Genomic DNA, 72,089 nt, shown 5'->3' with positions numbered 1-72,089 from the left:
CGTGGACCTCCCTGGCATAACCCAGAGACCTTTTTTTCTTTTCTCCAGGCATAACCCGTGGACCTCCCTGGCATAACCCAAGGACCTTTTTTCTTTTCTCCGGCATAACCCAAGGACCTTTTTTCTTTTCTCCCGGCATAACCCGTGGACCTCCCGGACATAACCCATGGACCTTTTTTCTTTTCTCCCGGCATAACCCGTGGACCTCCCTGGCATAACCCAGGGACCTTTTTTTCTTTTCTCCCAGCATAACCGTGGACCTCCCTGGCATAACCCAAGGACCTTTTTTCTTTTCTCTCGGCATAACCCGTGGACCTCCCCGGCATAACCCGAGGACCTTTTTTCTTTTCTCCCGGCATAACCCGTGGACTTCCCTAGCATAACCCAGGGACCTTTTTTCCTTTTCTCCCGGCATAACCCGTGGACCTCCTCGGCATAACCCGTGGACCTCCCTGGCATAACCCAAGGACCTTTTTTCTTTCTTCCCGGCATAACCCGTGGGCCTCCCTGGCATAACCCAAGGACCTTTTTCTTTTCTCCCGGCATAACCCGTGGACCTCCCCGGCATAACCCGAGGACCTTTTTTCTTTTCTCCCGGCATAACCCAGGGACCTTTTTTCTTTTCTCCTGGTATAACCCGTGGACCTCCCCGGCATAACCCGAGGACCTTTTTCCTTTTCTCCCGGCATAACCCGAGGACCTTTTTCCTTTTCTTCCGGCATAACCTGATGATTTCCCCGGCATAATCCAAGGACCCTTTTTCTTTTCTGGCATAACCCGATCATTTTTCCAGCATAACCTGGCAATCTTCCTAATTTAGGGCTTCACTCCCTATTCCCAAGGATACACAATCCTGACTTCATTTGCTTTCAATAAAGAAATAGCTTAGATTTGTGTTGCAAATAACTCACAAAATTTTCCTAGTGAAAATTGGGGCAGAAAAATTTCGTTCGTTCATTTGTGTTGGTGTCTAAGCAGGTTTGACTTCGAGGCACATGATTCGGGATGACCAAAAAATGAGTCTCAATACCAAATAAAGAAAAGAAGAAAAGGACCAAAAAGAAGTGAACTCAAAGTGCTGAAGTGGAGAAGGATGCGGACTGCTCAAAATTCGATTGAAGTCACAAGCTTCGCGTGTCCCGCCTTGATCCAAAAGATGAAGAATGAACTAGCGGTTGCAACTAACGAGCATCAAGATTCAGATCGGAGTCCACAGCAAGAACCATCTAAGACTCAAGATCAAGCTTCAAGAGATTTATAGATAGGAATCTTGTAACTCGTAGTTGATAGGCTTAGCTAGCTTAGCTTTTTATTTTCCATTTTGGTGTAATAAGGAGTTCAGCAAGCAGTAGCAGCAGCAACAGTGAAATCACAGCTCCCTGGTAGTCCCAGCTACCAAAACTTCCAGAACTACACTGACCTGATTCCTTTATAGCCAAGGATATGTAGGCAACCTCTGAAGCAAGGTTCGGTCAGACTCTTTTCAAAAATGCTTCTCATGGAGTGTCAAACGGGCAAAAATTCCTCATAATTGTTCATTTTATCTTTGCCCGAAAACCCTTCGTGTCTCCGAGCAAAGAGGGGCACTGTGAGCACGTGATTTTTGCCTCACATGAATTGCTCCTACAAAACTCACAAAATTAGATTTTTCCTTTTAATTGTTTGTTATTTTTAGGAATTATTGTAGAATTTTCTTGATTATTTGCATTTTTGAGTGCATGTTTAATTTAATTTAATTCAAAAAAAATACAAAAATATATTGCATTTGCATCTAGGATTTAATTTTATATTTTTAGATTAATTAGTGAAGTAGTGTTTCATAAAAAATGGAAAATCACAAAAAAATAAAGATTTACTTTGCATTTTTTAATTTTTAGCTTTGAATTGTGTTAGTTTTCTTTTAATTTGGTCTTTAATTAGGTGTGATAATTATTAGAGTTAATTAATTTAATTTAGCAGGTAATTTGTATTAGGAATTAATTTAGATTTTTATTTTTAATTTTGAATAGAAAAAGAGTTTTTAAAATAAAAGAAAAGGAAGAAGGATTGAAAGAACTGGATTTTGGGCCAAGAATTTAAAACTCTCCAAGCCCAAATCGATTTGTGCCCTTATACCCGCCAACCCAGGCCCAAAAACTGTTACAAAACTCGGTCTGCCCTTACAGTTAAACCAAACGACACCGTTTTGATAGCCCAAATCAGGACCGCTGATCTCTTTTGATCTAACGGTCCGGAACTGCGATTTTGTTTAATATATAAGTGTCTGAACGTTACCCCCCCAAATCCTTCTCTCTCATTTCATTTCCTCTTTAGAGACTTCAACACCAACCCTAGCGCCGCCCCATGATTCCGCCGTCCTCCGGTGGTGGCGCCACCACCAAATTGGCCCCGATTTATACCATAGCATCCCCTTCCTCCCCTCATTCCAAATCCTCACTCCGTTTCCCTCGAATCTTGCCAGAGCTTCTCGAATCTTAAATCAAAGATTCGAACCCTAAATCCCCAAAACCTAAATCAGTAGCCTATTGAAAATTTGGAGTCAAAATTGGCTTTATTCATGTGTTTTCATTAGAGAACACATGATTAGAGCCCATTTCGGCCAAAATCAAAGGCTCGAGGAGTTGGATTCCAGATTATGCCCGTCCAGTCTCTTTAGGTATTTTTCAGTCGCTTTTTCTTTCTTCTTTCTTGCATTTTTCTTCTTCTTTTTCAGTTAAGATCATTTTTATCTCCTTTTCTGTTTTATTTCTTTCGTTATGTGTTCATTTTGCCGTATGGTCTTTTTGCATGACTAGCTTAATAATAAGTTTAGTTTATTTGTTTGGTTAATTGGTTTATTTCCCTTTCTCTCTTGTTTTTAGCTTCATTTTAAAAGGTTCTCAGGTTTTTCTTTTGGGAAATTTTGGTCAATCCTTAAAATTGTGAATTTCTGGTTGGTTTGAATTGGGCTCTGAAAATTAAGAGCCCAAAAGGGGATTTAACTTGGATTTACAGACCTATAATATTCTGAATTGGGTCAGTCTGACCCATGTCTGGTCTGGTTTCAATGGGTAATAACAGGGGTATTGAAGGATAAATTAGGAATCTAGGTAGAGAATCTCTTGTAACTGACCGAAGGAAGCTTCCAGGAGGTTGTTCTTAGGACCTAACTGAAATTCTGAATTTTACATTAAGGGTATGTGAGCAAAAATCAAAATTTCAAAAGGTTTAAAATGCAAAATTATTTTCAGCATTGCTGTGCTAATACCTTGCCTATAAAGGCACCTTTTCTTCAAGCTCAAGTCAGAAATTAAGAGAAGAAAGATCCTGAAAATTGAAACGGCTGCTTTTCTTTGAAGAATTCTGAAATAACCTTGAATTGCCTGCAGTTCTTTGTTGAAAACAGCTCAAATTCTGTTTTCTGATCCTCTTTATTAGCTAGAATTTCTAAAGAACTTCACATTTCTACACCTGAGTTAAAATGGATTGAGCCTTGGATTTTTAAAATTTTTGGTTTGAGTTTTTGCTGTTTGGTTTACTGTTCCATTGCTGGGTTGGAGCTGATTCCTGTTGATGCTTCTCATTGTTGATCTGCTGCTGCTGTTTGTTTCTTCCCAATCTCAAAGCTGAGTTTCTGGTCCTGTTTTTGCTATATTTTGGTACATGCTCTTGAGCCTCAATTGTTTTGTGTAGTTGACTTGAAGAATGAAATGAAAAGCAGGAATTTAAAGCATAGCATTAGTTTATTTTGTTGATTCAGTCGTGTTACTTTGATTTGTTCTTTTTAATTTGATGTGTTATATTGCCTAATTGAGTTCTGGCTTGGATAAATGAGCTTTTACTATTGGATCTAATTTGGGACCCTCATGAAAACTGGGAGAACAATTTGTTTGGTAGAATCAGCAGTTTAGGCTCTACATTCCATCATATTAAAGCTTGTAATGTGGACTGCATTGGACATTTTCTGCTATGTAGTTTATTTAAATTGTTGTCACATGTTGGTGGTGTTTGATGCTGCGATGTTCATGAAGTTGGGTGGCTGAATGTTTCTCTTAAGTTTAGTATGTATAAAATCATGGTAAGAGAAAAGGAAATGGTCTAGGTTGCTTCAAAGGGTAAAAGGATGCATTGATCTACTTTTGGATGGCATGTTGAATATGTTTAAACTTAGAATTGGTATTCGGAATGCTCAATCAATCGGTGTGGGTTTGAATGGTTAAAATGCAGAAGTAAGAATGTTAATCCAATGTCATGTTTCATATAGCCTTGTTGGGTCTGCATTCCAAGTGGTTTGGTATCATGGATTAGGTTTTGAAGTTGGGCTTATAGCTGACCTAGCTGATGAGTGTTCCATCTAATTTACTTGTGAGTTTGTATAAGTGTGAATATTAAAAATGCAGAAGGATTAGCTAGTGTTTCAACAGTTAAAATTCAGAAGTAATTATCAGTTTAATTTTGTGTTTGTTTAGTCTTACTGTATTGGGGAAAATTGTATTCATATACACGTTGACGTGGCATAACACGTGGAATGGTCAATAAATTATGAACAGTCATAATTCAAAGGTTGTGAACAGTTACAGGATGAAAAGAAAGAGGCACGAGACGAGAGATCCAACGCCCCGTTCCTGTTTAACTTCACCCGTTCCTATTCAAGCTTATCCGAACACGGGCAAAGAGAAGAATGAACCTAGTTAAAGAAAAAGGAGAAATACGGCATTAACTATTAAAGCCGTTAAGGAATTTATACAATGATTATGTAACGCAACATTTAATATCATTAAATGCTCGTAATAGCCTCATCATGATTTAGGCGTAACGTATGTTTCTAGGAGTTCTCAAAGGAACCTATAAAAGGAAGAATATGTAATCTGTTAAAGGGGGACTATTGGAATATACTTTGATTTACCAGCTTTCATACTTGGTTACTCTAAAATTTCTTTCTTTATTTACTTTTTCGATTATCTGTAACTCGATTCTTCTAAATTCTAGCTTTGACTAAAATCCTATTTTTTGGTTAAACAAATTGGTTCCGTTACCGGGAACCTGATAATCAAGTATATCTCAACTTAATTTTCTTGATTGCAAAAATCATGTCGAACAACAATGACAACACTCAAGGAAACCCAGAAATTCAAACAATCCAACAACCTCAGGGAGACTCTCCACGAGGCTCTCCACAAGGTTCTCCACGAGGCTCCCCACGACGGTCTCGTGAAGGTACTTCTGATGGATCTCACACAGATGGACAGGCTCAATTCGAAAATGTTGAAACCATGAATGAGGCTCTGCAAAAACTTATTGCCTCTCAAGTCAATAAAGCTCTTCAAGCTTTTGTTAGCCAATTACCTACTGTTCCACCCACATCTACTCCAAACAACAACACTTTGGAGAATCCTCGTTCAGGATTGGTTAATTCAGGCAGCGGTGGAACCCCTAGTGAAATACAAGAGAGAGACCCAGGTAATCCAGTTAACTCTGATTTACAAAATCTAGTACTAACCTTGCAGAAACAGCTTAAGGAGCAAAATGAACGCATAGAGCAAATACCTGGAGTACCGCCCGTGATCAAGGGAGTAGATATAGATAAATATTCCCAACAACCATGGAAGCCAAGTGCTGCTCCCCTCCCAATTCCAAAGAAGTTTAAGATGCCTGATATTCCAAAGTATGATGGTACATCAGATCCACGAGATCACGTTACTGCATTCACAACAGGTGTCAAGGGCAATGATTTGACTAAGCAAGAGATTGAGTCGGTCCTGGTCAAAAAATTCGGTGAAACACTCACTAAAGGGACCTTAACATGGTATTCTCTTTTACCTGAAAATTCTATAAATTCGTTTGCTGAGCTTGCAGATTTATTTATCAAAGCACACTCGGGAGCTCAAAAAGTTGAAAAGTGAATGGAACATATCTTCAAAATCAAGCAAAGAGACTCAGAGTTGCTTAGAGAGTTCGTAGATAGATTTCAACGGGAAAGAATGACGCTGCCACGAGTACCTGACAATTGGGCAGCCATAACCTTTGCTAGTATTTTGAATGAGAAGAGTTCAGAAGCCACGAGGTGACTCAAAGAAAGCCTTCGAGAATTCCCAGCAACAACGTGGAATGATGTCTACAACAGATACAGTACAAAGATGAGGATTGAAGAAGACATTATTTTACGACATAAAACAGAAGAAACGGTAAGCTCAAGGCGTGTGGTAAATGAAAAGAGATCCGGTAAAAACAGGTACGAGCTATACATGGGACCTGCGGGGAAAGACTCACGATCAAGGCAAGATAATCAAAGGTACGATCACAAACCTAGAAACAAGGAGTCAGGCTCCTCATCGAGGTTCGGAAATGACCGGAACACACGCCGGTCATGAGACGATGATGGAAGTCTAAAGGTAAGGTTTGGTGGTTACAACTTCAATGTAAGCACCTCTGAACTCGTGGCTGTTTTAAGAAGCATGGGAGATAAGGTACGATGGCCAAAGGAAATGCGATCAAATCCGAACAGGCGAAACCCTGATCATTGGTGCGAATTTCATAACGATCATGGGCATAAAACAGCAGATTGTAGGTTTCTACAAGGTGAAGTTGATCATTTGTTAAAACATGGGTATCTTACTGAGTTGTTCAGTGAGAAAGGTAAACAAGCATACATGAAGAACATGTAGGAGCCTCCAAAACCACCGTCGCCCAAGAGAACTGTCAACGTTATAAGTGGAGGTGAAGAGATCAATGATGTATCATATAAAAAGGTTTCGAAAGTGACAATTACCCACGGGAAGTGGCCTCGACATGTACTGGAAGAGGAGAATGTTATATTCAACAACGCAGACGCCGAGGGACTCATAACTCCGCATAACAACGCACTGGTAATATCTTTACTTGTACATGATACTAACGTGAAACGACTTTTGGTTGATCCAGGAAGTTCTGTAAACATTGTTTTAATACGGGTATTGCGCGAGATGCAAGCGGAGGATAAATTAATTCCAAAGGCGCATACTTTGTCGGGATTTGATAACTCTAGTGTTGTAACAAAAGGGGAGGCAATACTTACTACATTCTCAGAAGGCGTCGTTAAAGATACCAAATTTCAAGTTGTAGATATGGAAATGGCTTACAATATGATTCTTGGGAGGCCATAGATTCATGACACGGAAGCTGTTCCTTCAACTTTACATCAAGTTATTAAATTCCCATCTCCATGGGGAATATGCCAAATCAGAGGCGATCAACAAACATCTAGAAGCATCAATTCCGTTGCAGATTCAACTGTTAAGGGTGAAGACAAATAGCAATTACAGAATTTAGGTGAGGGTAACACGGAGTCAACCTCACCTGAGCAAAAGCAAACATATCTGGATTCAAGACCTGATACCATTCAAGAACCGGAGGAGAATGAGAACATCAAAACAACGATAGAAGAGCTAGAGGCCGTGGTGTTATTTATACATCGGCCCGAGAGAAAAGTGTACATAGGAGCTACTCTTAGCCCGGAGGTAAAACGTAAATTGATTGAATTTTTAAAAGCTAATGCAGACTGTTTTGCCTGGTCCCATTCTGACATGACAGGGATACCACCGGAAGTCATGACTCATAAGTTGAATGAAGATCCATCATATCCTCCCGTCAAGCAAAAGAAAAGAAAGCAAGGAACTTTCAAAAATAAGGTGATTCAAGAGGAAGTTCAAAAGTTGCTAAAAATTGGTTCAATTTGTGAGGTAAAATATCCTAACTGGTTAGTTAATACTGTTGTGGTTCATAAGAAGAACGGTAAGTGGCGAGTCTGTGTAGATTACACAGACCTTAATAAAGCCTGTCCAAAAGATTCCTTTCCTTTACCGCACATAGATCAGTTAATTGATGCTACTGCAAGGCATGAGCTATTAAGTTTTTTAGATGCATATTCAGGCTATAATCAAATCAAGATGGATCCAGGAGATGAAGAAAAAACTTCTTTTATAACAGACAGGGGGACTTACTGTTACAAGGTAATGCCCTTCGGTCTTAAGAATGCAGGTGCAACGTATCAAAGGTTGGTCACCCAAATATTTCAAGAACATTTAGGTAAGACCATGGAAGTATATATAGATGATATGCTAGTCAAGACTCATCGTTCAGAAGATCATATATCGAACCTATCTGACACGTTTAAAATTTTACGAAAATATAATATGAAGTTGAATCTAGAAAAATGTGCATTTGGTGTGGCATCAGGTAAGTTTTTAGGTTTTCTTGTTTCTAACCGTGGTATTGAAGTAAATCCTGCACATATTAAGGCCATTGAAGAAATTCCTGATATACTTTCCAACAAGAAAGAGGTTCAAAGACTAATAGGAAGAATTGCAGCTTTGGAAAGGTTCATTTCTAAATCATCAGAAAAATGTTTTATATTCTTTTCGGCTCTTAAGAGGCAGGATCATTTTGAATGGGATGAGGAGTGCCAACAAGCACTTAGGGATTTGAAAATATACTTGTCAAATCCACCTTTGCTAGCAAAACCCAAGGCTGGGGAGAAACTTTTCATCTACCTTGCTGTTTCAGAAGTTGCGGTAAGCGCGGTTTTGGTTCGAGAAGAGCAGGGTAAACAACCTCCTATCTATTATGTTAGTAAATCTTTGTTAGATGCAGAGACACGGCATCCACAATTGGAAAAATTAGCACTTGCTCTAATCATGGCATCTAGGAAGTTAAGACCTTACTTTCAATGTCATCCCATTGTTGTAGTGATCGCATACCCCCTACGTAATATATTGCATAAACATGAATTGCCAGGAAGGTTAGCTAATTGGGCCATAGAGCTAAGTGAATATGAAATCACGTACTTACCTAGAACAGCAATAAAATTACAGATATTAGCTGATTTCGTCGCTGACTTTAGCCAAGGGATGCAATTAGAAGCAAAAAAAGAAGTACAAGTACTTAATGGGGCTAATCCAGGAACATGGACCTTATTTACTGATGGCTCATCTAACGTAAAAGGTGCAGGATTAGGAATTGTTTTAGTACCACCTACAGGTGAAACTATTAGGCAAGCTATTAAATGTCATTCCATAACTAACAATGAAGCGCAGTATGAAGCTGTGATTGCAGGTTTAGAATTGGCACGAGAACTTGGTATAAATCAAGTAGTGATCAAAAGTGACTCGCAGCTCGTGGTTAATCAAATGCTGGGGACTTACACAGCTAGGGAAGCAAGGATTCAACAGTACTTGGAAAAGGTACGGGAAATGATAAAGCAATTCCAAACTTGGAAGGTCATACAGATATCGAGGGATGAAAATGTTGAAGCAGATGCCTTAGCTAATCTTGCATCCGCAGCTGATGTAGCAAAAGATGCAAATGCTGCAGTTATACATTTATTTCACTCAGTTCTCGATCCAGATAAGAATGAGGTAAATTTTAATAATTTAACTTGGGATTGGAGAAACGAAATTGTTGCTTTTTTATAGTATGGTATCGTCCCTAATGACAAGAAGCAAGCGCATGCACTTCGAAAAAAGGCTGCTCGTTACTCTTTAAAATAAGGGAATCTTTATCGTAAGATGTTCGGTGGTCCATTAGCAAGATGCCTCGGACCTTTTCAAACGAAGTATGTAATGAGAAAAATACACGAGGGGCATTGCGGGAATCACGCAGGAGGAAGATCACCGGTAAGAACCCTGATTAGAGCAGGATATTACTGGCCTAAAATGGAGGAAGAAGCGGAAAGTTTTGTAGCTAAATGTAATAAATGTCAAAGGTACGGTAACAACATGCATAGACCTGCGGAGTTGTTACATGCGGTTATATCACTATGGCCATTCATGAAGTGGGGAATGGATATCGTGGGTCCATTACCACAAGCAAAAGGACAGGTAAAATTTTTGCTAGTACTTACTGATTACTTCACTAAATGGGTAGAGGCAGGAGAATTCAAACAGGTACGAGAAAAGGAGGTCAAAGACTTCATTTGGCGTAATATCATCTGCCAATTTGGTGTACCAAAGGAGATTGTATGAGACAATGGCCCTCAATTTATCGGAGCTCAAGTCACTGAGTTTTTTGAGAGCTGGCAAATTAAGAGAATCACATCTACACCTTATCACCCAGTAGGCAATGGGCAAGCAGAATCAACGAACAAAGTCATAATCAATAATTTGAAGAAACATTTAGAGGAATCAAAGGGTAATTGGCCTGAAGTGTTACCCGGAGTTTTATGGGCATATCGCACGACAACAAAGACGAGCACAGGTGAAACTCCTTTCTCTTTAGTTTATGGAGCTGAAGCATTAATCCCAGTTGAAATAGGAGAACCGAGTACAAGATTCTCGCAAGCAACACAAGAGTCTAATGATGAAGAGATGCGGGTCAATTTGGATCTACTGGAAGGCAAGAGAGAAGCCGCATTAATAAGAATGGCAGCACAAAAGCAGGTGATCGAACGATATTACAACAGGAAAACACGACTGCGATACTTCAAAACTGGGGACTTCGTGCTTAAAAAAGTTTTTCAATCTACAAAGGCGGCCAACGCGGGTAAACTAAGTCCAACCTGGGAAGGACCCTACAGAGTTCGAGATATTGCAGGAAAAGGAGCATACGAGTTGGAAACAATGGACGGGAAGGTGCTTCCTTCGCATTGGAATGCAGTTCATTTGAAGAGATATTACTTCTAAGGAAAAACCCACGGTCAGGTATCACCATGTTAAAATTATATTTGTTTTTGAATTGTTAAAATTTTACTAACAATTTTAGATGATATGCAAAACGTTAACCCGTACTAAATGACGAGTCACGACCTGTAAGGCAAAATGGAATAAACAAAAATTCCTAGCCCAGGGTTACAATTATTCTAATAGAGTTATAAACGGGCTGAGCAGTCTTCATCTATGATCGCACCCCGAGTCCCGTATGTATTTCCTTTTCAGGAAAAGGACCAGGTGAAAGAAACTATCAAGTGCTCAAGGCTTCATACTTTAACACTCAAACACTTGAGGGGCTACACAAGATATACAGTCACGTGTATATAAAAGGCAAGAAGATTGAGTAACAATCAAATCTAAAGAAGAGTCAAGTATGGAGTGGAAGTTAAGAAGTCATAGCATTCGTCATAGTGCTCTTTCCCATAAGAACAATGGAGTCACTTCTCAAACCCCTCTTAATGTTTTGAAGTTAGGGGTAAAGACTATGTACTAAAACGGGTTATAAGGAAAAACCCCGTATCTATTGTTCTTTTTTGCATAAATCTGTTACAAGAAAAACAGTTACGAGAAAGTTATAGATGTAATTCAAATACAGGTAAAAGATTACTCAAAACTTGTCAAAGTAACTTGTCAAAGTTCAGAAATGAAAACTTGTCCAAGTTATTGTAAAGAAACATGTGTACTCCTATTTCTTTTATCGTATAACACCATTATGAAGTTGAGACGTCTTCTTCATTAAGTGTCAAAATATAAAAGGGCCCTCTTTTATGAAACTCATGATATTTAGTCGTGAGATTAATGGAAGCATTTTCAAAGAATAAAAATGCAATCTATTCTTTAAGTCCTTGGAAATAAAAAGGCACGAATAGAATAAGTGGAAGGTTAAAGACAACTTCCCAATATTTTAAAACTAAAGACTAAGCATAAACTTAGTCATCAAACTGTTCATATAAACGCCCCTTAACAGAACTTGGGGACTTGTACCTTAAACCTGGGGTCTGATTACAAAAAACTATCACAAAAAACCAAAAATCTTAAACATAGTTTTCCAGATTGGCACCTGCAACAAGGAAGTTTAAACTAGTTATAAAATTTCTTCTAAAAAGAAGGAACTGAAGAGAGTTCATCAGCAGTCTCAACTGGAGCAACACCATCGACAACTGAAGGTTGAGCTTCAAGCATAGCAGTAGGAGCATCAATGGGTAGAGTCTTGGTTTGACTAACAGCAGGAAGAACAGTGGAACTCGAAGAAGGAGAGATACTCGTAGCAATTTCAACTGTCACTGGAATTTCAACTATGGAGGTCGCAGCCAACGGAGTTTCAGTCATGGGAGCTTCAACCTCAGGAGATGAAAAATTTTGCGGTTGTTGTGCTCGTTCAATGGCTTCATTTACCTTGGCTAATTCATATTCCAGGTTGAAATTTTCTTGACTCATCTCAACCAAGGTATCACGACGGGACTTTAAGAAGGTCCAACTTACCTCAACATTGGTAGACTCTTCGAGAAGTTCGTAATCTTTCTCCCAAGCAGCCACCTCATTCTTAAGTTCCTCGTTTATGGCTGAAACGGAACTGAAAGATGATTGAAGAATGGCATGAGAACTCTCTAAGGCATGAACCTTGTTTGCAGAAGTTCATAGTTCCTCCTGCAACTGTGAATGTTTTTGAGCCAGCTCCCCTGCATACATCTCCTTCTGAGCCAGCAAAGTCTTTAGAGTTTGGTTTTCTTCATTGATCTTAGATAATTGTTCTGAGAAAGAGGATTCAAGGCGTTCTTTTTCCATTTCAGCTTGGCTTGAAGTAGCCTTAATTCTTGCTAGCTCGAAGGTCAATGTTTGAACTTGCCTTTCCAAGGTATTTTTCCTCTCCTCCAAGTTCTCCATATCAATTTGAACACTTTCAAACTGGTCCTTCCAATTATTCGCTTCCAATTGAGAACCTTGGGCAGCTTCCTCAGCATCATGAGCTGCCTTCTCCAAGTCACGAGCCAATTTTTCCAAAAGAGAGACTCGGGACATTAGTTCAGTTCCAATAAGGTTGGCCTACACAAACAAAAAGAAAAGAAGGAAAGGTTAGGATTTTAGAAATCAAAAGACTAAAGGAAAGAAGGCAAGAAAATACCTTCAAAGTCGCATGAACAATATCATTCATGAGGGTCATATTAGTGTGACTTTCAAGTTTAGCCTTCTCAATAGGGCCGATCAAAGGTTTGAGCCAAGTGTCAGCTTGCCCAGACTTTCTTAAAAGACTGTTATTGGCAGGGACCTCAAGAGTCACGCTTCTCATGGAAAAACCTCTGCTCGAAGTCTCCGCCTCTGTACGGCGGACAGTAGGGGGAGAAATTGTTAAAGGAGGAGCAACGGAAGGAGTAAAAATAATGGAACAAGGTACGGAAGTAATAGTTGAAGAAGGCAAGGGTGCAATCACAGGAACTGAAGAAGTAAAAGAAGACAAGGGAGGTTCATTTAAAACAGGTCCTAAGGACCCACTACCGAAACCACTTTCAAAAAGCTGGTTTATGGATTCATGAGTGTTAGGAGAAGGGGAAACATCATCATCAGGGATGATCACCGGAGTAATGACAGGTTCTTGAGAGAGACAGGCGGGGGGAGACATCAGCCTCATCTTCAGAGATGATACGTCTCCTAGTTCGCGGCCTTGACACTAGGGACCCCTCGTCTTCTTCCTCGGAGTCATCATCTTCAGTAGATTTTCTCTTTACGAGTATATCCTGATCTGAAGAGGGGCAGGCACTTAAAGAATCACGAGATGCCAAGATGGCCTCCGGGGTAACTCCTCGAATGGCAAAACCTGGTGAAAAGAAGGGTAAAGTTAGAACGTCAAAAGTATTTAAACATAGATAAGGCGAAAGTCGAAATCCTTACCATGAGTTTTAACTTTCCAGCCGTAACGGTTGGAGAGATTTTCCCATGATATACCCTCCATTGGGGAAACCTTCAGTAACTTATCTACCCAACCACGGAAGTTGGGTACAGGTTCCACAACGCCCATGGTTGCTGAAGAAAAAAGGGACGAGATTAAGAAAGACAAACAAGCCCAAAAATAAAAAGGCACGAGAAAAATTTAGTACTCACGTGCAAAATTCCACTTCTCTAGAAAACGTACGTTTTTTTCACCCACTAAACCAATAGTGGGAGCAGCAACATACTGGGCATACCAGCCACGATCTTTATCATCCTCAGGGCTAACTAGAATCCTCTTACTCCTAGCTGCTAAGCCAAATACACCATTTCGAAAAAGCCTAGGCGAGTAAAGATGAATCAGGTGAGGAAAAGTGAATTCAACATCTGCCATATTGGCAAGATGCCTCAGGCAAGAAACAGGTCTCCATACAATCGGACCAATTTGGCCAAAACACACATCGAAAAAGCGGCAGAAGTGCAGAATGACCGGATCAATGGCCGGTTTAAATCCCAAAGTAAAGGGGTATGTGTAAACAAAAGAGTATCCTATTAAGTAGGATGTAATCCTTTGATTTGGGTTAGGAACAATAATTGGAAAATCATCACTCCAATGACAGTCCTTGCGCACTATGGGGGCTAAAACCTCTATGATTTGAGTAGGAAAAGGGTCGGCACGATCTAAAGATTCAATTTGAGTCTTAAGGGACTCTCTATCATGATGAAAGAAAATTTCAGAGGGAACTATTTCCTCAACTAAAGGCTCGCGAAGTGGCTCGGAAGGATCTTTGTTATGGGAAGAAGTTCTTTGAGAAAGTGAACCCCTGGCCCCAGAAGAAGGACCAGAACTAGAAGAAGGAGTCGACATGCTACCACGAGTAGATCCAATGTTACGGAGTCTGCCCCCTCTCCTATGCCTAATAGGAGCATTGGGAAAGCTATCCAGGATAGGGGTTCTCTTAGGGTTAGAGGAAGCCATGGCAAAGAAGGTTGAAGTGAAGCAGAGAAAAGGAGAAGATTTCGAAAAATTGAAGTGTTTGATATGCTTTATGTGGAACAAGACAAAAAGGGATGTTATATTTATACTAATGGGTAACCGGCAAAGGGAAAAAGTACAATGATGAAAGAGCCACAATGATGATAACTGACATTTCGTGAAAAGTGAAGCCGAAAAGAAAGCCTAGAAAGGTACTGCTAAGAAATGCAACCAATAGAAAGACGACACATGTCAGTTGCATTAAAAGGAAGTGACAGTTGAAGCGTCAACTTTGTCAGAGCATTAATGGTGACAAAAATTCTCCTTTTATGAAACTCCACTTTCCAAATATTCAAACTGATAAATAAATGAAAAGTGGGGGGACTATCTGTATTGGGAAAAATTGTATTCATATACACGTTGACGTGGCATGACACGTGGAATGGTCAATAAATTATGAATAATTCAAAGGTTGTGAACAGTTACGGGAAGAAAAGAAAGAGGCACGAGATGAGAGATCCAACGCCCCGTTCTTGTTTAACTTCACCCGTTCCTATTCAAGCTTATCCGCACACGGGCAAAGAGAAGAATGAACCTAGTTAAAGAAAAAGGGGAAATACGGCATTAACTATTAAAGCCGTTAAGGAATTTATACAATAATTATGTAACGCAACATTTAATATCATTAAATGCTCGTAATAGCCTCATCATGATTTAGGCGTAACGTATGTTTCTAGGAGTTCTCAAAGGAACCTATAAAAGGAAGAATATGTAATCAGTTAAAGGGGGGCTATTGGAATATACTTTGATTTACCAGCTTTCATACTTGGTTACTCTAAAATTTCTTTCTTTATTTACTTTTTCGATTATCAGTAACCCGATTTTTCTAAATTTTAGCTTTGACTAAAAACCTATTTTTTGGTTAAACACTTACTTGGTTGGCATTTAATTGAATTTGCATAATTGTTTGGCTCTGAATATTGGGTTTAGTATTGGCCCAATGGTTAAAAGTCCACTTCAGACCCTGTGCCATGCCATGGACGCCTTTGCTGCTATCAAGAATTGGGCTCATTTGAGCCCAAACCTGAAGGTGTTTGCGAATGCATTGTTTTGCCTGTTGGACCTGTTTCGTTTCATAAAAATACAGTTGTTTCATTAAGTTTGAACTTTTAGCATAGAAGGTAATTTGAATTCCTTTAGGTTTTTCCTTAATTAACTAGACTCTTTAAAATGGGTTGAGGTGCACCATATTAGCCAAATGTATAATTTATGGCCCTCATAAGCTAATTTAGAAACCTTTTGGTTAGAATAAATTGAGGTGCGCCGTGCCAAACAAAATCTCAAAATGCATGGCCCTCACTTGATTAATTTTAATCCTTACGAGGCAGTTGAAATTTCCATGGCCCTCGCAAAGTTGAAAGTGCGTAGTTGCTTTAGGCGCGATATTTTAAAAATTACCTTCCTAAACTCGGGTGTGCATTTCATGTGACCCAAATCCAAATCTCAACAACGTTAAATAAAATGTGTCTCGGACTGCGGGTGCATTTCATGTGGCGTGGTCCAAAAACGCATTTTAGAGGACGTTGAAGTCTTCTTAAAATTAATTAAAAGCGGTAAATAAGTTGTAACTGAACCATATGCTAAAACATGTATTAAAATCAGATAATAGGCCAATTGTGATAGTTTAAGTGACCATGCTAGAACCACGGAATCCAGGGGTGCCTAACACCTTCCCTGGGTTAACAGAATTCCTTATTCAGAATTTCTGGTTCGCAGACTTCAAAAGGAAAGTCGAATTTTCCTCAATTTGGGATTTAAAATAAACCGTTGACTTGGGACACCAGAAAACAAACCATCCCAAGTGGCGACTCTGAACAAAAAAATAAATAAATAATCCAATTTCGAATAATGTCACTTAAATTGGAAAAACCCCGTTATATATACTTTCGGGTGTGTAAAAGGAGGTGTGACAATAACCCAAGGTTTTCTTCCACCTCTATCTTTTTTGCGACAAAAAAACAACATTCATCCTTGTGTAACGACGAAACTAGTTATGTATGTCAAAATAACAAAGTGGAGAAAATCAGACGCATCAGCTTTACATGAATTGGGGAAAAACCGACAAGGACACAGAAGGAGAAAGAGCAACAAAAAGCAGTAAAAGGGTAAATTTTAAAGGAATGTCATCCAAGCTCACCTAGAACCATAGAACGCCAATGAAATCAAGCCAACTCAAGAGAAAGTGAGTAGAAAACCATCTTATAGATGTTATAAAATTCAACATTATATTCAGTTGGCATGTTGATACGAATTGAAGGAGTGGGATGAGAGATTGGGATTCAGAATTAGATTTGGGATTTTTAAAGAGGAAATGGCAATTGACAATAGCAAAGTAGAGAGATGGTAAGAAGAGGGAGGTTAGACAGAAAGAGAGAGAGATGGACAGAGACAGAACAAGCTGGAAAGACATCATAATGAGGCTGAGCACAAATAGGCAATTAAATTAAAAGTAGAGGTGCTTTGCCAAATTAACTTAGAATGTCCAGATATTACAGGTCAATGTACAATCCATAGCACCAACACAAAACACGAAATTAGGTGCAAAAGTCAGATACCGTTTACTATTGTCGCCAACAATACGTCCTCTCTAAAGCTAACACAAAACTTCATCTATGGTAGCAGCAGCTGAATTCTCCACTTTGCCTCGGCTCCTCCAACCCTGATAAATGATGCTTTTGTACGGGACTTCGTTGTCGCATTCTCAACATATACAGTTGATCATTATCTTTCATATTAGAGAAAATTAATTAGAATCAACACTACATAAAATATCAAACAGAAAACGTAATATTTATGATAACTGTGCAGATTATTTTTTCATATGATATTTAGACAAGAATTGCTATCATGTAACAACTGTACACTGACATCTTTTTTTGGTGTTCTGTCAATTGTACACTGACATCTTTTTTTTTCTTCGTAGCTCTAAATCACTTTTCTACATTGTTCATAGTTAGATATACAGCTTATCATCTAACAACTTAGAACTCCATGGTTAATAATATTACTGAATCCAGAATTTATTAAGCAAAAATTTTACAAGCAGAAAAAGAATGGTTTGCTACAGAAATAGAAGCCACCATACCAGTCAAAGATTGTATTCCAACTTCTTACCGGGGAGGTGAGCATTAAAAACAAAGAGTAAAACCTAAGTTGCGCGGACTCTTCGATTTGGGTGCCGTCCTCGTCCGGATACGGTCAATTGACTTGGACACTTTAACCGGAGTCCATCGACAAAATTTGGGAAAAAAATTGAGAGTTTGATTTCTCAAAATCAAGAAGAAAACAGATTTAGAACAATGAAAGAATAATGTCCATCTTGGAGAATGAAAAGATTGAATTGTACAATATTCATGTAAGTTTTTCACAGAATATCTCTCAAAATTTGCAATATTTTTATAGCTCTATTTTCAGCCAAATTCCACCAACCGTATCCATATACGGATCCGCACCCCCGTATCTTAAAATTTAGATTTGCGGAATCCGATACTCGGCCCGTATCAGAAACCAACACCCGAGTCCGAGCAACTTAGAGTAAAACAATAAAAAATAAAAACTCAAGAAAGAAAAAATAATATTGCAATGACCGCTAATATGAGGAAATTGCTTTGTGCTGCACCACTGGCCAAAACTGAGTGCAGGAGATATTGAATTCCTTTTTTTAAGTGAAGATTTGAGATTTTCCCAAGCAGCAAAATTGTTGAAACAAGAAAAAGAAAACAAATCGTCTATCGTTACATATCCCTCAAACGATAGTCATGATGGCGGTAGTGTCATCCACATTTGACCTTTCAAATAATGCGCATTCTTATTTGGAAAAGCAAAAGCAAAGATTGATCATTTACATGCTTAAGCTACAGAAGAGTTAGCAATTCTACCACTGAATAAGGAAAATGTAATCACAAGCTATACAACTTCCAACATTCTCTGCCTCAAAGACTGAAATTACATATAGAGCAACTTGTGTGTATTAGACTAACCATGTAATTCAAGAAATTGTATGTTTCAAAAGGAATAAAAGTAACAAGCAATATCCTAAAATCAAAGATGTTAAATAACTTGATAAAATTCTTAAAACTAATATTTACGATATACACTAAGAGCATTATAGTATTAACTTTTACTGCAAAATGAGAATGAAAATGAAAGAGCTCCAGAGCTTTGATCTCTTCGATTAGCAGCATGCAGAGCTTCTCACAAATAAAATACAACACTAAAACACCACCTAGATCGAATTGTGAAGTTCACATCAAAGTAACCGGATTTGGGCGGATAGCTGCAAATGGTGCCTGTTTAGCTCAAGATAATTTGATGAGAGAATTTTTTTTCTCAATTTGTATGAGATGCTACCAATGTTAAGAACAAGGTGTAAAAGTCACATGAATCTTGTAGGATTGATTCATTGCATCAGATCAAGTTAATGTAGGACAATCGGTGAAAGAAGTAAGATGGACTGGAAAAGTAACTGGCTAGACATCAAATTGCTTAGGACATGACCTTGGCAGCAGATGTTGGAGCTACATAAACAGAAAGGTAGAGTTTAATTAAAACAAAAAATAAAAATAAGTCAACACCAGGCTGCATACTATGCTACATGATCTGCAATAAGTAAAACTAAAGGGTGAGACCTAGAGTGGAGGCCAAGGATGTTGCATCAACTTCAGGGGTAAACCAAATAGGAGCTGGTAGAATCTTCTGTATCTTGTCGACATCAACGGGGTAGTAACAGCTTAAAAAGTTTTTTTCTTTATAGTCATAAATCCCCAAATCATGACCTCCATAATTATGCTTCTTCCTATACTTGTACATCCTAGTCAGATCATCTGTAAAGTAAATAGAATTGGGCCTCAATTCCGGGAACGTGGTGGTCGAGAGAGCAAAGCCAGGATTGGAGCCAATGAAGAATGCACGATCTCCAAGGCTATCGTGCAAGTATTCAAGGTCCACATGATCATCGTCTATAAAATCAAGCTTGAAAACATCAAAAGTTCGGGTCTTGTAGGGGTATCGGTCTTCAGCATTGTCCTCGCGCGGTACCACAGTCCCATCTTGGGTAATGCTATGTGCTACGTAGCGTGTGAAAATAAAAAGCTCCTCGCTTTGGTGGTCATATACCAGGTAATCGATATCGTAACAGTAAAATGACTTGTACTCTTGATCAGCTTCATCCACGTAAGAACAAGGCCAAGATTCAGTGCCAAAATCTTCATTCTGAATGAGAAACCTCTTAATTGGATGATTATGAAAGCTTCAAGCTCCTTACGACCGGTGAAGGCGAAAAACTGTTTCTTTCCACTGTGGAACACAATTTGAGTGTAGTCGTCTAAGGGCCCGTCGAGGGCAGTCCAGGAATTGGCTTCAGCTATGCCAGGCCTCCTGCAGAAAGCGAGTCACAGGCGAGACCCGTAAATGACCAAAGCTATGCAATCCTCCTCCATAGGATCAGGCGATGAAAGTATCATCTTTACGACAATGTATGCAGACAAACTTTTTGGGCTTCGGAGCATAGAGCGGTGATCTAGAAAGTTTTCGATCAAACCAGAGTGGCTGTTACGGATGACGCCGTTAACACAGGGAAAGGTTTCAACGGATGGAAGCTGGATAATCTTCCCAGAAAGTGGGTGTCACGACCCCAAACCCCGGTCGTGATGGCGCCCAACACATTGCTAGGCAAGCCCGACCATTTACACAACCTTAGCCAAATAACCTAAATAAATAAATAAGTGTTCACTACTATAATACCAATTTAGTACGGAAATTCTGATATAATCTCTAACATTCGAAAAACCCCAAAATAGAATACTAAATAGCCCACCGAATCTGGTGTCACGAACATGAGCCTCTAAAACAGATCATCCACGTATTACAAATCCGACTAGGAAAATTACGAATAAAATAATAAAGATAGATGGGAGAGATCAGAGCTGCGAACGCCATGCAGCTACCTTGATACTCCCGGATAATGCTGCTCAGCTAACACGAGTCCTCACTCACCCTGTGGTGTACCTGAATCTGCACACAAGGTGCAGGGAATATTGTGAGTACTTCCAACTCAGAAAGTAATAAATATAAATAAGGTCTGAGGATAAGAAATTCTAAATAAACACAAAGTAAAGCTAAAAATACCATTAAACAAAAATACAGTTAGAATAAACATCACACAGATGAAGAAATAAATAACAATTAAATATGCAAATGCAACACATAAACCGGTACCTCCAGTACCCCGCTGCGGCCGTGCAGCCCGCTCCATTTATTTAACGTCGACGGCGCTCACTGGGGGTGTGCAGACTCCGGGAGGGGCCCCTTACGGCCGAAGCACAATAATAAGCCATCTCGTGGCATCAAACAGGCCCTTAGCCTCATATCAATATCATTATAATACTGCTGCGGCGTGCAGCCCGATCCCATCCTCAGTCCACAAATCACACAATAGTATAAAAATATTCAATCCAAACTTCATTTAAAAATATTAATTAAGTTCCTACTTTTAGAAAAAATGGCTGAGTTTACAAAAACAGTGTTAAATACCAGGACTGAGTCCAATATCTAGAAATATGGTAAGAAACCAGTAAAAATAATCTCTGAAGGATTCAAGTAGTTGGCACGAAGCCCAAATATAACAATTAATCCATTTTTTTATAAGGATATCACAAAACTACAATCAATTAGGTAGTAATTTTATTAAGCGGGATGGACCGAGTCACAATCCCCGACGGTGCTCTACCCCACGCCCGTTATCCGGCGTGCAAGTCACCTCACATAGCATTACATTGTGCAAATTCGGGGTTTCAAACCCTCAACACAGCATTTACATTTATTACTAACCTCAAGCCGGCCAAGGTCCTAGCTTGCTATGCCCTTGCCTTTCGAATTCACCTCTTCGTGCGTCGAATCTGACCAAAACCACAACGAATATGTCACAATATGCTAAGGGAATATAACCCAATCGAAAAGACTCGAAAAACATCGAAAATCACGAAGTTGGCAAAACCCGAGCCCCGGGCCCACGTCTCGGAAAATTATAAAATTTACATCACCGGATTCCTTATCTCGCCGCGAGTCCATGCATATAAAGAATACCAAAATCGGAGTCCAAATGACCCCTCAAATTCCCATTTTTGTTCTCTTAGGTTTCAAGCCCTAAACCACCATTTTTGACCCTAATTCCTTGAGTTTTCAGTCTAATTTCGTGTGTTTGCACCATAAAATCGTGTTTTTGGTTTAGAAATTCTTACCTCAATGAAGTCCCTTGATTCCTCTCCTCCAACTCGCCCAAATACTTCAAGTCCGAAGTGAAAATATGAAACCCTTTCAAAAATTCGCGAAGGGAAATAAAAACTATTCTGACCAGTTATTTCCGCATATGCGGCTCCATGGCCGCATCTGCGGCTCCCGCTTTTGAGGTCAATGCACCGCCTCTGCGGACGTATCCGCTTCTGCGATTTAACATCCGCTCCTGCGTCTCCCGCTTCTGCGGACAGATTAACGCATCTGCGGATCCCCATAAGAGCTCAAATACCGCATCTGCGGTCCTCCTGTCGCATCTGCGACTCCGCAGTTGCGGTCACCAATTCCGCACCTGCGGTCCCTGCCGCTTCTGCGTCTCTCCTCTCGCTTCTGCGTCTCTCCTCTCGCTTCTGCGGTCCCAATTCCGCAGAAGCGAAAATACCAGAAGCAGCACAGGTTCTGCAAATCTCTTAAGTTCAAAACTTCCCGTTAGCCATCCGAAATCACCCCGAGGCCCTCGGGACCTCAACCAAAAATACAAGCATGATCCAATACCTTATTCAAACTTGCTCCAATCATTAAAACACCTCAAACAACACTAAAACCATCATTTCTCATCGAATTCAAGCCTAAGTTCTTCTAAGACTTCCGAAACACGCATTCGATCAGAAACCCAACCAAAACACCTCCGAATGACCTGAAATTTTGCACACACATCCAAAATCACCTAACGAAGCTACTGCAACTCTCGAAATCTCATTCTGACCCCTGGATCAAAATCTCACCTACCAACCGGAATTCGCCAAAATACTAACTTCGCCAATTCAAGCCTAATTCTACACCGAACCTCCAAAATCAATTCCGATCGCACTCCTAAGTCACAAATCATCCCCTGAAGCTAACCAAATCACCGGAATTCACATCCGAGCCCTCTAACACAAAAGTCAACATCCGGTTGACTTTTCCAACTTAAGCCTTCTTAAAAGAGACTAAGTGTCTCATTTCTTATCAAGACCATTCCAAACCAACTCTAACACATCAAATACTGATAATGAAACATGAAGAAGCATAACATGGGGAAAACGGGGCGGTAACTCACGTGACGACGGGTCGGGTCGTCACAAGCTCTTTACCAATCTCTAGAGGGCTCTTCAGTGAAGGGCCCTGTAGCAAAAAACAAGAAAAAGGAGTGAATAAGATATATTTATGGAGTTGTTTGCATAATCTATGCACTGACGACAGATTGAATTTGAAACTGGGAATATATAAGACCTTCTGCAAGACTACATTAGGAAACAGAGTAACAGAACCATAATGAGTGACCTTAACTCTATAAGAGTTAGGTAGATTAACTATGACAGGCCTGCTTAAGGCTTTGAAATTTGAAAGAAAAGCTTTGTTAAAGGTCATAAGCTCACTTGCTCCACTGTCTATTATCCATGAATGACTATCTACTTGTATGTAACAGGCATAAGAGTTGAAGAACTTAGATATACCAGAACAATTGAAGTTTGCAAAAGCATCAGAGGTGCCTGCATTTTGCTGATTCTGGTTCATGTTCACCCGTTGGAGCAACTGAAGCAGAGCAACTGAAGCAATTGTGTCACATTCTCTTGAGTGAGAGTCTTCACATCAGGTGCACAGTTAATTCCTTGTTCCACTGCTTCAGTTAGATTAAAAGCATTGTTAGCTTGTGATATGGGCTGGAATTTCTTCTGTTTTGTGAATTTGAAATCCTCCGGGGAACCATGTATCCTATAACATTTATCAATGTTATGACCAGGCTTCTTGCAGTATGCACATATGCTAGTGTTCTTCTTTGTTTCAAAAACTTGTTTCTGTCCCTTATAGTCATTAGCCTTCTTTCCTCTTCCGGCATAGTTAGCTGCCACAAAAGATCCTGATTCGCCTGGATAAACAGGTGTAACATGTATTTCCCTTTGCTTTTCATCTTGTATGACTAGTGAGTAAGCCTGTCCAATAGAGGGTAGAGGAGAAGACAACAGAATGTTGCTTCTAACTCCTATGAAGCACTCATTTAAACCCATGGAATTGCAATAATCTTTCATCTTGATGTGCTTTCAAGCTCTTAGCCTTAGCTCCACAATCACACTCACAAACACAAGCAGAAAAGATGTTCAAAGCATCTAACTCATTCCATAAACTCTTCATCTTAGTGAAATAGGTTGAAACACTAGTGTTACCTTGAATTACTGCACTCAACTCCTTCTGTAGCTGGAAGAGCTTTGCACCATTTGTCTGTCCAAACCTGTCCTCTAGATCTCCCCATAGATCTTTAGCACTTTGTGAGTATAACACACTTTCTGCAATTTCTTTTGACAGGGAGTTGAGTAACCAGGACAATACCATGTCATTGCAGCGAGCCCAAGCCTTTTGGAGACCAGAATCAGAACTTGGGACAACTAGGGATCTATCAATGAACCCCAGCTTGTTTTTGGCAGAAAGAGCAATGACGGCTGCTCTTCTCCACCCTCCATAGCTCTTGCCATCGAAAACTGAAGAAACAAGGTTCATCCCTGGGTAATCCGAGGGATGAAGATAATAGGGGTGAGATGACTCAATTGCTCCAGCTCCATTGAAGACTGGAGTTACAACTGGAGTGGTTGTGGAAGAATCTGCATCTACATATTCAGTGGGTAGACCAGTGGATGCCATAGCTGGCTAGTTGAAGAAGATGAAAGATGATGAAAAGAGACTGATTTGGAATTGTGCTGGAGCAAATCAAACCTGCTCTGATACCATGTCAAAAATAGAAAAGGAACGTAAGAAAATTTTCTTTGTATTGATGATAAAATTATTCTGTACAGTGCTTTGTATAAATACAGTAAAAAAAGAATCTTTCAAATAACTGCCTAGTACAGGTGTCCTATTCTAATTGTATATGCTATAACAAACTAATGGATAATGATATATATGGAAAATATTTACAGGTGTTATTTTGGCATGTTCTGTTTCTAGAAGAATTTGTGTAGCTAGCTGGACTATTGTATAAATTAAAACTGGACCTTTGCTTCAGCTACCCGGGTCCAACATCTTTATTAAAACAAAAAAGGAGACCCTTCAGACCAAACACTTAGCTTCCACTGCCTCTGTCTTCTTCCTTGGTGTTTCTAAATAAGAGAGGTCTGTTCTTCTTTGTGTTCTTCTCTACTAGCATAGTTCTGGGTTGTGCAGTGATGTGCACCAACAGATTGAGCAAGGTTACTGAGTTGATCATCAGACAAATGACAACAGCGAAATTCTAGGAAGCGATGAATGGGATATTGGAAGGCGTTGATATTACTGTTCCTGATGATTGGTTGCATGATCTGTGAGATCATTTGGTGGCACGAGTTCTAGTAGATAGGCGGCATGAAAAAAGTTAGCATTTGATGTTAGTTAACCCTTCTTTAATTTTCCCAACTGAAGAGAAAATCATATTGAAATCATCTGATAATATTTGCTGTTTATTTTTTTCAATTCCTAATAGCGAGTTTTGAAACGTACTATGTACATTGTTAGTGCATTATTTCTTATGGGAAAAGCAAAAAGTTACAAAAAAAAAAAAAACCTTGTGATTGTGTCTTCTTTTTGTCATAGATATATTCTTATATACTGAAAGACTGCAGTCGTCAATACTAACTATATTTGGAAGGAAGTGGATGTTTAGGTTTCGCCCAAAAGAAATGGTTTTCTCTTTATAAATAAAGGTTAAAGCATAGAAAGAGACAGTTAACATATGCATCAATTCTATTGCACGACTTATACAACAGAAGAAAAAGTTCATCTTTTTCCTTCTCATTGTTCCGTTTTCCTCCCAAGAAAATGAAATGAAATAAACAAAACACAGAATCCCTTTGAAGTCAGACACTACTAGTCAATACATAATAACTCAGAAGAATCAAGAAACATATGTAGAATTCATCTAATTTACCATGCCTTGTATATAGCCATATTTGCCCCATATAGTTACTAGTTTCTGGGCACGCGCGTTGCGCGTGGAGCCAATGTCCATGAGTACAAAAATTATAAAATCACGTGAATAATATTTTATTTAGAAGTTAAGGTAGAGTGGCTTATTGTGCTGACTACATTGTTGACAACAGTATCTCAGGCATTACATATATAAAGTAGAATGGAACATCAACTTCATTTTGTGTATTATTGGTACTGCGAAAGTGCATATTAGTTTAAATATAATCTTTAATGGCAATTAAGCTTATTACATTAGACGATTTATCTAAAGTTATAACTATAGCTTTGCACTATTTCATGTTAATATGCTACTAGTGCGCTTCACTCCCATAGAAACAACTACAATTTACTTTCCTGATCGGAGATTTGTTGCAGATGCACCATTGTTGAAGCACATGGGCCAAAAATATCTAAGTTGAAGTACCACTAAGATCTAATCGTCAACTTTGTTTGTACATGAGTACAAGGTTATGCTCTGCTTTCGACCAAATTATTGCATAGCAAATGGAAAACACGACATTTATTTGACACGTGTGTCCCACGTGTACAAGTACAAATCTTTTAAAAGGATAGTGATAATATTAAAACGTGTATGTAATGAGTATAAAGTGTAAGAGTAAAATTACAAGCTCAACTGAAGAATGATTTTTCTATTTTATGAGTTAATTATTGGACTTCAATGTTTATATGTCGTCTGAACCTGAAAAGTAAAGCAGTCAATTTAGTTAGTTATGCAGTATAGATAATAATCTAATTAATTATTTTATTTTTTGCAAATATGTTATATGCATGTATCGTACCTAACACTTCCTTGTAGACGATGTTTTTGGTATATGTTCCATTTTTACATGTCGGTTGCTCTGTCATGACAGGAACTTTTGTTGTGGATATTGATATCCCTCTTGAAAGTGCAACATACAGTTGTCCATGCGAAAGACATGTTGTGGCAAATACAAGCCAACATTGGGAATGGTTTGGCCTTGTGCTTTATTTATTGTCATGGCAAAGCAAAGACGTACTGGAAATTGCTTCCGAATGAACTTGAAAGGATATCCTTCATTTTCAGGGGTGAAAGCTGAATGTGTGGTATAAACACATGCTTTGTTGCACAATGACCAATCATAATTTCTGCATGTAAAATGTTGTTGTTAAAGCCTCTGCATATCATTCTTGTTCCGTTACATAAGCCATTTGAAGGGTCTAGATTCCTGAGTAGCGTTATAGGTGCGTTCTCCTTCAATACTAACCTGCATAAGAAATTAAAAGTTAAAATGAAAATTATTTTTTATTGCATGTTCCAGGTGTGTATGCTTGAGGTAAAACAAAGAGAAATAGTGGAGGAACAAAATATATTTATAAATCATGATGTATATGGTAAAATACCTATGCGGGGAAGCCATTGGGTGTTAAAGTGTTTAGATATTCTTCCTGGTAATAATTATTGGTGTCATCTTCTGCAGAGTCAAAACTAATAAATGTTTTGCTTTCACCTGGGAACATATCTATCAACCTCTCATTTAGCTTATCAACATGCTCATTTCTGCTTGCTAATATAGCCCTCTCCGTTACATATTTTGCAGAGTTAGCATTCTCTTGTAGTGATGGGTATATTTCGTTTATTAAGCATTCTTCAGCAATACCATCGCTATTATACTTGACAGCCAAATGTTCTAGAAGAAGGATCAAATTATCTTTTATTGTAGGCTCTTCTCCGTTGCCAACACGAAGTAAGAACTCACTAAATGTTGGATCAGTTCTTGCTCTTATATTTCTGATAAATTTGATTTTTTCCATCAAAGGCCATAGATATGATTTTACCAAGCTTGCATTGACTATTTCTACTCTTGTAAATTTTGGAACAACTGCTAATACCTGACGAAAATCACCTCCAAAAACCATGACTTTTCCACCAAAAGGTTCATCGATGTCCATTATATCTCTAAAGCTCCTGTCGACTGTTTCTATTGTTTGTCGCTTGGCCATGGGCGCTTCATCCCATATCATTAATTTTGCTTTTCGAATCAATTTGGCTGCACCACTTTGTTTGGCATGTTTGTCATGGTCGTTTCATTTGTTTGGAGAGGAATGTCAAACCTAGAGTGAGCTGTACGACCTCCTGGTAAAATTGAAGTTGTTACGCCACTGGTTGCTATTGCTAAGGCTATCATACCTCTTAATCTAACATTTGTCAGTAATGCTCTATATAAGTATGTTTTTCCAGTTTCCCTGGGTCCATCAACAAAGAATAAACTATCTCTTGCACAATCGACTGAATGCAAAATGGTCTTGAAAGCTTGCTCTTGTTCAGGATTTAATTTTGATTGTGCCTCTAAATCTTCTGTGGGTATTTGCACAGACATTTCTTCAACAATTTCTCTGCATTCACAACTTCGGGCAATTGGTGATCACTACAAGGCAGATCATATTTGTTGATGCTCTTGCCCATACTCTCCAAATAATAATTAATACTCTTAAGAGTACATTGCAACTGAGTTGTGGGTGAGTTTTCATGTATCCTGCCAAAGTCTTCAGACATATCCTCGAAATACGTATCCCAAAGTTTTCTAATGTCTGTGGGGTTACAGTGTACCAAAATTGTTGCGAACAATCTTCGTAGAGCTGATGGCATTTTGAAAAGGGCAGCTTTACGCAAACATTCTGATATGCTGTCATCTGATTCTAATAACCCTCTTTCTTTGGCTGCTTCTTTAAAGGTGTCACACTGTCTTCCATTGACATTGAGTAAGTCCTTGAATGAAAATGGTCCTCTAACATGGTTTAGTAATAACCGCTCATAATACCTTTTTCCCTCCCTAGGATTAGCTGCAATATTTAGTATATGTTAATAAAATTGATAAATGAAGGAGTTGTGTATATATTTAAAAATTAGTGTTGTATGCCTTACCATTTGCAATTCGACCAATTACAGATCTTGTTTTTCTTTTTGTCCAAAGCTTTCCCTGAGGATTCCAAACATAATGTTGAGGGAATTCTCTATAAAGGTATGTTCGTGCTTCGGTGTCAATGGAGCACGTCTTGAAATACTCGGTAAGCATGGTTTGCTTGTTGTTGTCCCACGCGATGATACTTTGCAAATTATGGTTCTTCCAATAAAATACTAAGGGTTGATATAAAGTTAGAATTTTCATATTTAAAATTTTGCATCAAAATATGCAGCAATTTTAAGTGTGTAACTTTAAAATTTGTGTACCTGAATGTTTGTCAGGGAGATATAGTTGAAGGTTAATAACTAGAGGTTGCATTTCACTTATATTGAATTCATAAATTCTCCATAGTGCTTCTGGTGGTGAAACCCACCTCGCATCTTGAAAATTTTGGATCTCATCAATGATTTTTTCTCCATCACCAGACTCAATATAAACGGCACACCTATCATGGCCTTTATATATATACTTGTAAAGGTATTTTATTGCCTTTACGCCCGAGCAGACCTCGACATTAATGTGACAATTGTATCTCATAAGCAGATAAGCATTATACGGCACAACCCATTGGTTATTCATTTTCATTCCACGAACGGTCTCAAACCTTCCATCATTTCTTCTTCTGTAAATAGGATAGCCATCCTTTGCTTGCATTGATTTGCTGATGAAAGAGCGAGGATAATGATACTTGCATTGGCCATCTTGCATGCATGAATTCGTTGGATGATGCTGTCGACATGGACCATGCATCATATGCTTGACTACTAATTCATGCAAGAGCGGATATTTAGATTTGTCTGGAATTTGTGCAGATATAAACTTATCGTACTGATCTGCTGTTTTTATCTTGTGGCCTTCTTTCAATATGAGCAAAAGGTGTATATGAGGTAGACCTCTTTTTTGGAATTCCACCACGAAGACATGAGCTGCAACAATTCCAAATATTTTTTTTTTGAAAATTTGGTCTTTTAGGTCCTGCAGTTTTGCTCTAAATACCCTAGTCACCAAGTCTGGCCTATCTTGAGGAGTTTGGCCTTTGCCCAATTCTTGTTGGATCTCCACCCAATCAGGATTATAAGTCATTGTTATGAATAGATCAGGTCTTCCAAAATGCTGAACCAAAGCCTTGCGTCCATATACCGCCTCCGCATATCTCTTGGACCTCCAATAAAAGAAGCTGGAAGTAGTACTCTTTGGCCAATCTTTTCTCCTCTAGATTCTCCGGCCATAATACTATCAACTATACCCTGATAAACCTCTCTTCTAAAATTGGATTGTTCTTTTCTGAAATATTCAAGCCTCGTTGTTTCTAATTTTATGTACATGTCAACCACAAATTGCTGCAATAATCTTCCACAATATAGTAATATGGACCTTTCTGATTCCCGTACTTGTAACTTATAGCAGTAATATTCTCTGCAAGAAACGACGCCTCTTGTTTCGCGGTGCACATCTAGAAGTTATAATAAGTATGTTATATATAAGCATATATAATTATAGTATATTTGTATTGAGATGTGTTACCTTCGTCTTCGTTAGCAAATATTGAATTTGCTGATATAAATGTTGGAATATTACTGCTCAGAGTGGTGGCAGAGATTGTTGTGTGATGTTGTGGTTTTGTTTGTTTCCTTATTCCTTGATGCCATCCACCTTCGCCTCTTGGAAACAACGACGGATATTGCAGTGGATCATAACATAATAGTGCTTGACACGATGTTTGTTCCCAGAATGTTCATGAACAATGATCTCCCGGTTGAAGGGTATATTTGGATTGTTACCATCTATCCAAATTGCTGCAACTTGATCTACCGAGGGTGTGCTATACACTCGTTGATCTAGAGAGGCATTTGCAGCAATTCGAAGCTGCAAATTATGAAATGTGGTATAATCTTTTAGCTGGCGAAAGAATTGTGCATATGGATTTCCATCCATTGTCTGCCTTATTTTTCTCACGAGTCTGTCCGACAAGCTACCTTCTTTGATTTTGATATTCTATTGCCCAAATCATTATCTGTATCAAAGAAGCATAGTTGAAAGTAACAAGGATTATTATCATGCGGTACCAATGATGGTAGATCGTGATATACTTGACCCTGTGCCTTAAAAGTGTACACTCCTTTCCTTGAAGATGTCAATTCCTTATCAAGCGTAACACCGAAAGATGTAAAAGCAAAAATACTATTAAATGCTCGAATATTATTGCGAAATTCTGTAGCTTCTTCTGTGTCAGTCATGAACAATTCATGTAGTTCCGCGGGAGCTTCAGTGCTAGCCAATTTGATATATCCGTTTCCACAACAAAATGCCGGAGGTTCATATTGAAATCGTTTAGCGTCACAGTATATGCATGCCGGGACCAACTTCAACTTATGAATTTGTGATAATGATAAGTTGTAAGCAATATCTCCTAAATAGATATATAGGAAGATACTTCAAATGACTATTTTTAAAATGAAAATAAATATAAAAGATAACAATTATATGTATAAGTTGTGTATTTTATTTACCTCCAGGTTGGGATTCTTCGGATAAAGCTCTAAATAGCCAATTTACTTTAGGCTGCTTCTTCGGTTGTTCAATTTCTAGATCTGTGAATTGTTGGGTTGTTGCTACATATTTGTCACCCCTCCGCAACGTGTTCGAAGTTGCTTTTCTTGTTTGTCTTGGTTTCCAGCAGTCAAATTTAATATTGATGATGATGCATTTCTACTCATCTTCTGAAGAGCGTATGCAGTTTTTCCTCTATCTATGGAGAGAAAGTTAAGTAATTAATTTGGAAATAATTGGCGATTTTTAAGTAGTGATTATTTCTGTGTCTACCTTCTTTTGCCATTTTGTGGCCTGAGTAATATCTAGTTTGACATGGTGGAACCATTAATAACAATTGTATATATGTCGAGACAATATGAAAAAAATATATATACTCAAGTTAAATAGAGTTTACCTGTTCAAATTTTAGTATTTTGCACAGCCTATTCTCTTAATAGAAACTAATGTACCAATCTCCAATTTTCAACTTGCATAGCATAGTTTAGATTCTATTTTATTTTGGATTCTATTTGATAATTGTTATAGCAGCAAAAGAAAAATATCTTTCTGTTGGAACCAATCTACCGTATGTAGCAGCAAAATGTTCTTCTCCTTATGTATCTTTGATGGTTATAGGATTGTCACGTCCCAATTCCCAAACCCGGTCGTGATGGCGCCTCTCGTGAAGACAAGGTCAGCCAGACCAATACGGAACACCTCTTTTAAGCAGTAAGTCACCATTAAGCAATTATGAAGCATGATTTAATAACAATAATTACCGAAAACATAATAATAATAGTAGAACCATCCCGACACAGCCCGAACCGGGGTGTCACAAGTAACGAGCATCTATTAGAGTGAAGTTACAACTACAAGCCGAAAATATACAAAATAGGATTTATAAATAAAAGGAAGAAATGCGGTGCCGCGAACGCTGGCGGTCACCTCGCTCAACTTCGATAGCATAATCTCTAATCAGCTCAAAACCCGCTACCGGATGAACAAATACCTGCATCTGCACGCGAGGTGCAGGGAGTAAAGTGAGTACTCCAACTCAGTGAGTAATAAAGATAAATAACAACTGAGCAGTAAGAAATCACGTAAAACAACCACATGCTGTATAGAAGCAGGGTACAATCCTTTGAGAAAACAGTGAAACTGTGAAATCTTTGGAAATCTCTTGGCTCAGTTTAAATCTCTTTTGAAAATGATCTTTCCAACAGTTACGAAATGATTTCAAAACCGTTAGTGCCGATAAGCACAGAAAATTCGCCCCTCGGGCACAAATACCACAGTATAAAAAGGTAAAAAAAAAGGCAAGTAAATATGCAAGATGAGCACATAGAAATTCGCCCCTGGGGCAATATCTCGAAACAATACCAGCCCCTCGGGCTCACTCTCAGAAACACTCTCAGCCCCTCGGGCTCTCTCTCTCAGATCACTCTCAGAACAGAATCACATAGTAACCGCTGCGGCGTGCAGCCCGATCCATATATAGTCGACGGCGCTCACTGGGGGTGTGCAGACTCCGGGAGGGGCCCCTTACGGCCCAAGCGCAATATCAAGCCACCTCGTGGCATATAATATAAGGCCTGAAAGCCTTCTCACATCACACTTGAGGCCTGAAAGCCTCCTCACATCACACTCGAGGCCTGAAAGCCTCCTCACATATCACCGAGGCCTGAAAGCCTCCTCACATATCACTCGAGGCCTGAAAGCCTCCTCACATAACACTCGAGGCCTGAAAGCCTCCTCACATACACTCGAGGCCTGAAAGCCTCCTCACATATCACTCGAGGTATGAAAGCCTCCTCACATATCACTCGAGGCCTGAAAGCCTCCTCACATATGGCCCTCAGCCTCACTCAGTCCAGAAACCATCATAAGCCCCTCAGGCATCAATAAAATAGTAGTGCTCAGCCCAAACAACAGTGGAAATATCATTTAAGTCTCAAAGTTCAATTAAAGCGGCTGAGTTTGTAAAACAGTATAATCAACAGGACTGAGTTCAAGTAGTATATCAAAATAGCGAGGAAACAGTGATAAAAATCCCCGAAGGGTTCAGATAATTGGCACGAAGCCCAAATATGGCAATCAGCCCAAATCATGATAATAACAAATAAGTTTCAGTCAAAATATGCGGTAAAGGACGGACCAAGTCACAATCCCCAACGGTGCTCTACCCCACGCCCGCTATCCGGCGTGCAAGTCACCTCAATATAGCACTACGGTGTGCAATCCGGGGTTTCAAACCCTCAGGATATTATTTACAATCATTACTCACCTCGAACCGGCGAAATCTCTAGCTCGCGACGCCTTTGACCCTTAAATCGGCCTCCACGCGCGTCGAATCTATCCAAAACCAGAACGAATACGTCACAATATGCCAATGGAACAATACCCAATCGAAAACAATCGAAAAAAATTAAAAATCTCGAAATTGGCAAAAACCGAGCCCCGGGCCCACTTCTCGAAACTCAGAAATTCTTACACCAACGGATTCCTTATCTCTCCACGAGTCTATACATATAAGGAATACCAAAATCGGAGTCCAAATGACCCCACAAATCCCAATTTTTGTTCTCTTAAGTTTCAAGCCCTAAACCACCATTTTTGCCCATTAATTACTTGAGTTTTCAGCTCTAATCCATGTATTTACACCATAAAATCGTGTTTTAAATCCAAGAATCCATACCTTATCGAAACCCCTTGAAATCTCTCTTCAAAATCGCCCACAATCCTCCAAGTCCGAGGTTAGAAATGAGAAACCCTTAAAAATTCGCGAAGAAGACCAATTAAATATTCTGCCCAGACATTACCGCTTCTGTGGTCATCCTTTCGCTTCTGCGACTACCGCTTCTGCGGTTCCTCCTCCGCTTCTGCGGAAAATAACTTAACACCCCAGGCCGCATCTGCGGTCTAAAAGTCGCATCTGCGACTCCCCAGATGCGGTCCCCACTCCGCATCTGCGGTCCAGCCTAGCCTTGCCCTTTTCCGCTTCTGCGACTCCCACGCCGCATATGCGATACCGCTTTTGCGGAATTTCCCGAAGCAGCAGGCCTGCAATTTGCACAAGTCCAAAACTCATCCCGATAGCCATCCGAAATCACCCCGAGGCCCCAGGACCTCAACCGAAAATACCAATACATCCTAAAACGTTATTCAAACTTGTTCCAATTATCAAAACACCTCAAACAATACCAAAACCATCAAATTACGTCGAATTCAAGCCTAAGTTCTTCTAAAACTTCCGAAACACGCATTCGATCAAAAACCCAACCAAACGACGTCCGAATGACCTGAAACTTTACACACACATCCCAAATCACTTAACGAAGCTATAGCAACTCTCGAAATTCCATTCTGACCCTCGGATCAAAATCTCACCTATCAACCGGAATTCGCCAAAATACTAACTTCGCCAATTCAAGCCTAATTCTACACCGGACCTCCAAAATCACTTCCGATCACACTCCTAAGTCACAAATCATCTAACGAAGCTAACCAAATCATAAAAACTCCGGTCCGAGCTCATATACAGATAAGTCAACTCTCGGTCAAACCTTTCAAATTCAAAGCTTTCAACTAAAACTGTTCTTTCAAATTCATTTCAAATCTTCCTGAAAAACAAAACCAACGATCTACATTAGTCATAATACATAACACGGGGCAAGTCATGCCTGAGAACTGGCGATCAAAGTGCAAAAGTTCAAAACGACCGGTCGGGTCGTTACAAGGATCAAGAACAATGTTCACAAACAACTTCTTCTTCTTAAAAAGCGGCTGCAACAATGAACAAAAGAATGCAACGGTTGAGGTAGTACCTTTTAATAATCATTGCTAATCAAAATCATAATGTGCTAGGGAATATGATGGATTGATTGCTTGTCTTCTGGAATTTGAAGCAATTTTCTATTTCACATTTTATACCATTAATTCTTTCATGTAAAGCTTGTCGAGGTGTACAAAGTTTGTACGATGCAAGTACGTTGTGCAGGTGGTCAAATATTAAGTTTATTTTCTTTTTCATTTGAAGCAATGACAAATGCATAAAGCTCGCAGTTATTTTATGTAGATAGTTATGTAGGCATAAGCAACGAATTATTCGCGTATGTACAAATAAAATAATCAGATTGGATCCACATAAAGGTAATGAATACCTATAGTGTAGAATGCATCTATGTCTTTTTTGATTGGATGCAGTTTTGATTTTCTTCAAAAGAGTATGGTTGATCTGTAATAAGGAAGTAATGTAAATGTAGTGAATCGATTATAAATGAGAATATTTAATATAATCATTTATGGAAAACTTAATTAAAATTAAAACTAATGCCAGCTGGCGTTGCTAGAGAAGAGTAAATTAACTTATTATTATTCAGAAGACAATAAAGATAGAGCATTTGTAAATTTATTCTATCACAAAAGCAACTAATTTTTTTTCACTTTGATCTTTTTATCAAGCATTGGATTGTGTTTGTCATTGTTATCTTTATTCTTGTTGCTCCTCTTCCTTCTTAGCTTAATTAATGGTGTGTCAACGTCAATTTCATCGGTCGGAACATATTTTATAACTTCATGTATTTCCTCAGCTACCAAATTGTTGTTCCTGTCTTCTTTTGCAATTTTTCGATCAATCTTCACGAGGATATTGAATTCTTTTCCCTTACTCAAAACCAAAATACTTTGATTCCTCTTTCTGTAGGAGTAAAAAGGCAAATACATTAGTATAAATATCGGCTAAAACATATGGAGAACTTATTCAACCTGAATGTTTCTTTTGACTAATAGGTATTTTACCTTTTCAGATGTTGAATCAACATATTCTTTGACATCGCAACCAAAAAAGTATCGTGCACCATCAAACAACGTAATACTTATATATTGTTCTTCCGCAGAAACATCAAACTTTAACCTATATCTAAAGCACAATTCAGTAATTAGATCATTAACTCTTCAATTGTTTGTTTTGGATAATATATATATGTTCATGTATCTTACCTTTCATCATAATCAATATCTTCTATCTTACAGTAGCCACAAGTGGCACTACTATTTATAACAGTTACTCGCTTGTGGCATTTCTTGCAAGCATGGTACCATGGGTCATGGTTACTGTTGATGTCAGTAATTTTTGCTTTGAACTTACAATATATGTCCTATACGTAAATTAGGAGGAACATTTTGTTAGGTTGTAAACATATAAATGTAGGATACATTGTGCTAGATTTTTTAAGATAAATGTACCTTCAAGTTGACAATTGAGCCGTCTATAATATCAGTGATTTTGACTTCTCTAGCTATTTGCATTAGTCTACTTGGCATTAAACTTATGTCTATCTTGCTTGCCTTCATATTGTCATTCCTGTATTATAAAACTTCCTTTAGAATGTTCCATATACCACATATGGAGAGTAAATAAGTTAAAAGAGAAATTGACAATTTACCATTTGTTGAGATTTTTCGCCTTCTCAAATGTTGGGTAGATTAGCACGCTACTAACAGGTGTCGTCGAAAGGACAAAATCCCCTATTTAAAAAGGATCAGCGAATTTAGTGTTACCTTAAGGCTGTCTAAAAAATTATGGAAATACATAAGGTATGAGGTGTTATACCTTGGAAAGTAGAGCTTTTAGCATCACAGAAGGCTACTACTGGCTTGGAATTTTCAATGCTCTCTAACAATTCCCCCTCAATTTCAGCTAAGTCTCCCCACAAAGTCAAAGTTTTCCTATCATACCTACATATTTAAAATTGAGTGTCTTAAAAATTACATTCTACATTTGCAGGTACTAAAGTTTAAAATATGAGTGGTGAGTAACTGGTGGTAAGTTACCTCTCGTTCATAACTATTACTTCTCGCCTTTTGCTTCGTCCTTCTCCATTTAGTGCTTTCACTTTTATTACAATGCAAACCACATCTAAGAAAAATGGATTATTAAATATTGAATAATTGCAGCTGCAAAATACTCAATAAATATATGTAGGTATTTACCAAATAAAATCTCATTAGTAAATTGTTTTGACTCGTCCAAAGAAATAAAACGATTGGAGAATTGTTGATACATAAATTCAGTGTTGCACTGCATTGCTATTAAATGCTACTTCGAGGTCCTTGTGCACAGATAAGAAATCTTTCTGTTTATAATATAGTAGCTTTTATTTTGGTCGAAAAAATTCTTCCATACTTGAACATCATTGTTGAAAAGAGTAGTTTGTATTTTTGTTCCCTGTGTCAATACGGACAAGCAATAAAGTCACCAAAGGAGGCAGTGCATTGAGAATTGAATAAAAGAAACTATTTTAATAAAATTACCTCTTCATCAACGAATATTAGTTGCCAACGTACACCTTCGCCGTTCTCATTTTTGTATTCCTTTATTAAGCGTCGTCGAATGACTAAAACTTTAATTACCCATTCTGTAGCATATTTCTTCAACTTGCTAATAGGTATGCACAACTTTCCTAGCTCTTCTTCGTTTGCCATTGTAAGTTATCCTGTAGTAGCTAGGAGAGTAGAGGCAACACAATATATTGTTCTAATGTAGAATTTTTTACCTATCCAATATATGTCCTTTAGAAGATGAAGCAACAAATACAATATATAGTTGCGAATATATATCCTTTAGAAGATGAAGCACCAAATGCAATATATAGTTGCAAGACAAGTAATGTTCAAAGAAGCTACTGATTCTTGAGGTTTAATTGAAAAATCAAGCAACGTCAATATATGAATATCTTAATAAAGTTTAAAGGTAATGACAAGAGTGTAGAATTATTACCAATTTTGTGATGCGGCAACCAAAAAGCCTGTAAAGAAAACTGTACCAAAAAGAATACAAGGATGATGGGACAAAGACACCTTATTGTGTATTTATATAGAGTGCTGGGAAGAATCTGAAAAGGCATGTAGAAGGAGTTATATGAAAGAACAAAATATAAAGAGTGAAATTACTGTAAATAATAAGTAAAGGAATGATTTCTATAACTTTATTAGGGAAAAGAAACGGAAGAAATCAGCCATCAATGTTTGGGAAAAAAGTCAGAACACCAATTTTAGGGTGTTCTTCAAAAAGAACGTGGGGGTTAAAAACCAAATTAATGATTTCAGTAACTTTATTAGGAATTGAAACTGAAAGAAGCAGCCATCAATGTGCATATGATTTCAGTCACTTTATTGTTTATACGTTACCCAAGCTCTTTTCTACGGATTCATCCTTTTTAATTAGGTCATGTAATTTAATGGTCATGTACTTATAATATTACTATTCCATATTTATTATATTAAATGTTTAATATTTTATTATATTTTACTTAAAACAAATTTACAATTGGGGCAAAATAGTAATCCAACTTTGCAGGAAAGAGCTTCCCACTTTTAGTATAATATGATTAGTAAGACTTTATTGAGTCTTTAGTACAACTCCTAGTCCAGCAATCTTGGTTTCGGATGAGTTTCTAAAGTTCCTTCAAAATCATAAATCAGTTAAGGAATCTTCTTCAGTTACTGCCTTTGCTAGGTTAGATAAAACATGTCTTATCACCTCTTCCAATAAATGGGTGATCGATTCAGGTGCCGCAAATCACATGACAGGTAATCGAAATATTTTTTTCTAGCTTTCGCTCACATAAAGCACCCTCTCCAGTTACTGTAGCTGATGGATCAACTTGTAGCAGTGTTGGATCTGGGACTGTTAAACCAACTTTCTCTATTACCCCGTCATCTGTATTAAGTCTACCAAACTTGGCCTTTAACTTGATTTCTGTTAGTAAAATCACCAAATGCCTTAATTGTTGTGTTGCATTCTTTCCCGATCATTGTTTGTTTCTAGATCTTACAACCAAACAGGTTATTGGTAAAGGATATTTATCTGGTGATCTCCGCATCCTTGATGAATGGGAGCCACGGTCTATTGCATGCTCTAGTGTTGTGTCTCCCTTTGAAGCACATTGTCGATTGGGACACCCCTCTTTGCCTTTGTTGAAGAAGCTTTGTCCTCAATTTTAGAATATTTCTTCATTGGATTGTGAGTCATGTCGATTTGCAAAACACCGTCGCATCTTGTTAAGTCCAAGGGTTAATAAACGAGTTGAGTCAGCTTTTGAGTTAGTTCATTCTGAGGTTTGGGGACCATGTCCCGTTGTTTCCAAAATTGGGCATAAGTATTTTGTTACCTTTGTAGATGATTTTTCTCGAATGACTTAAATTTACTTTATGAAGAGCCGCTCTGAAGTGTTTGCTCACTTTTCTGCCTTCTGTGCTGAAGTCAAAACTTAATTTAACGCTTCGGTGCGTATTCTAAGGAGTGATAATGCTAAAGAATACATGCCAGAGTTATTTCAGTCGTACATGAGACAACATGATATACTACATCAGTCTTCATGTGTTGATACACCCTCTCAAAATGGAGTTGCTAAGAGGAAGAATAGACATCTACTTGAGACAGCTCGGGCACTTTTGTTCCAAATGACGGTTCCTAAACAGTTCTGGGCTGATGCGGTCTCTACGGCTTGCTTTCTGATTAATCGCATGCCGTCTATTGTGCTTGGTGGTAATGTGCCTTACAGTTTCCTTTTTCCAAACAAGGCAATATTTCCGGTGGAACCTAAGGTATTTGGAAGCACATGTTATGTTCGAGATGTTCGACCATCTGTTACCAAGTTGGATCCCAAGGCATTGAAGTGTGTTTTCCTTGGCTATTCTCACCTTCAAAAGGGGTATCGGTGTTATTCTACTGAACTTGGCAAATATTTGGTGTCAACTGATGTGGTATTTTCAGATACTACACCATTCTTCTATGCACCTCCCATTTCTACAAGTCAGGGGAGGAAGATGAGTGGCTAGTATATCAGGTTACTCGTACTTTGACAGAACAGCGAGATGATGTTCCTCCATCTCCTAATTCTATCGAGCACCAATCCACTATTCTACCTACAGCACCTGCTCCAACTGTGTTAGCAAGACCGCCAATTGCTCAAGTTTACTCGCGGAGGCAACAGATGAATGATACATGTTCTGCACCAGTTCCTTCGTCATCAGTTCCTTCATCATCAGATTTGCCTCCACCTGACCCTCCAGAAAACCTTGACCTTCCAATTGCTCTTCGCAAAGGTATACGTACTTGTAAATCCACATATTCTATTGCTAATTTTGTTTCCTACGACCACTTGTCTCCTGCATCTAGATCTTTGATTGTGTCTCTATTCTATACCCCAAAACGGTGAAGGAGGCTTTGAATCATCCTGGATGGTCTGAAGCAATGCTTGAGGAAATACATGCCTTAGAGAAAAACCACACTTGGGATTTAGTGGATTTACCCAGTGGAAAGAAAGCAGTGGGATGCAAGTGGGTCTTCACAGTTAAAGTTAATCCTGATGGCTCTGTGGTGAGAGTTAAGGCCAGACTTGTGGCTAAGGGGTATGCTCAGACTTATGGGGTGGATTATTCAGACACCTTCTCTCCGATTGCCAAACTTACTTCTGTCCGCTTGTTCATTTCTCTAGCTGCTTCTGAGAATTGGCCTTTGCATCAATTGGATATTAAGAATGCTTTTCTTCATGATGATCTCCATGAAGAGGTATATATGGAGCAACCACCTGGTTTTGTTGCTCAGGGGGAGTATGGCAAGGTCTGCCATTTGAAGAAATCCTTATATGGCTTGAAGCAGAGTCCTCGGGATTGGTTTGGTAAATTTAGTGAAGCAGTTCAATAATTTAGGCTGAAAAAGAGCAAATGTGATGATTTTGTCTTCTACAAGCAATCAACAGTTGGATCTATTCTCCTTGTTGTATATGTGGATGACATTGTTATCACAGGGAGTGATTATGTAGGAATCTCTTCTCTCAAGTCTTTCTTGCATACTAAGTTTCATACAAAAGACTTGGAACAACTGAAATACTTCTTGGGAGTAGAAATAACTAGAAGCAAGAAGAGAATTTTTCTATCTCAGAGAAAGTATATTCTTGACTTACTAGCAGAAACTGGTAAGCTGGCTACCAAGCCTTGTAGTACTCCAATGGTTCCTAATTTGCATCTTATGAAAGATGATGGTGATCCATTTAATGATACAGATAGATACAGGAGGTTAGTTGGGAGATTAAACTATCTCACTGTGACTCGTCTAGATATTGCTTTTGCAGTGAGTATGGTTAGCCAGTTCATGTCCGCGCCGGCAGTTAAACATTGGGAGGCTTTGGAGCAGATCCTATGTTACTTAAAAGAAGCTCCTGGACTTGGCATATTATACAGCAATCACGGTCATTCTCGTATTGATTGTTTTGCAAATGCAGATTGGGCTGGATCCAAGATTGATAGAAGATCTACTATTGGTTACTGTGTATTTGTTGGTGGAAACTTGGTATCATGGAGAAGTAAGAAGCAAAATGTTGTATCTAGGTCTAGTGCAGAATCCGAGTATAGAGCTATGGCACAATCAACATGTGAGATAATGTGGATACATCACCTTTTAACTAAAATTTGGTTGAAGCATCCTACTCCATCAAAACTCTGGTGTGATAATCAAGCTGCACCCCATATTGCCTCAAATCCAGTGTATCATGAAAGAACCAAACATATTGAAGTTGAATGTTATTTTATTCGTGAGAAGATTCAGGAGAACTTGATTTCTACTGGCTACATGAAGACGGGAGAGAAGCTAGCTGATTTGTTCATTAAGCATTGAATGGCACTCGAGTGGATTACCTTTGTAACAAGCTGGGCATGATCAATATATATGCTCCAGCTTGAGGGGGAGTATTACAAAATGAACCTAGATACTTTACACGATGAACATAGATTGTTTCTTAGTAGTGTACATAACCCATATATAGATAGCAGATTTGTAGGAATCTCTTTTATTTCTTTCCTTAGTTAGCACCTGATGTACATGTATATATATATGTATCACTACATGGAATAATATACCAATTTGATTCTTCCATACCTTGTTAATTACAGTCATTAAGATGGAGAGTTACTATATATATTGACGCTAAGCAAATAGCTGTATTCGTAGAAAGTTGAGATGGTTGGCATCTCCCCCGACAGGGACGGGAATAGTCTTCGGGCTTTACCTGTGTTACCACACATCCGGTTAAGGCTTCCCACCGGTGGATCTTACCCCATGTTTTTTCTTTCATCGTCCTTCAGTAATCGTTTTCGGAAGTAGACTAGAATTGTTTGTCAAGTTGAGAAAAGTAGAATACAAAATAAAGAAGAAATATTCATAAGAAAAAAAATATCTACTCAAGTACTTACTCTTGGAATAGGATCATAAATGGACTTGAACAATGTCCAAAGTAAAGCATGAATCGCACTGCCTTTTGCCTAATTTGCAGAATGCATCCGAATAATTACCTAGACTGATCATGTACAAATAACAGAAATGAAATTTTTGGTACTCTGCTACAAGACACTCTGACTCCTTCACCAAAGAGATCATAAACTACCTATACAACTGCTGATCTTTTGGTGATTATCACGTTTTTTAAATTATGGTATACTCGGGGTCCGTTCAATGAAAATGAACCCCAGTACTTTGGCGACAACTAATTTCTACCATTCTTGATTGAATCAGCTGTGTATGAACATAACGTACTGGAGAAAAGAGTCATATATCAGCATCAGCTGACCAGAAAGAGGAAAGGTAAGATCCTCTGCCTGTCTTCTGATCATGTATGGATTTCAAAGTCATCACGAGTTGCTCGCGTTGATCTTCCACTTCTGCATATTTTAGGCTCATGTGCAGGTATCGATCACGAATTTCTTGCAGCTCAGCTTCAAGCTGAGATATTTTTTGCAGATTCTTGTCTCTTCCTTTGGATGACAAACTGAAGATACAAACATTTGGAATATTAAGATTTCAATCTTGAATTATAACTTGTTAATTAATCATATATACTCTCAGTTGTCCTGAAGATATGATAATGCAAAAAGGTGTTCCAGAATCCACAAAAAAACATCAGGAGAAACAAAAACAAAGGTTAGGACACAAAACCAAAAGAATTTTATATAGGCTCACCTAATTAGATGGGATTCACGTATACGATTGCTCTCTAAAGTCTGAACTACTGTATCCCCCGGAAATTGGATAGCTGATACACTTTTGGCGACTGTCTCTTGAAGATCTCTGTTGTAGTTGCTTTCTTTGTTCCCATCCTAAATAAATATGTGGGAATATCATGACGTTAATAAATAGAAGAAATTATAATAACTACAAATTTCTAGAAAGAAAGTAATTAATAACTATTTACACTGTGGCACACAAAGGAATGAGGATAGTTCTAGTAGCACGTACTTGTCGAGAGTTGCCTTGAATCTTCTGAACATTCTCCTCTCTTTGGTTGTCTAATCGCTTTCTCTTCAATTCTTCCTCGACTGATTCAACTTGCTTCAAGCAGCCCTCTTTCTCGAATTGAAGGGATTTTATTTTCCGCAGAAACTGGCTATTTACTCTTCTAAGCTGGCAAACCTCATTTTTCAGCTCGGAAACCTTGGCACACATTACTTCTTTTGCAGTTAAGTCTCCTTCTAACCTCAGAACTTTCTCCTCTAGTGAAATTTTCTTGTATTTGCATTCTTCCGCTTCAGCCACTGCCTTGTGCATGCAAGAGATCTCCTGAAGTAATGACGCCTTCTCTGCCTTCAACTCTTCACAATCTTCATATTTCAACTGCAGTGTAACTTGTAATCTCTCGCTTTCAAACTTCATCCTAGAAAGTGCTCCTTTAAGATCCAATACTTCCTCCTGAAGTAATGGTAACGTTTGCAGTCGCATCTTTAGAATGGAATTCTCTTCAGTCATTTGCAGCATTTGACATTCAGAAGACAGTAGTTTTGACTCAAGCTCATTAATGGTGCATTTAAGCTTTGCTTCATTGGACGCAAGATGTTCCATTGTCCTCAGTAGCTTCTCACAGTTAGCTGCCAAAGTTCCCTCCTTGGCTTTGGAAGTACCAAGATCACTCATAAGATTTGACATCTGCACCATGAGGGACTGTACCTGTTGTTGCAACTTTTCAACTTCGACGGTATTCTCCAGAGATATTTCATGCAGTGTGCACTCTTCTACAAGAAGTTTCTCTCTATGCTCTATAGTCTGTAGGTGGAGATCATCAAGTTTGAACTTAAGGATCTTCTCTTTTGATTCAATTTCTTCCAGCACTGAAGAAAAGTTAGCTTCTAAAGACTCTATCCTTTTCAAACAGGTGGAGAAAGAATACTGAGATTTCCTCAGTTCTGCTTCCAAAACATTATGGCTCGTATGCAATTTTAACTTTTGTTGCCTTAGTTCTGCATTCAAGTTTTGAAGCAAACGACACTCTTCCATAAGGCTTTCTGTTGTCGATTGGAGTTTTGGATTTACTTTCTTTAGATACTTGCACTCTTCTTGAGCATCTAACCATCGGTTTTGCATCTCCAGCAACTTTTCTTTCATATCGAGCTTTTGCGACTCCTTTTCGTGTTCTAATTCTCTGACCTTTTCCTGAAGGTTCACAACACGATTACCTGAATGCTGCAGTTCCAAGCGATTGAATTCCATTGCATCAGTCAAATGCCTTAGTTGAGCTTCCAACCCTGATACTCGTTCTGACAGATCGACATTTTCTTTTTCTACTTCATACAAATTAAGTTCTAACTCATATTTGTCACTCTCTAGCTCTAATGATTTCATTTTGAGCGTCACCTTAGAGGCATCTCCACAAATACATTTATCAAGAAACATCAAACCATTTGTGGAAGTGTCTAAAGATTTAGAGGTGGCACTAAGTTCTTGTTGCATGTTTTCCATTCTCTCCTCCATCTGACATTTACTCATTTGGAGATCAGAGATTTGAGTTCTCAAATCAGTCTGCTGGTGCCTTAGAGCTTCGATCTCTGCATCCTTTTTCAAACAGTCTGTTTTCAGTTCCAGTATCTCCGAGTTCTTTGCTAAATTATCACTGCTTAAATTTTGACCCTTGATGTCTAGCACCTTATTTGAATCCTCAAGCCTTTGACAGCAAGAACAAGGAATTTTTTCCTCTGGAAGGTCATCCTTTTCTCCATCTTGGACTTCAGATGCATCCTTTACTGTTATTTTGGGTTCCTCCTCTATATGTTTACTACCATCAAGACATACAGCCGATCTGTACCCCAATAACTGGAGCAATTTTTTCAACACCGCATCAGTTTGCTCGTCCTTAGTGGTATGACCTGTACATTTACAAAGATCTAAATTACAAATAGCATCTTTAAACTCAGTGTTGATAGTAAAGAAAGGACACTTTGTCTTGTATTCCTGTTGCATGAGAAACATTCTAGATACTTACATAATGTGTTGAGCAAGGCATAGACATCTTCAATACGTTCTGACTCAGAACTCTGGAACATTGCAGATACATTTTCATGAGTCAAACCACCATGACAACTTTCTTCTGGATGACATTCTAATGGGATTGCAGCAACTTCAGTTCTCTGATCTCGTTCTTGTACTTCAAAGCAACGTGAGATGATTTCAGCATTAAGCCTCGAAGCATTGTCCTTAACTCGTGAGTGAAACTCCATTTGAGCTAAGTTCTCTTCCTGATCACAGGTTTTCTGCTTACTTTCAGAGGCAGCCGTCTCTGCAATTATTTTCTTCTTCCCCTTATCATCTTGAAATGGTGAAGAAAGGAGCTCACCGTTACTTACTTCAAATTCGGAACCAGCAGGTGATTGTTCACTTAGCTGACCCTCGACGGACGATGAACTTAAAAGGGGACCGCTGATAGAGGAAGTTCCCTTTGATTTCAGTTCGTACAGAAGTTCCAGATTTTCTTCTGTCAGCTCCTTGCAATCTCTCTCAAGTTCCTGAAGCTTTTCTTTGAGAGTCTCATTTTCCCTGATCAGATCACAGTCAGCTGCAGGTTTGGCCTTATTCGTCTCGGAGCCCTCTGCACTTAAAATTCTGGATAACTCTGCCTTCAGATAAGCAATTTCCTCTTCTTGTTCACTCGACTTAATTTTCCATTTTTCTTCACAATCTAAAAGAGCCTGAGTTCTGTGACCTTGCTCAAGTTCAATCTCATGAGTTTTCTCCCTGATGATTTTTTCCAGGTGGAGAGTGGTGGTTTCCAGATTTATCTGTGATTCCTGCAACTGTTGAAGCTTGTCCTCTAGGTTCTGTTGGTTCACTATATGGAGGTTCTCAATCTCCAGTTTCTGGTTTTCAACAGTTTCTTCCATCTCCTGCAGAATGGAGACCAGTTGAATATTTGATTCTTGAGTTTTATTTAGCTGTAAAGACATACTGTCATTTGATTCTTTCTGAATCCTTAGCTCCTCTTTTAAAATCTTTTGGACACTGTCCATATCTCTGAGTTGGAGCATCAATCTATCAGTTGCTTTTTCCTTTTCCATAGATTCTTGTAAAAGGGCCTCCAGGTCTTTGATTTCTTGCATCAATCCATCACGTTCGGCGCCCAGTGAACAATGCTCCATCTTAAGGTTTTCTATCTGCTGTGTCTGGTCAAAAAACTCCTTCCTTGACATTTCCAAGTCGATCTTTAAGCTTTGAGCATTTTGTTCCCACACCATGGCCTCTGCAATTAGTTCTTTACTGGTAATATCCTTGGCTTGTAAGGAGTTTCTAGAGGAAGCAGCAAGTTGCACTGATGCAGTGTTATCATGTGATAACTGTTTGTAATCATCTTTTTGATTTTGAGCATTCTTTCCTGATCCCGAATTCATTAAATTATAGGGAGAGTTGTACGATTTGGGCGATTCACAAAAAGAGTAAGAACTGCAGGATGCACTACTCCTGGAATCAATTGATTCTTGTCTGCCAATTATGTGATTAACAGGCCTGTTTGAGTCACTTAGGGAGGAAAAACTTTCTCTGCCCAATGAATCCTCAGTAGAGCCAAAGCTATGAGATGAACTCAGAGCTCGGAAACCAGTTTCCTGTTGGGAAAGCATAATATTGCTTAAATTCTATAGGAAGCTGGAGGTGATAAAGTAACCAAATCAATGCACCATAGATACTTGTAATACAAGATTCCCAAGAGAAGACGTGGGTAAAATAATAAGGAGAAGTGTACGCGATTTGTGATATTTGAGCCTATATATGCATCCGGTGAGTTCAATTATTCAAGTAATTTGATATATATCTATGATTTTCTAACTAGCCCTTGTTTTTGTGTCCCATAATTTTTAATTTGCAGTATCTGTATCTCTGTCTGTGACCATGTCCAACGCCATGTCTAAGCTACTAAGGCTGCATTCAAGATTTAGATTCCAGGCAATACTGCAGCCACTTTTTAGCTCTTTATATGTAATTGACTAACTGACATAAGTTTCCTGAGAGGTTATGGTACACTTTTTGCCTGGTCAATTCTAGATAGATTAGTAAAAGCATTGCATGAAACTCAGACTTGGCTTACACTGAAAATGAAGACAGGACATGTTAATTTATTCTATTGGTCAGTTCCACTAAAGGTCTAATTTTTTATTATTAACTGCATTTTGAATGTGTGAATGAAAAAGTAGAAATAGTTATCCAAATATTAAGTAGGAGACTAGTTAAACTCTAATTGTGTGAATAATCAAATATTAGGAAATTAAGTTGAGAAAAGAGATTTTCTCATATAATATCGCAACTAATGTTGACAAATGCATAAATCCTTATAACTTGTAGTTAGATACCTCTGTTTTGATTTCCATGTTATTGTATTCCACATTCTCTTCTTCTGTGTGGATGGACATGTCTTTAAATTCATTATCCCTACAAGTTCCAAACTGATTCTTTTAAGTATGGGTAATGAAAAAGAAGTAGAAATCTGGAAAACTCAGCAAGAAATTGCTATCTTCTAGTGACAAACCTGATTGCTGTCAGACACTGGATCTCCAGCTGCAGAAACATAAGAAACTGAATCAATGGCAGGTAAGGACAAAAGCTGAAAGTACATGTACTCAGGTGTACTTGAGCTAACATGTTCCTGAATTAAATATAGGCCAAGCACGTAAGGAATTGACTGAAAATCTTTGACAAGGACCTCGAGTATTCAGGATGGGGTGAACATTAGGATGCTCCAAATTATGAGTAATTTGGTGCAGTTCAGATGAGGAAGTCAAAGCTGGAAACATATTTATTATGTTAAGTAAATTTGTCCAATATTGTTTCTTTGATCATCACGTTTATTAAGTTAAGTAATTCGTAATAATAACATATTCAACTTCACATTAAAAAAAGTATGTAAAATATAGCATAAGCATGCAAAGTAGTACATGGGGCTCTCAAATTTTTATGAGCAAAGTAAATGATAAAACTAATATCCTTTCAGTATATAGCTTGTAAAATTACAAGTATACTATTGAACGAAAAACAAATTACATCGTATTACCGAGAAGCAAACCTAGAGTTTATTTACTTGAAAAGTATTGAGCACAAATGAAACCAAAAGCTTTCTAGAGGGGATTACTAAGATCTGAGAAGCCAGCCGATAACACGGTTCTTGAGCTAAGCTCACAGATAAAATTAGTGACTGATTCATTTGTTAAAAGAAAAATAGGTTGTTTTGTACTTTTGTCCAGTAAGGAAACAGGAAAGATTTTTTTTTTCTCTCTTTGTACTTAGTAGAGGAAGATGAACCTGCTCATTGCAAAAGAAGCATGGAATATTGGTAAAATATGATAGGGTGGGTCTACAAAGAGTAATGTCTGAAGGAAAGAAAATGGTAATCATATAATATACTAGATAATGTTTTGCAATTTGAAGTGCTAATATCAAACTTAAAAGCATCAGAAGAGGTCTCACCTGTAGAATTGTGGTATAATTACATTTTTTCAAAGGTAAGGAAACTGGAGTATAAGCTTTTGCATCCCTGTAGAGGGCAGGATTTACAGCAGCCTCACCGAGGATGCTAGATCTCGCAGATCCCTGAAACAGAAAGCTGGTAGCATTATAAACATGAAAACTGAGAGCCAAGTGTAGCAAATTCAGTAAGCTTAAAGCATATTGATCCAATAATATCAACAGATAGAAATATAGGAAGATGTCTGACCATTGTTACAATAAACTTAAAAGGGAATTGCTCTTGTTGGTTTGAGATATCATCTGGGGTAATCCATATAGACTGCGACCATGTCTCTGTCCATTGACAATTGCCATTTCGTACCGAGGCTTTCCCTGATTTGCTGACTGTTTTCCCTGTTTCCATGGAGACAAGAGAGATGGAAAGTTTGTCCCATCCTTTAGGTACCTGAGAGGAAAAGCAAACCGTAGAAACTTTGATAATACTGAAATTGGATGTCAAGTTTTTGGTCGATATGAAGATAGTTAGGCTATTGAGACATTTATATTAGATGATTAATCTTTGAAATCTATTTATCAAGCAACAGGAAGAAGGATATCGTAGCTTGCCATTATCTTAAGAGTATCTGTTCAGTCACAAATACTCAAGCAGGGCAAGAAATTCACCATGTAAAACAACAATATTATGCAGCAAACAAATACATGAGACAAGACAATTTAGCTCTTGGACTCATAAAGAGCGTGTACAAATCAATGAATATTTTCAAGGTTGAAGGAAACGTTTTAAAACTATTGAACCATAACCAAGTTTCATGGAAAGAGGCATATAAAGCGGTAGGGCATGTTTATGGGACTAATTTGACCTAAAATTTTTGAAGGTTCCTTTATGAGTTATTCATTTCCCCCATTGTCAATTTTCTACCCTGAAATACTAATGCACTGTTTATATTCATTTCCTTATATACTATCAAAGGTACTATGTTATCTATCTTTTTCTGTTTTCCGCTTTTGAATTCAGGAACTAATCCTTCCATATACCTCCAATGTGCCATTTATTCGTACCACTTTATATATGGTTTATACTTCAGTCTGCTTCCTAGTTCAATCGTTTATTACTAATGATATAAGAATAACAGAGTTGTTATATCAATTCTGGAGCAATTGGAACTTCCATTGTTTTCCAAAGTACGTTTTCTAGTGTTTCTTTCTCCTTGTCTCCTGCCAACTTTCAAGGAACCTTATCCCTTTTCCATGTGCTCCGAGATCTTTTATCTAGATCATACTACGTATGATCTTGTTGCTTCTCTGGTATTATCTTTGTGAAAAATTTTCTTACATATTGGAACATTGTGTGACTATTGACAAGGGGTAGACTAATAGTATTGTGCTTCTCTTTTGCAATAGCCGCAACACCACTAAAGTTGAATGTGTAAATAACAGTAATAGCTGGAATATCTGGTTTCTTTCAATTTTACTCTATGCCAAGGATGGCATTAGCACGAGAAGAACTAAGGACTACAGTTACTTTTACAACTTAAATTAGCAGAAGAGGACCCAAAATTTGTGAACAAAATTGCGAGTGCACATGTACATTTACCATTAGCTACCTGGGCATCTAACAAAGAAGAAAGATTTTTGAAACTTGTGGTCTAAACCAAGTCATTGTATGGCTATAAATCATCTCATTAACGGTAAAATTAGAAATTCAAAGTTAAAATTGTTTCTAAATTTAAGAAGTTGTCATTCTTTTGGGACCGACTAAAAAGGAAAATGTGCCATATAAAAATGGGATAGGGTATAGAACTTTGCACAATTTCCGTATTTGGTATGTCACAAATCTTTGCTTCACTTCTCTTTAGAAATTCCTACCATTATTTCGATGAACCAACAAATTAACGGCTATCTAATAGCTTCCCGTGACATGGAACAAATAAGAAATACTCCTGTAATAAAATAATACTGAAGAAGATAAATTCCAGCCTATCTAACATATATGTCCAAATAAAAACACATGTTGTTACAGAAGAATATAAGAATAAAGGGCACATGCATTTATGCTCCTTTATTAACACACTCTGCCAAACTCTACATTAAGCTGTAACAATAACTTACACCCAGAATCCAACACGAATAAGCACAATTCAACATGTATCCCACTACATTGATTTATTTGCTTAAAAAATAAATAGAATAAATCGACAAATTATCACAGAAAATCCAAACTCTATCAGGTATGTCAATAGTAAACCAATTAAACAGCATCATACATCAGGAAAAAATCAGTATCAAGAGCTAACGCATAGTGTAATTCGTACTAAGCTGTATATTATACCTGGAGATACTCAAAATGTAAATTATACCTCGAGATACTCAAATACACAAACACACGCACATTGATTTATTTGGTTCAACACTCAGAAAAATCACAAATTATAGCAGAAATTCCGAACTTGAGCAGGCACATAAACAGTAAACCAATCGAACAGCATAAGGTACAGCAGAAAAAAAAAATTCAAGTGCTAATTGCACATAGTGTAATTCGTATATATATTAAGCTGTAAATTATACCTCGAGATACTCAAAATACACACACACACATATTCGCACATACCTGACGAGCGTGAAGGTTGGAGAAGGAGAAATCAAGTCGTTGGCCTGATCTCTCAGAAAACGAAGAAGACGACCTGTGGCGGTGCAATTTGAAAATCTTATCTCTGATCATCATCTCAAATCCTTAGTAATAATGCAATGGTAATAGATAGAGTTGGAATATAGAAGCTCATATAGCAGAATAATGGAGGGGAGGGACGTTCTGCGTGTAGAAAGGTGAAAGTGGAAAGAGAGTGGAGTGGATAACTGAATTCTCTTCTGTGTGCTAAAAGTAGACTAGTAGTGGGTTTAGCTATATTCGCTGCTGTCGTTATCGTTATTCAATATCGGAGTTGGAGTTGGTTGGTAATTAGATGGGGTTATTTTGGCGTTTACTGCTGATTCCCTTGGTTATTCAACTTACCCTCTATTTATAGAATGGGTTACGTTCCCACTGGTCACAAGAAAAGATAAAAGGGGTCGTTTGGTACACAGATAAATTATCCCGAGATTATATAATTCTGGGATTATAATTCCTACACTAATTTATTCTACTTGGGAGGTGGGATAATATAGTCCCAATTTTGACGGGATAATGTGGAATATCCTGTATTAAGACTGGAATTAAATTATATCATGTTTAATTTAATAAGCCTCCTCCAAGAGTGGTCCGTGTTCCTCGGCAACGGTGCCAAAAACTTGTTGCTCCCAAATGCACACGCAAGTATACGTGGTCGTACGAGTAATAAAGTGATAAATTGAGTGTCTAACCCACAGAGACTTGTGTTAGCTACCCACTAATTGTACCAAGATTATTATTCAGTCGAGTCAATTAGAGTTCAAAGGTGTGATTATTCTAAGCAATAATTCTAATAATTAACTAATTTATCAAGCAACAAAATAGTTGTTGTGTATTCAGTAGAGAAAATATTCCAGGGTTATGATTGATTCACCAATCCTATTGTGCTCTAATTAACTACCCCTTTCATACAATTCACTCATGGTTACTAATTAATCGAACAATTGCTCTCGTAGTATTCTTTCGTATTCCTACTCGCCTATTCAAAATAGATTAATGCCTATATTCCTATGGAATCATTCTATTAAGAATTCATTAATATTACAATATTTAATTAAGCACAGTGACTAGGTATATTCCTATCCTAACCACAAATCCGCCCCACTCTCAGAGCTAAGATCGTGCTCTCTTAATTCTTTTCTAATCTAGACGTAGCTTTCCCAAGCATAGCATAGATAATAAATAAAACTTAACTGTTCGCCAAACAATTAAACAATTAATCACTGAATTGAAGAAACAACCATATATTAGTGAATTGTAATCAAGGTTAAGTCAACTTTAAACTACAATATTCATGGCTAAATCACAACCCCAGAACTATGGGTTTTAGCCACCCATGATAATATCAAAAAAATTCACCAATGTTGAATAATTGAGAATACCAAGAAAAGATGAAGAAAATTAAGATATCCTCGCTCCCGGTTGTTTCTCGTGTGTATTTTTCCTTCAAAGTGGCGTCTCTCCTCCCAAAATAGGCGTAGTCTTGCTTTTATACGCGTTGAGTAGGTCTTGGGCTGAAATAACCTCGTCTCGGGCGAAGTAGCAGAGATTTTCCATCGCCAGCTAGCGCCCAGGGTAGCGTGGGGCTCTAGCCCTGGCTGGCTTCTTTTAGATTCTGCAAAGTGCGCCACAGGTAGCGCCCCACGCTGCCTGTGGCGCTACAAATGGCTATTTTCTAATTTTGCTCCTTTTTGGCTCCAATCTCGAACCTTTAGCCCCATATTTGCCTTCGGATGATTCTTCACATAAAAATACCACAAAATAGCACAAATCACTACATTTCACATCCAAAATCTACGAAACACGAGTAAAATGTAAAGCGATATACATATAAATATAGATACTTTAAGCTAAACATCAAATATCATGTATTAAGGCTGGAATTAAATTATATCATCTTTAGTTGACCAGTGAAATTAAATTTATACTATGAACCAAATATGATATAAATTTAATGCTACACCTTATCCCGCATACCAAACGACTCCCAAAGCGTATTAATGCAAGTCATTTGAGATGAGTTTAGATGTAACAATGTGAGATGCCTGAGGATTGATATAACTAAGCTAATTTGCTCGAAATTGATGCAATTATTACTACTTGTTGTTTTCTTTTACTTCAGATATCTTATTGCTTTGTTACTTTGTTGTTATTACTGTTCTTGTCTTTATTATTTTCAAAATGACTTCTTCACTATCGTTTTTTTTTTCAAAACCATCTTTGAAGTACTTTTCTTGAGCTGAGGATCTATCGGAAACAACCCCTCTACCTCCACAAGGTAGAAGTAGGTTCTGCATACACACTATCCTTCTCACACCCTTATTTATGAGAATATGTATTGGGAAAATTGTATTTTATATATATGTGGTGACGTGTCAGGACACGTGGATTGGTCAAATGGTCAATGAATCACAATTAGACACGATTCAAGAATTGTAAAACATACACGAGCGAAGAAGGAGGAAGAGGCACGGGACATCAGATAAGTAGCACGGCGCCCGAACCTATTTAAATCATTTATATCCGGGCATCAGAAGGAATGAATCTGGTTATAAAAAAGAGTGCAGATACAGCATTTAATGAGTATTAAATGCTGAGTCCGTTAAGGAATATATATATCCAATGTAATGATTGTGTAACGTAGCATTCAATGTCTTTAATTATTCATAATAGCCTCATTATGATTTGGGCATAACGTACATTCTCAAAGGTACCTATAAAAAAGAGATATATGATCAGTTGTAGGGGACACAAAAGATTATTGAAATATACATGAGTATCATTCGTTTTTCTTGATTATTACATTGCTACTCAGAATTATTTTCTTTTATTCATTTCTTTGATTATCAGTAACCCGAGTTCTTCTAAATTCTAGCTTTGACTAAAATTCTATTTTTTTGGTTAAACAAATTGATTCTGTTACCGGGAATCTAATAATCTGTTTCCTCTTTGCTTAACTTTCCTTGTTGCATCAACTATGGCAAACAACAATGATAACACTCAAGGAAACCAAGAAAATCAAACAAATCAACAACTTCAGGGAGATGCAGGATAATAACGCATTAGTTCCTTCTCCACAATGTTCTCCAGGACGGTCTCGTGAAGGACCTCCTGAGGGGTCTCATACAGATGGACAAGCTCAATTCGAAAATGTGGAGGCTATGGATGAAGCTTTACAAAAACTTATCGCCACACAAGTCAATAAAGCTCCTCAAGCTTTTGTCAGTCAACTACCTGTTGCTCCACCCACATCTACTCCAAATAACAATACTCTGGAGAACCCTCGCTCTGGGCTAATTAATTCAGGTAGCGGAGGAACCCCCAGTGAGACACAGGAAGAACCAGGTAATTTAGTTAATTCTGATTTACAAAATCTAGTACTAACATTGCAGAAACAGCTCAAGGAGCAAAGTGACCGCATAGAGCAGATACCTGGGGTGCCGCCCGTGATCAAAGGGGTAGATATGGATAAGTATTCTCAATAGCCTTGGAAGCCAAGTGCTGCTCCTCTCCCAATTTCAAAGAAGTTCAAAATGCCCGATATACCAAAGTACGATGGAACAACAGACCCACGAGACCACGTTACTGCATTTACAACAGGCGTAAAGGGCAATGACCTGACTAAGCAGGAGATTGAATCAGTCTTAGTCAAAAAATTCGGTGAAACGCACACTAAAGGAGCGTTTACATGGTATTCTCTTTTACCCGAAAATTCTATAAATTCTTTTGCTGAGCTTGCAGATTCTTTTATCAAAGCTCACTCGGGAGCTCAAAAAGTTGAAAAAAGAATGGAATATATCTTCAAGATCAAGCAAGGAGACTCAGAATTGCTTAGAGAATTCATAGACAGATTTGAACGTGAAAGAATGACATTGCCACGTGTACCTGACAACTGGGCAGCCATAGCTTTCACAAGCAACTTGAATGAGAACAGTTCAGAAGCTACGAGGAGACTCAAGGAAAGCCTCCGAGAATTTCCAGCAACGACATGGAATGACGTCTATAATAGATACAGTACAAAGATGAGGATTGAAGAAGATATTATTTTACGACATAAAAAAGAAGAAAAAATAAGCTCAAGACGTGCTGAAAATGAAACAAGATCCGGTAAAAATAGGTACGATCCATACATGGGACCTGCGGGGAGAGACTTACGATCAAAGCAGGATAATCAAAGGTACGATCACAGATCAAGGAATAAAGAATCAGGCTCGTCTTCCAGATTTGGGAATGATCGAAACACACGCGAGCCACGAGATGATGATAGGGGTCTGAAGGCAAGGTTTGGTGGTTATAATTTCAACGTAAGCACTTCTGAACTCGTAGCTGTTTTAAGAAGCATGGGAGATAAGGTACGGTGGCCAAAGGAAATGCGATCGAATCCAAACAGACGAAACCCTGATCATTGGTGCGAATTTCATAACGATCACGGGCATAAAACAGCAGATTGCAGGTTTTTGCAAGGTGAAGTTGATCATTTGTTAAAACAAGGATATCTCACTGAGTTATTTAGTGAGAAAGGTAAACAAGCATACATGAAGAACAGGCAGGAGCCTCCAAAGCCACCTTCACCCAAAAGAACTGTCAACGTTATAAGTGGGGGTGAAGATATCAATGGCGTGTCATATACTGCAGCAAATAAGATTTCCAAAGTAACAATTACTCACGGGAAGCGGCTGCGGCATGTTTTAGAAGAAGACAACATTACATTCAATGATGCAGATGCAGATGGCGTGTTAACCCCTCATAACGATGCACTGGTAATATCTTTAATTATATACGATACTAATGTAAAACGAGTTTTGATTGATCCAGGTAGTTCCGTAAACATTATTCTGTTAAGAGTATTACGTGAGATGCAAGCCGAAGAAAAAGTAATACCAAAGGCACATACTCTATCTGGGTTCGATAATTCCAGCGTCGTTACGAAATGAGAGGTAACGCTCACCACATTTGCTGAAGGAGTCGTCAAAGACACAAAGTTCCAGGTAGTAGACATGGAGATGGCTTACAATATGGTTCTTAGGAGACCATGGATCCACGAAATGGACGTTGTTCCTTCAACTTTGCATCAAGTCATTAAATTTCCAGCGCCATGGGGAATATGTCAAATCAGGGGAGATCAACAGACATCTAGGAACATCAACTCCGTGGCAGATTCAAGCACGAAGGGTGAAGAAAAATAGCAATTACAGAATTTAGTTGAGGATAACATAGCGTCAACCTCAACAGAATAAGAACAAACAGATGTAGATTCAAGGCCCGATTCCATTCAAGAACCATAGGAAAATGAAAACATCAAAACGACGATAGAAGAGCTGGAGGCTGTGGTTTTGTTTATACACTGGCCAGAGAGAAAAGTGTATGTAGGAGCAAATCTTAGCCCGGAGGTGAAGCGTAAGTTAATTAAATTTTTAAAAGCTAATGCAGACTGTTTTGCTTGGTCCCATACTGACATGACAGGAATACCACCGGAGGTGATGACTCATAAACTAAATGAAGATCCTTCATATCCTCTAGTCAAGCAAAGGAAAAGAAAGCAAGGAACTTTCAAGAATCAGGTGATTCAAGAAGAATTTCAAAAATTGCTAAAAATTGGCTCTATTCGTGAGGTAAAGTATCCTAACTGGTTAGCCAACACTGTTGTAGTTCCAGAAAGGAACGGTAAGTAGCGGGTTTGTGTAGATTACACAGATCTTAATAAAGCCTGCCCTAAAGATTCTTTTCCACTGCCACACATAGATCAATTGATTGATGAAACTGCAGGTCATGAACTATTAAGTTTTTTAGATGCATATTCAAGGTATAATCAGATTAAAATGGATCCAGGAGATGAAGAAAAAACTTCCTTCATAACAGACAAGGGGACTTACTGTTATAAAGTAATGCCCTTTGGTCTAAAGAATGCAGGTGCAACATATCAAAGGTTAGTTACCCAAATGTTTCAAGAACATTTAGGTAAGACTATGGAGGTATACATAGATGATATGCTCGTTAAAACTCAGCATTCAGGAGATCATATATTGCATCTGTCTGAAGCGTTTAAATTTTGCGAAAATATAATATGATGTTAAATCCTGAAAAATGTGCATTTGGTGTGGCATCAGGTAAATTTTTAGGTTTTCTTGTTTCTAACCGTGGTATTGAGGTGAATCCTGCACAGATTAAGGCCATTGAGGAAATCCCTGAAATACTTACGAGCAAAAAAGAAGTTCAAAGATTAACAGGGAGGATTGCAGCCTTGGGAAGATTCATTTCTAAATCATCAGATAAGTGTTTTAAATTTTTCTCAGCTCTTAAGAAGCAGGATCATTTTGAATGGAACGAAGAGTGTCAGCAAGCACTCAGGAATTTGAAAGTATACTTATCAAATCCACCGTTGCTAGCGAAACCAAAGGCTGGGGAAAGATTGCTCATTTATCTTGCTGTTTCAGAAGTAGTGGTAAGCGCGGTTTTGGTTCGAGAAGAACAAGGTAAACAATCCCCTATCTATTATGCTAGTAAATCTCTGTTAGATGCGGAACGCGGTATCCTCAATTAGAAAAGCTTGCACTTGCATTAATCATGACATCTAGGAAATTAAGACCTTACTTTCAGTGTCATCCAATTGCTGTAGTAACTGCCTACCCTTTACGTAACATATTACATAAGCATGAATTATCAGGTAGGTTGGTCAAATGGGCTATAGAGTTAAGTGAATATGAAATCACATACCAACCTAGAACTGCTATAAAATCACAAGTGTTAGCTGATTTCGTGGCTGATTTTAGTCTGCAGAGCAATTAGAGGCACAAAAAGAATTACAGGTGCTTAATAGAGCTAATCCAGGAACTTGGACTTTATTCGCCGATGGTTCATCTAATATAAAAGGAGCAGGTTTAAGAATTATTTTAGTACCACCTACGGGGGAAACTATACGTCAAGCTATTAAATGTCATACTATAACTAACAACGAAGCAGAGCATGAGGCTGTGATTGCAGGTTTAGAATTGGCACGAGAACTTGGCATAAATCAGATTATAATCAAGAGCGATTCACAACTCGTGGTTAATCAAATGCTGGGGACTTATACAACCAGGGAAACAAGGATGCAGCAATTTTTAGAAAAGGTGCGGGAGTTAATAAAGCAATTTCAAACCTGGAAAGCTATACAAATACCAAGGGATGCAAATCTTGAAGCAGACGCTTTAGCTAATCTCGCATCTGCGGCTGACGTGGCAAATGATGCAAACACTTCGGTTATCCACTTATTTCATTCAGTTCTCGACCCTGATAAAAATGAGGTAAATTTTAATAATTTAACTTGGGATTGGAGGAACGAGATTATTGCTTTTTTGCAGTATGGAACCATCCGTGATGACAAGAAAAAAGCCCATGCACTTCGAAAAAAGGCTGCTCGCTATTGTTTAAATCAAGGCAACCTATATCGTAAAATGTTCGGTGCCCCTTAGCTTGATGCCTCGGACCTTCTCAAACAGAGTACGTAATGAGGGAAATACGTGAGGGGCATGGTGGAAATCACGCTGGAGGAAGATCATTGGTAAGAACCTTAATCAGGGCAGGTTACTATTGGCCAAAAAATGAAGAAGAAGCGGAAAGTTTCGTGGCCAAATGTGATAAATGTCAATGGTACGGTAACAACATGCATATACCCGCGGAATTATTACATCCGGTCATCGCACCATGGCCATTCATGAAATGGGAAATGGATATCGTGGGTCCATTACCACAAGCAAAAGGACAGGTAAAATTTCTGCTTGTACTTACTGATTATTTTACTAAATGGGTAGAGGTAGGAGCCTTCAAACAGGTACGAGAAAAGGAAGTCAAAGATTTTATTTGGCGAAACATCATATGCCGATTTGGCGTACCAAAGAAGATCGTATGTGATAATGGTTCTCAGTTTATTGGAGCTCAAATCACAGAATTTTTTCAAAGTTGGCAAATTAAAAGGATTACGTCCACACCTTATCATCCCGTAGGTAATGGGCAAGCAGAGTCAACAAACAAGGTTATTGTCAATAATTTAAAGAAGCGTTTGGAAGAATCAAAAGGAAATTGTCCAGAGGTGCAACCTGGTGTTTTATGGGCATATCGCACAACAGCAAAAACGAGCACAGGAGAAACACCCTTTTCATTGGTTTACGGAGCTGAGGCTTTGATTCCAGTTGAGATAGGAGAACCAAGCACACGATTCATGCAAGCGACACTAGAATCTAATGACGAAGAGATGCGGGTCAATTTGGATCTACTAGAAGGCAGGAGAGAAGCTGCATTAATAAGAATGGCAACACAAAAACAAGTAATAGAACGATATTACAACAGGAAAGCACGCCTCAGATTCTTCAAAATTGGGGACTTCGTGCTTAAAAAGGTTTTTCAATCCACAAAGGCAGCCAACACGGGTAAATTGAGTCCAACTTGGGAAGGACCCTATAGAGTTCGTGATATTGCAGGCAAGGGAGCATATGAATTGGAGACAATGGATGGCAAAGTATTGCCTTCACATTGGAATGCTGTTCATTTGAAGAGATATTACTTCTAAGGAATACCCACGGTTAGGTATCACCATTTTACATTTAATTTTTTGAATTGTTAAAATTTTACTAACGATTTTAGATGATAGGCACAAAGCTAGCCCGTACTAAATGATGAGTCACGACCTGTAAGGCACACGTACCTCCGAGTTAAGCAGTCTTCATCTATAATCGTACCTCCGAGTTTCGTATGTAGGACCAAATGAGAGAAACTATCAAGTGCTCGAGGCTTCATACTTCAACACTCAAACACTTGGGGGACTACATAATATACACAAGTATATATAAAGAAGGCAGAGAAGATTGAAGAAAAATCAAGCCTGAAAAAGTCAAGTGCAGAGTAATAAAAGTCACATGAAGTCATGAGCCAAGGCTAAAGAAAACCTTACTGTAGTTAGGGTAAAAGCTATGTACTAAAGCAGGTTGTAAAGAAAAACCTTGCATTTATTGTTCTAAAATGGGTTATAAAGAAAAACCTCGTGTTTATCATTTTTCTTAAAAATCTGTTACAAGGAAAAACAGTTACGAGAAAGTTATAGATGTAATTCAAATACATGTAAGATGTTATTCAAAACTTGTCAAGGCTCAAAATAAAAACTTGTCAATGTTATTCCAAAGAAACATGTGTGTTCCTATTTCTTTTATCGTATGTTAACACCATTATGAAGTTGAGACGTCTTCTTCATTAAGTGTCGAAATATAAAAGGGCCCTCTTTTATAAAACTCATGTTTAAAACTATTTAGTCATGAGATTAACATAAGCATTTTTTAAGAGCAAAAATGCAAGCTATTTTATAAGTCCTTAAAAAATAAAGACAAGAATAGAATAAACAGAAGTCTAAGATAATAACATCAAAAGCTCCTTAAATACTTAAGATTTAGTGCGAACTTAATCAAAAAAAAAAGAACTGTGAAATTGTTTATATGGAATTGCCCCACAAAAGACTTGGGGACTTGCGTTCTAAAAATAAACCTTTAGATGAAGCCAACACGATTTTCCAAAGAGGTACCTGCAGCAAAAACAAGGAATTCAAAATAAATTTTCTAAGAAGATGTGGGAACTGAAGAAGAAGCATCAACAGTAACGGGCTCAACTTGGGCAGGAGCTTCAACGGCGACAACAGGCTCGACTTGAGTAAGGGCTTCAGCAGAGGTAGTTTCAACTTGGCTTGAAGCAGTGGGCTCGATTGGGCTTGAAGAAGATGCGATGCCCGCATGAACCTCAACCACGGGAGCTTCAATCACAGGTGAAGGGAAGTCCTGCGGTTGCTGAGCTTGTTCTATGGTTTTATTGACCTTAGCTAATTCAGCCTCCAGGTCAAAACTTTCTTGCCCAACTTCAAGTAAGGTATCACGACGGGAATTCAGAAAAGCCCAACTCACCTCAACGTCAAATTTTTCTTCAAGGATCTCATAATCCTTTTCCCAAGCAGCGACCTCACTTTTGAGCTCTTCATTCTCAGCCAAGGCAGAATTACAAGAAGTTTGAAGGGAAGCATGTGAGCTCTCTAAAGCACGTATCTTATCAACAGAAACTCGAAGTTCTTCTTGTGCCTGGGTTAGGTTTTGCACAAGTTCCCCAGCTAAAACTTCTTTTTGAACCAACAGAGCCTTTAATGCCCTATTCTCCTCGCTAGCCTTGGATAGCTGTTCTTTTTCCTTCTCAGCTTGGCTCGAGGAAGCCTTGATAACCGCCAGCTCCGAAGTTAATGCTCGTACTTGCTGTTCTAAGGTACTTCTTCTCTCTTGTAAATCCTCCATGTCGATTTGAGCGCTGTCAAACTGTTCCTTCCAGTTGTTTGCCTCCAACTGGGAATCACGTGCTACCTTCTCCAAGAGGGAGATTCTGCTCATCAGCTCAGTGCCAATAAGATTGGCCTACGTAAAAAAAGAGAAGTAAGAATCCCAAAGTCGAAATTTTTTACAGAATGGAGAAAAGTAGGAAAGAAAAATACCTTTAAAGTGGCATGCACTATGTCATTCATGAGAGTCAGGTTGCTATGGCTTTCAAGCTTTGCTTTCTCGATGGGGCCAATCAAAGGCTCGAGCCAAATATCAGCTTGACCGGACTTTCTCAAGAGGCTGTTGTTAGCAGGAACCTCAATGGTTACGCTCCTCATAGCAGTACTCCTACTTGAAGAGCCCACCTCCGTATGGTGAACGATAGGTGGAGGAATTACCAAAGGAGGAGCGGTGAAAGAAGGAAAAGAAGCAACAGTTGATGAAGGTAAAGAAGCAATCACAGGTACAGGAGATGAAAAGGAAGATAAGGGAAGCTCGTCTAGAGCAGGTCCTAAGTTTCTACTACCAAAACCACTATCAAAAAGTTGATCGATAGACTCACGAGTGTCGTGAGGAGAGACGTCATCATCAAGAATGATAACTGGAGTAACAATAGGCTCGGAAAGAGACAGATGAGGGGAGAGTTCAGCCTCGTCATCAGAGACAATACGTCTCCAGGCTCGCGGTCTCATCACCAGGGAGCCCTCATCTTCTTCCTCTGAATCTTCTTCCTCAGTAGCTTTTCTTTTTGAAGAACCCAAGCACATATCTTGGGCTGAAGAGGTATGAGTACTCAAAGAGTCACGAGAAGCCATGATTGCCTCTGCAGTGACTCCTCGAATAGCAAATCCTGATAAAAAGAAGGATAAAAGTTAGAATAAAGAAAATATTTATATATAGACAAGGTAAAATAGAAACTCTTACCATGAGTTTTTACTTTCCAACCGTAACGGTTGGAAAGGTTTTTCCACGACCTACCCTCCATTGGAGCGGTCTTCAATAATTTTCCTACCCAACCACGGAAGTTGGGCACAGTCTCCACAACACCCATGGTTGCTGAGAAAAGAAAAAGAAGCGACATTAGAAAAGTTGATAAAGCTTGAAAGGAAAAGGCACGAGGAAGATTTAACACTTACGTTGCAAAGTTCCACTTCTCAGGGAATGGAACGTTATTTTCACCCACTAAACCAGCAGTGGGGGCAGTAACAAACCGAGCATACCAGTCACGGTCTTTATCGTCCTCGGGGCTCACTAAAACCCTCTTGCTCCTGGCTGCTAGGGTAAACACGCCACTGCGAAAAAGCCTAGGGGAATAGAGATGAATTAGGTGGGGAAAAGTAAATTCAACATCCGCCATGTTAGTGAGGTGCCTCAAGCAGGCGACAACCCTCCAAACAATCGGACCAATTTGACCCAAACACATGTTGAAAAAACGGCAAAAGTCTAGAATGACCGGGTCAATGGCCGGTTTAAACCCTAGAGTGAAAGGGTATGTGTAAACAAAAGAGAATCCGATTAAGTAAGAAGTGATCCTTTGATTTGGGTTAGGAATGATAATTGGAAAATCGTCACTCCAGTGACAATCCTTACGAATTATGGGAGTTAAAATATCTGTGATTTGAGTGGGGAAAGCATCAGCATGATCTAAAGAGGCAACTTGGGTCCTGAGAGATTCTCTATCATGGTGAAAAGAAATATCTGTTGGGACTATTTCTTCAACTAGAGGCTCACGAAGGGGCTCAGAGGATTCTTTATTCCTAGAAGAAGACCTCTGAGAAAGGGAACCTCTAGTCCTAAAAGAGGGACCAGAGCTAGAAGAAGGAGTGGATGTGCTACCACCACGAGCAGACCCCAAGCTACGGAGTCTACCCCCTCTTCTATGCCTAATAGGAGCATTGGGGAAGTTATCTAAAATGGGGGTTCTCCTAGGGTTAGGGTTTGGTGAAGCCATGACAAAGGAGATTGAAGTAGAGCAGAAGAGAATAAGAGGTTTTTGAAGAATTAAAGTGTTTGACACGCTTTATGTGGTAAAAGACAAGTAAAAAAGTTATATATATACTAATGGGTAACCGGCAAAAGGAAAAAGTACAATGATGCAAGAGCTATAATAATGATAACTGACACTTCGTGAATAGAGAAGTCGAAAAGAAAGCCTAAGAAAGTGCTGCAAAACTGTAGAACCAATAAGAGGATGACACATGTCTAATGCATTAAATGGAAGTGACAATTGAAGAGTCGATTCTGTCAGAGCATTAATAAATTCTCTTTTAAATGAATTTCACTTCCCAAATATTCAAACTGATGAATAAATGGAAAGTGGGGGGACTATCTGTATTAGGAAAAATTGTATTTTATATATATGTGGTGACGTGTCAGGACACGTGGATTGGTCAAATGGTCAATGAATCACAATTAGACACGATTCAAGAATTGTAAAACGGACATGAGCAAAGAAGGAGGAAGAGGCACGGAACATCAGATAAGTAGCAAGGCGCCCGTACCTATTTAAATCATTTATATCCGGGCATCAAAAAGAATGAATCTGGTTATAAAAAAGAGTGCAGATACAGCATTTAATGAGTATTAAATGCTGAGCCCGTTAAGGAATATATATATTCAATGTAATGATTGTGTAACGTAGCATTCAATGTCTTTAATTATTCATAATAGCCTCATTATGATTTGGGCATAACGTACATTCTCAAAGGTACCTATAAAAAGGAGATATATGATCAGTTGTGGGGACACAAAAGATTATTGAAATATACATGGGTATCATTCGTTTTTCTTGATTATTATATTGCTACTCAGAATTATTTCCTTTTATTCATTTCTTTGATTATCAGTAACCCGAGTTCTTCTAAATTCTAGCTTTGACTAAAATTCTATTTTTTTGGTTAAGCAAATACACTGGGTATGTTATTATTGTTTTAATAAAATTAGAAAAACGTACTATTGTGAGATTCAAGCACAATATATTCATTTCAGGGTCCTCAAGGTTATATTTGGATGATAAAGGTATGATGGCCCATAAAGATAAGAAATATTTTTGGTAAAAAGTTCCATATTTTGTCATAAGAAAAGTTAACTTTTTGCTTAGAGAAGTTACAAGCTTTTTTTCCCCATGAGACGAGAACTACGGCTAAAGAAATCAAAAAATTCAATCAAAGGCACATGCTGCTCTCTTCTAAAGTTTTTAGGGAGAAATCCTCTCTCTCGATTTGACGTTAATCCTTTTTCAATAAATCATTAAAAGTAAAAGAAACAAGCTCTAGTACACTGCACATGTGGATTGATCGCACCTTTGTAGTGCTGCTATTAGTTGAAAGCATGTGAATTTTTTGTTTACATTGTGACTTTGGTCTAACTTATTCTGCCCTTTCTTTGTTGCTTTTTAATGCATAAATATTTCATAAATTAATTAAACCGTCTAATTTCCTTTTATTGGATTCTATTCAATTGTTTTTTTTTTTTACAATTTGCACCCTTGGTATGACTTGTTATAATTATGCAGGGGGCAATTTGCAATTTCCTTTATACTCGACTTATTTCTCCTAATCTCTCCATCCAAAAACCATAGGAAAGGAAAGAAACTTCAAGAATCAAATTAATTATTGATAACGATTCGAGTAATTAATAATTTTGATTATGTTATAAAATAATAAAAGAAGAAGAGTATTGCAGAGAAAAGTAGAGGGAGAGAATTCTTATTGATTTGGGATGAATTACAATGGAATAGAACCCTCTATTTATAGGGAGAGGGTGACTTAGCCACCAAGTAATAAACCCTAGATCTCTCTAAATATAGACATTCACCATAAATAAAATTCTATTTATAACACTCCTCCTTGAATGTCTATTCAACAGATAATGTGACCTCGTTAAAACCTTACTAAAATAAAACCCAATGGGAAAAAAATTCTAGAAAGGAAAAGGAGTACACATATCTGATAATACGCCTTTTGGTTGTCTCGTTAAAAACCTTGCAAGGAAAACCCAGTAGGACAAAACCTTGTAAGGGAAAAAGAGTACAACCCGTATTAACTCCCCCTGATGAGAGCATCAATTCACATCCTTGAGCATTTGCATTCTAATCTTGTGCACCATCTTCAAAAGATCTTTGGTTGAGATTTGATGAACAAATCAGGCATATTAAATTGAATGAATATATTGCACCTTGAAATCATCATTCTTGATAGAGATGAATTGTCTTCATATGATGTTGTTGGAATCGTCAGTTCAATATCTTCACATAGAGGTGAAAACTCTTGCTATCATATTATCATGCATATAGTTATAGCAAGATACATTTGTGCACAAATTGCATTGAGGATGTAATACTTCATGACCATGAATTCTATATGCTTTAAGCAATTTAAATACTTCAGGGATTGTTAAGTTATATGAGCCATATAATAGAATTTAGATGCATATCAAGTTTTCATGTCATGCTAGACATATAAGATATCGAAAACTGATTGCACATACCATTGACTTATACTTTCAAGTGTTTGAACTACATGTTCAAAACTACATGGCTTTCGTATGAAACCAATTCTATTTGAATTGTTTCTTCAGACTTAAGATCCTCATATATATATATTTAGCGCTATCATAGATATCGTCGACAAACATTTTATATCAGTTTCAATATTTTTTCATAAAGACATAACATAGAGATCTCTTCATTCATATTTTCAGGTACCTGAATCTCTGTTGAGATTTTATGAAGTGTTATGTCATGTGATCTTCTAGATCACTTGCCTCCTTCATTATGATCATTTTGATCATTTGCTCATCTTCTTTTTCAAGAAGTTTATTTGAAACCGATTTGTCTATATTCTTTAAGCGTACTATAGACTTTGTCCTTCTAGGACTTATTCTAATAGGAGCATTTGCAATGAGAATATAGTTACTTTCTTTAGGTCAGCAAATGCGTATGGCATGCTTTGCAATAAATTGCACATGAATTATCCTTTTATGAACTTCAAGTTCATATTATTTTATTCGGGGATCTAGATGTATAAATGATAATTCATTCCATGTAACTTTTTCTAAACTGTTGTATCTTGTCTCCCCCTCATGTTAGAAAAAACTAACTTGTTTTGTAAGGATCCGACCGGTCGTTTTGGGCCCTAGCGCGTCGTTCAGCAGTCAGAGGCCATGAGCAGCTTCATTTTAGGTATTATGACTTATACGTGTGGTCGGAATTGAATTTCGGGAAGTTCGGAGTTGATTCGGAAAGAGAATTCTCATTTCGGAAGCTTAAAGATGAAGGAATTAACCAAGATTTGGATTTTTGAGTAAACGACCTTGGAATCGAGATCTAAAGGTCCCAGCAGGTTCGTATGATGATTTCGAACTTGGCGTATACCCGGTTCGGGTTTTGGACAACCCGGGAGCGTTTTGGCGCATATTGTGGAAGTTAGCATTTTAGAAGAAATTTCATAAGTTTGGCTTGAAGTGCATCTTAGTGTTATCGATGTCCGTTTGGGATTTCGAGTCTGTGAATAGCTCCGTATGGTGATTCTGGAGTTGGGAGCACGATCGGAAGTGAATTCGGAGGTCCGTAGGTCAGGTCATTTTGGAGTTATTTGGCTAAAGATAGAAATTTGAAGGTATTTGAGAAGTTTGACCGGAAGTGGACTTTTTGATATCGGGGTCGGAATCCGATTTCGGAAGTTGGATTAGGTCCGTAATGTCGAATATGACTTGCGTGCAGAATTTGAGGTCAATCGGATGTGATTTGATAGGTTTAAACATCGAAAGTAGAAGTTTGAAATTTCTAAAGTTCATAAAGCATGGATTGGAGGTCGATTCATGATTTTTAGCGTTGTTTGATGTGATTTGAGGCATCGAGCAAGTCCGTAATGTATTTTGGGACTGGTTGATGGGATTGATTGGGGTCCCGGGGGCCTCGGGTGAGATTCGGGATAGCTTCGGAGTGATTTGCTAAGAATAGGAATTGCCGGTGCTGGTATGATCGCAATTGCGATGTATTGGTCGCAATTGCGACCTCGCATCATTTGCAAGGTTCCGTTCGCATATGCGAACCTGGGCTGTTGTGTGGAGGATCGCATTTGCGAGGGTGGGGCTCGCATTTGCGAACCTGGGCTGCTGAGTGGGGGATCGCATTTGTGAGGGGGGCCATCGCATTTGCGATGCTGTCCTCTTTGCATTTGCGAGGAATCTGTCGCAAATGCAACCAAGTCACGGGAGGCTGGGATTCGCATTTGCAGAGCTTTTGTCGCAAGTGCGACTTCGCAATTGCGAGCCTGGAGTCGCAAATGCGACTTCTGCGTCTGGTGCAGTGGCTTTTATTCCGAGACTTAGCCCATTTCCCTCATTTCCCACTTGGCCTTAGGCGATTTTTGAGAGCATTTGAGGAGGGATTCCATCACCATCAAAGAGGTAAGTAATTTCTACACATCTTAAGTTAAATACATAGATTAGGGGTAGATTAATGTGTGAAAATTTGGGGAAATCAAGGGTTTTAGATGAAAAACCTAGAATTTGGTAAAAACAAGATTTAACCACGAAATTTGTTAGGGAAGAGAGTAAAAATCATATATTCTTGATCCTTAGGTTATGGGTAACGACTTACTTCAAAAATTTCCAGAATCCGGGCACGTGGGCCCGGGGGTGAATTTTAGGAACCTTGCATTTAGGGTTGGGAAATTGGTTTAATAATTAGAATATGAACTTTTGAGCATGTATTGACTAGTTCTTACCCTATTTGAATAGTTTTGGATCTCTCGGCTCCAAATTGGAGGTTTGAGCGCGTTCTTGAAGCGGAATATAGGCTTCGGAGTGAGGTGAGTCTCCTTTCTAACCTTGTAAGAGGGAATTGTCCCCATAGGTGAATTAGTTGGTTATGTGCTCCTATTTGTGGGGGCTATGTACGCACGAGGTGAGAGAGTCCGGGCTTAGCTACTATTATGTTATTGTCCGGGTAGTCTAAGACCCAAAAGCATGCTGTACTTGGAATAATTGTAATGTTGGTTATAGTTGAATTGCTTAAATCCTGTCGAATTGGCAAATGAATTTCTAAAAGGATTAAACTTCATTTTCTTAAATCGTTAAAAGGGAATTGGCTTTTATTTGGATAAATGTTCCTCGATAAATTCTTAATCTGCTATTTGAGCATGTATTTTTATGTGTACCTGTGTCGCATGTAAGGTTCGCGAGCAGGATGATTGCTTATTTAAATTTGACCGCGTCGCATGTATAGTTCGCGAGCGGGGTAATAGATGCATCTATGGTTCGTGCCGTTCGACCCTCGGCAGTGCACAGTTTAAATATTGTTGGATCGGGCCGTACGTCCTCGGTATGAGTTGCGCATGCTTGTATTGCTTGCTGTGAAAGTTGTTGATACTAATACCTGCTTTCCCCTTTAATCCCAACCGTTGATCATTTAGATCAACGACTACCATTATCCCTTTCCTTTTTTAACCCAAACGACCCCTTTACCCTACCCCATTCCTCACCAACCGCCGCCTCTGAATCCCTCTTCTCTTTCAACTCTCTCTGAAACTCTTACAAACCCTAGCCGTCGCCATCAAACTACACCCTAATCCATGGCCTTCCGTGGTCATTTGAGACCTGTACCAGCTTTCCATGGCTTCTATGTGTTTGGTTCTGTGGTTTCATGACCAGACTTCGAAGGAGTTTGGTCCAGTCCTTGCTCGACTGGTGTTCATGGCCTTTCTCCGGCCAGCCACGACCTTTTCCGGCCATTTATGGCCTTTCGAGATGGGTCCTTGACCTTTTCTGGTTAGATCGTTAATTTCGAGATCTTTCTCGTTTCTTTTGGGTTTTCTGAAACCCTAATCTCTAAGATCTTTCGATTGCTTTCAGATCTACCTTAGATCTGTGCTTACCATGAACTTTTAAGCATTTTTTCTCGAAGGTTCTTCAACGTTGCTTTCAAAGCGACTCTTCATTGTTCTGATTAGGGTTTTCCTTTAAGTTATTTCAAAATCTCTTCTCTGATTCTCGATGTTGTTTTATGACTTTACTATGAACTGTTTGTTATGCTTTCCTTCTACTTGAGTCAGCATGTTGAAAACCCTAATTTCTTTTGGGTCTCATTCGAATCCTGAAGCTGTTTGTTTAAATGTATACTTGTTTAACTATGTTCCTCGTTCTTGTTTGACTTATTTGTGTTACCATTTTTTTAAAAAAAAACTCGAGTGTTGTTAAAAAGCCCTAGGTCTTTGGGTCTGAAATCGTTTGTTTGAGTATTTGACTTGACTGAAAGCTTTTGTTTTAGACTTTCTTTTCTTTATGTGACTTATCTGATTTTACAATCCTTCAACTCGACTATGGCTGAAACCCTAACTTTTTAAAAGGTTTCCTCACCTGCTACTGTGAGACCTTTGCATGTTTCTAATACTCTGTTTTCTGCACTGTTGATTCAATGTGACTTGACCTACTTTATTACTATGCTTCGAATGTGGGCCTTGAGAGCTTCATTCTCTTGGGCCAATTGTTTTTATCGCTTTCATCGGCTGCGGCTTGTAAGCTGTTTTCGAACCGAAGCTCTTGAACCTGTTTTTCCAATGCTCCAATTCGAGCTCTGTACTCCTTTTCTTTAGCCAACCAATCCCACTGCACCTGAGCCTCGTTTGTTAATTGTTGCACATGTGGCCTTTTGGCGGGTCTCTCGGGGATTTGAAATCTTTTACCAAACCAAACCAAGTATTTGGGATCTACCTCACCTCTGGCCCGGTTCTGTACTATAGTTTTAGGCTTAAGGTACCTGCACTCATTCCATATCTTTCGGATTTGGCCTTCAGGAAATGCAGCTGTTGGGCCCAACTCAATAACTTGCCCACTCAGGTCTTCATCACCGTGCACCGTCTGGAATCTTCCAAATTGTCGCAAAACTCGGTAAGGAGCATAGGGCTGAATGTTTCGAATACCCATTAAAAGAATATAAGGGACCTCTGCCGATGTGTACACCGCTTCAGTAGGAGGAAGCCATCCATAAGCCCATTCTACTTTATCTGCAGTGAGGGATCTTAAACACGACGACCAGGCCTCAGTACCCTCCGGGAACTCAATACCTGTAACTCGGGTCTCGAACTCTGCAATACAACTCAACCCGGTTAAGCCGTAGTTCATATATCCTGTGCGGTGACAAAGATGCTCCTGTATCCACAACTGCAAGAGCAAATTGCAACCCTGAAAGAATTTCTCCCCTTCTCGACATTTGGTCAGAGCTCGGTATATTTCCGCTACAATCAGAGGAGCCACCGTGCTAGTAGGTTTCTTCATGGCAACATCTAGCATCCCTACTAGGCCAAGGTCTATGTGACCATCCTTTCTAGGACAAATTACCATTCCCAAGAAGGCCACCATGAAGGCTAATCCCCGTCGGGCTTCCCATTTATCTTTGTTGCCAGCATGTGTTAATCCTGTATTGGGNTTTTGATCGGATATTTGGGCAATTCTGGCCATATTTGGGACATGTGGCGTATGGGGGTTGGATAGAGGAGGTCAAGGCGGTCCCATGGTGTTAATTTGGGACCGTTTGGCATAACCGGCGACTTGGCTGGAAAACTTCGAACGGATATTCGACGAGTTCCAGTGATATTTGAAAGCAAAGGCCAGTGGATTTGGGTAGAGGAGGAGAAGGGGAATCTGGGGTGTAATTTTGGGGTTGATCGGAGCATCGCCGCCGCCGGCGACGATTTCCGGCCGGCGGCGGACGGCGGAGGAACGGTGGCAGATGGTGGGGTTAGGGCGGAGGACGCCGGCGTTACAGGGGAGGTACGAGGAAGATAAAACAATGTTTTAGATTTTTAGGTTAATTTCGGACAGTTTTATGGGATGGTTTTGGGTTTATGAGGGCCGTAGGATCATGGGGATTGGACGGGCGAGATTGAGTCCATGGGGAGGGGACTGGACTGGGTTGACGATTTGGGCTGGTCTGGCAAAGACTTGGGGCATTGGGCTGGGATTAATTTTGACAGTGGCCCAATCTTGGTGGCCTGATTAAGCTTAATGTCAATTTATTTTATTTCCTTTGA

General features: G+C 38.6%; 3 protein-coding genes and 1 long non-coding RNA gene across 4 annotated transcripts; all 4 read right to left on the bottom strand.

The window, feature by feature from the left end:
- Nucleotides 1-23,408: 23,408 nt before the first annotated feature.
- Nucleotides 23,409-24,525, bottom strand: LOC109241769. Its single transcript, XM_019408547.1, has 2 exons — nucleotides 23,971-24,525; nucleotides 23,409-23,822 (listed from the first exon to the last, which is right to left on the bottom strand). Exons 1-2 carry the CDS (start codon nucleotides 24,523-24,525, stop codon nucleotides 23,409-23,411), a joined length of 969 nt encoding a protein of 322 aa, XP_019264092.1.
- Nucleotides 24,526-26,434: 1,909 nt separating this feature from the next.
- Nucleotides 26,435-28,068, bottom strand: LOC109241776. The gene is made up of 3 exons (XR_002070292.1): nucleotides 27,208-28,068; nucleotides 26,625-27,071; nucleotides 26,435-26,524 (listed from the first exon to the last, which is right to left on the bottom strand). It is a non-coding gene; the product is annotated as an uncharacterized LOC109241776 (long non-coding RNA).
- A 938-nt stretch (nucleotides 28,069-29,006) lies between these two features.
- On the bottom strand, nucleotides 29,007-29,852 carry LOC109241768. Its single transcript, XM_019408546.1, has one exon. It carries the CDS (start codon nucleotides 29,850-29,852, stop codon nucleotides 29,007-29,009), a length of 846 nt encoding a protein of 281 aa, XP_019264091.1.
- A 12,671-nt stretch (nucleotides 29,853-42,523) lies between these two features.
- LOC109241783 (girdin-like) lies at nucleotides 42,524-52,037 on the bottom strand. The gene is made up of 9 exons (XM_019408557.1): nucleotides 51,680-52,037; nucleotides 49,319-49,516; nucleotides 49,072-49,194; nucleotides 48,137-48,165; nucleotides 47,961-48,039; nucleotides 45,608-47,219; nucleotides 43,594-45,491; nucleotides 43,318-43,454; nucleotides 42,524-43,126 (listed from the first exon to the last, which is right to left on the bottom strand). The coding sequence occupies exons 1-9, from the start codon at nucleotides 51,791-51,793 to the stop codon at nucleotides 42,907-42,909; spliced, it is 4,410 nt and encodes a 1,469-aa protein (XP_019264102.1). The 5' UTR covers nucleotides 51,794-52,037; the 3' UTR covers nucleotides 42,524-42,906.
- Between the last annotated feature and the right edge of the window lie 20,052 nt (nucleotides 52,038-72,089).

The sequence above is a fragment of the Nicotiana attenuata genome, unplaced genomic scaffold (assembly GCF_001879085.1).
Source record: "Nicotiana attenuata strain UT unplaced genomic scaffold, NIATTr2, whole genome shotgun sequence".
NCBI lineage: Eukaryota > Viridiplantae > Streptophyta > Magnoliopsida > Solanales > Solanaceae > Nicotiana > Nicotiana attenuata.
The sequence above is the reverse complement of the archived record's forward strand: the minus strand, read 5'-3'. Positions and strand labels throughout refer to the sequence as shown.

Excerpts from the sequence above, each read along its gene's own strand:
- LOC109241769 (XM_019408547.1), bottom strand. The coding sequence starts at position 24,525 with ATGGCATCCACTGGTCTACCCACTGAATATGTAGATGCAGATTCTTCC. Across the intron at positions 23,823-23,970 it reads TGAACATCTTTTCTGCTTGT|GCTTACTCACTAGTCATACA; the intron begins GTTTGTGAGTGT and ends TCTATTGGACAG.
- LOC109241768 (XM_019408546.1), bottom strand. The coding sequence starts at position 29,852 with ATGACTTATAATCCTGATTGGGTGGAGATCCAACAAGAATTGGGCAAA.
- LOC109241783 (XM_019408557.1), bottom strand. The coding sequence starts at position 51,793 with ATGATGATCAGAGATAAGATTTTCAAATTGCACCGCCACAGGTCGTCT. Across the intron at positions 49,517-51,679 it reads CCAACCTTCACGCTCGTCAG|GTACCTAAAGGATGGGACAA; the intron begins GTATGTGCGAAT and ends TTTTCCTCTCAG. Across the intron at positions 49,195-49,318 it reads TTAAGTTTATTGTAACAATG|GGATCTGCGAGATCTAGCAT; the intron begins GTCAGACATCTT and ends TTTCTGTTTCAG.